Source organism: Heterocephalus glaber, unplaced genomic scaffold, assembly GCF_053883595.1.
Source record: "Heterocephalus glaber isolate CG9 unplaced genomic scaffold, H.glaber_assembly_v1.0 deba00001613, whole genome shotgun sequence".
Taxonomy (NCBI): domain Eukaryota; kingdom Metazoa; phylum Chordata; class Mammalia; order Rodentia; family Bathyergidae; genus Heterocephalus; species Heterocephalus glaber.
The window spans coordinates 6,213,981-6,286,069 of NW_028258384.1; the positions used below are offsets into that span (position 1 = coordinate 6,213,981).

At 36.0% G+C, this 72,089-nt stretch overlaps 1 protein-coding gene across 1 annotated transcript; it reads left to right on the forward strand.

The window, feature by feature from the left end:
• Positions 1 to 17,630: 17,630 nt before the first annotated feature.
• Positions 17,631 to 58,358, forward strand: Gpr174 (G protein-coupled receptor 174). Its single transcript, XM_087196610.1, has 3 exons — positions 17,631 to 17,994; positions 33,740 to 33,844; positions 53,463 to 58,358. The coding sequence occupies exon 3, from the start codon at positions 53,922 to 53,924 to the stop codon at positions 55,002 to 55,004; it is 1,083 nt and encodes a 360-aa protein (XP_087052736.1). The 5' UTR covers positions 17,631 to 17,994; positions 33,740 to 33,844; positions 53,463 to 53,921; the 3' UTR covers positions 55,005 to 58,358.
• Positions 58,359 to 72,089: the final 13,731 nt, after the last annotated feature.

A 72,089-nucleotide genomic window follows, 5' to 3' on the forward strand; every position in this document is an offset into this window, starting at 1 on the left:
ATGTTTATAGTGGCACAGTTTGTAATAGCTAAAACTTGGAAACAGCCCAAATGTCCATCAACTGGAGACTTGATAAAGAAGATGTGGTTTTTCTATAAAATGGAATACTACTCAGCCATAAAGAATGACAAACTAGACACATTTATAGCTAAATGGATGCACATTGAGGCCATACTCTTAAGTGAAATACATAAGACACACATATGTAAATGCCGAATAGTTTCTCTGGTGTGAAACACTAAAAGTATAAATAATGTTCAAATGATATAATTGATAATGCGTAATAGGAATAAAAGGTCTAAAGGTATTGGGGAAATGGGAAGGTTAGGGGAAAGGAAAGAAGGGAAAAGAAAAAAATATGCGAAAAGGAATAAATGGAAACAAAGTCTCTGAAAATAGGGAAGGGTGGAGGGGGTGAAGGGAGAGCAGGGAAATTGGGAAAAAATAAGAACTAAGATACATCATGTAAAGGTACAATATCCTAATGGTGAATGTAACTGTATTTTATACCTAAAATGTACCAATAAACTGAATGATAAATTTTTTTTAAAAGTCCAAATGACAAATAAATGGAAAGTTCTTAAAATCACAAATACTTGGATATCACACCACAGAACCTCATTTGCCAGGATGTGTTGTTTCAAGTTGTGTTAAATTGTCTTCATGTCCCTTCTTTTTTTCTGCCCCTAATGTTTCTTTGATTCTCTTCCCTCCTCTTCTTGTTTCCCATTCCTCCCATAGTTTAGCCCAGGTAAAATTGTGACCACTTCTGTCTTCCCTCCCTTGCCTTCATGGATCATCAGCTCACGATTGTCTTTCATTCTCTTTTAGTATTTTTGGTTCTTTCTTTTCATTCTCTTATCTCTTCTCCACTCCCCCTGTTTTGGTTTCTTTTAAGTTTGCAATACTGTTTAGTTCTCAAGGAAAGACCAAAGAAAGGAAAGAGGAAAGGAAGAGTAGAGAAATGAAAGGCAGAGGAAGAACATCTGGAAAAAAATGTTCTCCACTTACATGTCAGAAGAGGCAGAGAGGACTAAAAAGAAAAGGGAGAAGAAGAATAAAAATGAAATATTTTACTGATATGTCCCTGTCAACAAAAATATCACTTTAATACCACCAGAACTGCAAAAATTATAAAAGTGGATAATACAAAGTTACTGGTGTAGGCAAATGGCTCTCTTGTGCACTATTCTTTTTTCTCTCTTTTTTAAGTTCTTTTTTGTTTTATTTTTATTAATGTTTGATACATAATGATTACATCATTTTGGGTAATTGGTACTTACACATACCACATTTTGATCCTTTTGATTTCCCCTATGCTCTCCTACCCCCTTCTCCAGATTCCCTTTCCACCTCCAGAATTGTGCACTATTCTTTAGTGTTTCCTAATATTACAGACTTTAGGAAGTGTTTACATTACCTATCAAATCTTTTCAAAGTCACATTTTCTGATTCTATTCAATGTAATACTGTCCTGAGCATAAATGTAACAATTCAAGAAATTCATACTTTTTGTAGGAAGCCAATTATCTTTATATCTATATTTATTTTGTGATTCTTAGAATTATGATTAGTGCCAGAAAATAATCACATACTTTTATGTGCATATGAAATTATATATAAATGGAAGAAAAAAAATCCAAGTCAATTGCACTGTTTCCTTCCTCTGTGTCTACTAGTATTCTTGCGACAAGGGCTAGAAGATCCACACAAAGATATTGTTCTGGTGTCTGTTTAGAACTAAGGGGGAAAAAGGAGAATAATGTCTTTTTGTTTGTTTGCTTGTTTAGCTTCATAGTGTACCAGGAGCAAGCTGGGCATTTTAAATTGTTTTTTGGAATCATCACATTATGAAAGAGTACCCATTGCATGGATAAGGAAACAGACGCAGAGAGGCTAAACACTTTTTGAAAGGACACACGATTGGAGCTGAGATGATGCTCTTCTCACTACATCACAAAACTGTTGAAACAGGTGGACATGGAAGCAAAGCTGAAAAAGCATTAAGCAGAACACATCGGAATGTAGATTGATGGATGTAAGTTTATTGTAGCTATTTTGTTTCTGTTATTATGAATACTATACACTGTAAGGGTAACAGGTAAAATTTCCTGAGCCCTGTAAACCCAAATTTCGATAAAACAAGTGGCCTTAAATCAAGAACTCTTGCATTCATTCATATTATTGAGGTAGAGGTGACCTGTAAACCTTAATGGTTTGGAGCCTATCATGCATGGTTATCTTTTAACTAGACTGAGAACACAGATACCCCACAACACACACACACACACACACACACACACACACACACACACACACACACACACAATGAATCTCCAGTGGTGGAATTTCAGGTATCAGACTAAACAGTGAAGGAAGTGTTTTGTTGTGTAGGAGAGAGGGGAAGGTTGGGGAAATTCTTAATTCACCTAATTAAATCAAGTATGCAACTGCTTTCTTTGCTTCCCTGTGCTGACAGTTTTGACTGTAGGAGAAAAAACAGTAAGAGGTCTTTACTGATGAACAGAAAGTGCTATGGATGTGGCTTTTGGAAGTTCATTTCAGGACACAGGTTTTTTAGTTTTCTTGAAACAGCTATAAAATATTTATTAGGAGAAAGAAATTTAAACTAAAAACTATCTTTTCTTTGCAGCAAAGTCAAAATGGAAAGAACATTCTGTCAGGAACCATTCTATATAATTTTGGGGAAAATCAGTGAGTCTGCTATATGTGTATAAGAAAGCTATTGTTTTTGAGTGTTGACCTTATATCCAGCTACTCTACTGAATCTGTCAATTAGGTCTAGAAGTCTTTTTGCCAAGTTTTTTGGGTCTTCTATGCAAAGCATCATATCATCAGAATATAATGACAGTTTAAATTCTTCCTTTCCTGTCTTTATTCCTTTTATTTCTTTCTCTTTTCTAATTGCTGTGGCTAGTATTTCCAGAGCTATATTGAACAGAAGTGGTGATAGTGGGCATCCTTGTCTTGTTTCTGACTTTAGGGTGAAAATTTTCAGTTTTTGACCATTTAAAGTATGATGTTGGCTGTTGGTTTTTCAGAGATAGCCTTAATTAGGTTGAGATAAAGACCTTCTATTCCAATTTTCTGTAGGGTTTTATCATGAATGGGTGTTGGATTTTGTCAAATGCCTTTTCTGCATCTATTGAGATGATCATATGGTTTTTGTCCTTGATTCTGTTAATGTAGTGTATTACATTTATTGATTTACGAATGTTGAACCATCCTTGCATCCCTGGGATAAATCTGACTTGGTCAGGGTGTATGATCTTCTTGATGACCCTCTGTATTCTGTTTGGCAGTATCTTGTTGAGGATTTTTGCATCTATGTTCATTAGGGAGATTGGCCTGTAGTTCTCTTTTTGGTTGGATCTTTCCCTGGTTTTGGAATAAAATAACACTTGAGTCCAGGAATGAATTAGGAAGCCTCTCTTCCCTTTCAATTTCCTTGATGAGTTTTAAGAATAATTTTGATAGTTCTTCTTCAATTGTCTTGGAGAATTCAGCAGTGAAGCCATCGGGACCTGGGCTTTTCTTTGTTAGTAAATTTTTTATAACTATTTCAATTTCACTGATTGTAACTGGGGTGTTTAGAATTTCTATGTCTTCTTCATTTAACTTTGGCAATTCATATGTATCTAGGAATGTGTCCATTCCTTCTGTGTTTTCCATTTTATTAGAGTACAGTTTCTCAAAGTAGGTATTGATGATCCTCTGGATTTCTGCTGGGTCTGTTGTGACTTCCCCTTTTTCTTTCTTAATTGCATGGATTTCAGCATTTTCTTTCCTTTCTTTGATAAGGTTGGCTAAAGGTTTATCAATTTTATTTATTCTTTTGAGAAACCAACTATTTGATTCATTAATTTTTTATATCATTCTCTTAGTCTCCACTGCATTGATTTCTGAACTGATCTTTATAATTTCCTCTCTTGTGTGAGCTTTGTGTTTTTCCTACTCTTCTTTTTTGAGGAGCTTGAGGTTCTGCATTAGATTATTTAATGGAGTTCTCTCTGTTTTCCTAATATGGGCATTCACTCTATGAATTTCCCAAGTAGAACTGCTTTCATTGTGTCCCATAGATTCCTGTACTTTGTACTGGCATTGTTATTTACTTGTGGAAACTTTCTAATTTTTTCTTTAATTTCCTCTGTGACCCATTGGTTGCTCAGGAGGGTACTATTCAATTTCCATGTGTTTGTGGGGGTTTTGCTGTTTCTTATGTATTGACCTCAAATTTTATTGCACTATGGCCTGATAATAATATACAGGGGGTAACTTCAGTTCTTTTACACTTACTAAGGCATGTCCTATGAGCTATCATGTAGTCTATTTTGGAGAATGACCTGTGTACAACCCAAAAGAATGTGTATTCTGATTTTGTGGGGTGGAACACTCTGTAAACATATGTTAAGTCCATTTGTTCAGTAGATTGGTTCAGTTCTGGAATTTTGTTGTTCATTTTTTGTCTGGATGATCTGTCTATTTGTGATAGTGGGGAACTGAAGTCCCCCACTACAATTGTATCAGTGCTTATTTGATTTTTCATGTCCATTAATATTTGTTTTGCGTAATTGGAGGCATTCATATTTGGTGCCTATATATTTAGGATTGTCATCTCTTCCTCTTGGACTGTTCCCTTCACAAGGATGTAGTGATCATCTTTGTCTCTCTTAGTTTTGGTTTGAAATCTACTTTGTCTGCAAATAAGATTGCTATGCTTGCTTTTATCAGTGTTCCTGTGGCTTGGAGAATTGTTTTCCATCCTTTTACTTTCAGTCTATGAATTTCTTTTTGAGTTAGGTGTGTTTCTTGTATACAGCATATTGCTGGATTTTGCTTCTTAATCCATTCTGTCAGTCTACTTCTTTTGATTGGTAAACTGAGGCTATTAACATTGAGAATTATAATTGATAGATATTGACTCAACCTTGTTATGATGTTTTGCTCTCGTTGGCTCTTTTATTTCTTATTTTTCCCCCTTTCCCTTTAATTTCTTACCTGGCCTGGTGACTTCCCTCTGTTGGGCCTCATGGAGTTGTCTTTTTCTAGGATATTGTATAGAATTGTTTGGAGTGCTGGTTTGGTGTTCATGAAATTTCTCAGGTGTGCTTTGTCATGGAAGTATCTAATTTCCCCATCAATTTTGAAAGATAATTTTGCAGGATACAACCATCTAGGTTGAAAGTTATTTTCTTTTAGGGCTTGAAATACTTCACTCCAGGCTCTCCTTGATTTGAGGGTTTGTTGAGAAGTCTGCTGTGATTCTGATGGGCTATCCTTTGTAGGTGATTTGTTTCTTTTCTCTAACTGCCTGTAGAATTTTGTTCTTCTGTTGGGTTTCTGGGATCTTGACTATTATATGTCTAGGTGTAGATTTTTTTGATCATGGCTAGTTGGCATTCTATATACCTCACTTATCTGTATGTCCAATTCTCCACCTCTGTCTGGGAAGTTTTCTATTATTACTTCTGTGATCAGTTTTTTTATGTCAATTGTACTTTCTCCTGTTTTTTCATGGACTTCTGTCAATCTTATGTTAATCTCCTTTGCATCATGTAGCAACTGCTGGAATGATTTCTTTTGGTCGCTTTCCATTTTGAAGAGATCTCTGTTTTCATTGTCCTTAACTGCAATCCTATCTTCTGTATCTGATATTCTATCTTCAGATTCACTTAATATGCTCTCCATGCTTTCAGTGGAATTTTTAATCTCCTGAATATCTGTTTGAATCTGTTTCATGGATTCCATTTCTTTCTTATGTTGGGTAATCATGGTTTCCATTTCTTTCTTATGCTGGGCATTCATGGCTTCCAGCATGTTTCTGAGCTCATGTATTTTTTAAATCTGTTTCTTTTCTAGAGCCTCTAATCATGTCTTTCACTCTGCTCACCGTCTCTGTAGTTATCCGGGAAATTATTTCAGTTTTGAACTTTTCTCAAGCCTCATTCATCTGTTTTGTTACTTCTTGTGCTATCATGTCAGTGTGTCCAGGTGGTTGATTATCAGACTTTTCCACATCTATTCCCCCAGAATTTGCCTTTTGTGGGGAGGAAGTCTGGATTTGTGCCTTACTTAAATGTCTTCTCATTTTTGGTTTTGGTACTGTGTTTGGTTTAGTTCTTCATTTGATACTTTGAAGTTGTTTATTGTAAGTATCTTCATTGATGTATTTAGAACACTTATGGAATGGTTGCTTCTCAGAGGTGTCTTCCAGATATAGCTGGTCTTTAGGTTTTGAGTCTCTAATGGCTCTGAGGCTGTCTCATTTTCATTATTCCAGGAAGGACAACTCATTAGATCAATCACAACACCTTAGCCCAAGTGATGCAATCAGCAACACAGTAGCATAAATGACCTCTTAGAAAATGACAATTTTTGGTAGTTATTAATCTATCATCTTTAACTGTGTGAATTAAATCAAAATCAAGGACCAACCCAACATCTGTTTATAGTGAATAAACTCTTCAATATAGCAACTTTACCCTTCAGGATGGGGAGTTAAAAGGCGTTGGGTAGGGAGGAATAGGTAAGTAGAAGTATATGGGAATGTTGGCAGTGAGGCCAGAGGACACAATTGAGAGAGGGAAAGAGAAGAAAATAAAAATAAAGAAATATGAATTAGGACCAGAACAGGAACACAAAGGGAGATGAAGAACAATGTGAGACAGCAAGGGAGTGAGGCAGAGAGAGAGAGAGAGAGAGAGAGAGAGAGAGAGAGAGAGAGAGAGAGAGAGAGAGAGAGAGAGAGAGAGAGAGAGAGAGAGAGAGAGAGAGAGAGAGAGAGAGAGAGAGAGAGAGAGAGAGAGAGAGAGAGAGAGAGAGAGAGAGAGAGAGAGAGAGAGAGAGAGAGAGAGAGAGAGAGAGAGAGAGAGAGAAGGAAAAGAAAGAAAAATAAAAAATTTTTAAAAAGTAGCAAAGAAGAAAAAAATTAAAAATAAGAGCAAAAAAAGTCATAATTTTGAAAATAACAAATAAAAGATAAAAATGAAAGACCTCCTTCAGGGCATGTCTCTGCTGTCACAATAGACAATGTGGGCAGCAGTGTGCAGTTATGTCATTGAGTCTCAGTAAGCCAGTCACAGACTCCTGAGATTCAGGCAGATTTCTGGCTGCAAGTCCCAAGTTGAGCTCTCTGATCTCCTGCAGGGTTGAACTCTGCAAGGTTCTGCTGAAGGTTCCAGCAGTCTTTCTCCTGAAGATAGTCCAGGTTCTGATGGGAAGTGATGATTCCTCCAACTTACCAAGCACGGTGTTCTGGTGTGCCTTTATTGCAGAGATTCTCTTCACTTTTCCAGTGGTCTTCATTTTTCATCAGGGAGCTTGAAGAGGCCCTCTCTGTGTTGTTCCCTTCTGAAGCTCATGACAATGGCCTTTATGTTCCCCTGTGCCTCTGTAGTGTGGATCCAAGTAGCAGTTCGGTCTCCTGGTCACAAGTGGGCGGAGCGAGCTGAACTCCATTTTATCTTTTTGAATACTTATCTTAAACATTTTTTTGGTTAAAATTTCAAAAAGTTTTATAACTGTCCAAGTCACTATGAATATAAATAATTTTGGAATGTTTTAATGGGTCTCCATGAGTCAATTTTGATTTTAAGTTGGTCCTTGGATGATTATCTTATTCTACCACTAATCCCATCCCCCTTCAGATGCTGCACTATTTTACCATGGAAAATTGTGTGTTGGGTCCCTCAACACTCATTTGAACCCATAAGTATGTCTGGAAAACTAAAATCTATGGTTTATGCATATGCACAGATATATTAGTTGCAGCAAATGTACTTGGATGTTACCAGTGTTTGGCCAATCACATAAATCTTCACAATACTTGAACATAAAAGAAAAGTATATGAGGCTGGATTCAAATGGAAAGTTTGGATCTTCTGGGAATTACTATAGCTAGAGTATCTGATTCTTTTAGATAATCTGAGAAAAGTGTCATATCAAGTCCCTAACAACATAAGTATTGAGGAGTGGATGGTAAACATTCTAGTGTTTCTTCTAGAATTCTCTCATGATATAACTGAGCTGTCTTCTTGGTTGAAATATCCCTGCCTGTGTAGCATCTAGGCCTGGTTCCTTGTCTATCTTGGATATTTTATGATTTATCTAATAAACTTTAATCCCTTTCTGTCTCAATTGAATATAGTCAATTTTAGAATGTCTATGAAAGTCTAACTTGTAGTTTAAAGTCCTTATGTGTATTTTCACTTAAAAATACATCAGCTGCTGGTTTAGAGTTCAGAGGAACACTCATTCTAACAGCTTTTCTGTATGTAGTCTGTAGTATCCCAGGTCTTGATTAAATTTTATCAGATCCTTTTCAGTTAGTAAATAGGAAAAAGACCTAGAACTAGAAGAATAAAGTAGCCAAGAAAGAGAATGAATGAAACAATGCAAATAATACTAAACCAAAATTATAGTCTTAATTTTCCACTTAGCTACAAAATAATGAGCAAGTCCCTTCTCTTCTCTATATTTTAATTTCTTTAACTAAAAATATTGACATCAGTGATTTTTAACATTTTGGGGGTCATGAACTCTGTAGAAGCTTGTGATAGATATTAAATGTTTTTCTAGTAAAATACACACTAGAATTACATACATGCACACAGTTTCACCTACACATCTGAAAATTTTGTGCAATATCAAAGATTATTTAAATTACAAATCTTTGCTTTAAAATTACATCAAATATAATGGCTATAATCCTGGTACTCAATCATTTCTTTCTGTTTTTACCACCTCTCCTTTACTGCCTTTACCCAAATCTGAAAATGCCAGTATAAGACTGTATCTGAAGCACTGAGTACCTACTTTACTACCAACAGTCACCCTCAAAAGGAAACAAGGAAAATAAAAGTATAAGAAAAACACCTGTCAAAGTAATTTCCATTGAGTTCACTGATTAACTATGCCAAATTTGACAAGATTTGTAGCTCCAGAGAATTCAGTTTAATTACCTATAAAATGAGGAAGTCAGACAAATCAGCCATTTCTAGCCATTTGGGAGGGGGGAGACTCTCTTTGCTGCTGGGCCCTTCCTACCAGGTTACTCTCCTTGATAGCAGACAGTCCAAGCAGGCAATAATTAATGTAGTAGTTATTCATATATGTTATCTTAAACCCCTTTAAAAGTTTTATAAAAGAAAAATTATGAAAAATCTCTCAAGAAAAAATCACATATGAATGGGCACAGACATTTTCATAAACGCTTTAAGGGATTCAAAGACTTTCTCATATACATTCATAGCTGACAAGTAAAAACCCATGTCCAAGATGTCTAAATGTCATTTTTACTTCCAGTAATCCATGTATTTCTATATGTGCCCAGAAGATTTCCCCCAAAGTAAAATTCTGTGATGAAAATTTTCTCACAACTCTTGTAATTCCTTCTCAGCATTTGTTTCCTGTTAATTGTTCTGAAATTTTCACTGTCTTTATTGATAGATTTGCCTGATCAAATTATAGTAAGGAATTTGAGGTTATACATTTAACCTCCAGTGTTAAATGGTACGAAAAGAACACAGATGGGAAAGAGACAAACCGAATATATATTTTCAGACTGGTGGCAGGTATGTGAATGGACTTGGGAGTATAGCACTTACATTGTATATTATATTGTGTGGGATAAATGACCTCATACTATGTCTATCAATAAGGGTGCTTGTTTATTTGTAGTAGTCTACATTTGCATGAATGAATAGTCTATATAAAGTGACTTTTGTTGGCTCCTACTGAAGCCTTTATCACCAAGGATCTGATATAGTAGATATTCTCATTAACTGCTTATTGCTAATTGTAAGTACTTAAAATTAATAACAATATAACCACTTGTCTTAGTTACTTTTCTCTCATTGCTGAAACAAAATACCCACCACCCAAAGTTAAAAGGGAAAGGGTTTATTTAGCTCACAGTTTGTAGAGGTTTCACTCCATAGTTGGCTGGGTCCAAGGCAGAGTGGCACATGGCAGAGGGGCATCACAGAGGAGAAACAGTTCATGGTGCCCACCAGGTAGCAAAAGCAACAAGGGAGATTAACAGTCTTTCTGCCCCTTTTATCTTATTCAGACTACTTAAGACAGATAGCACTCACACACTTAATCCTAGTGCCCTTGAGTTTAGCATTACATCATGAATCAATTCAAGCATCATACACTCTAGATCAAGCTACCTCTGCAAAAGCCTATGAGGCTTTGAGGGTACATTTAGACACAAACCATAACATTGTGCCTCTGGCCTCTCAAAGACTCATGTACATCCCTTTATACAAAAGGCATTTGGTCTATCTCTAAAAGTTACAAAATTCCTAACAGTTTCAGCTTTGCTGAAAAGTAAGTACAAAGCTTCTTCTGAGATTTAAGGCAAACTCTTAGCTGTAAGCCCCTGTACAACTGAAAAGAAAGTTAAACACTTCCAACATTCAATGGCACAAGATAGACATTTCTATTCCAAAGGTTGCAGACAGGGGGATACAAAGGAATGGGACCAAAGAACGTCCAAAATCCAGCAGGGTAAGCATTAAATCCCACAGTTCCACTTCCAATATCCACAATAATCTGTGGCAAGATGTGAGCTCCAAAGGGATCGAGTGGCTCCACCCCATTGCACATTTGGTGGTTGTATCTCCCATGGCTTCTTCCTTGGGACACTCAGGTCCCTCCTTGCAATTTTCCTCAGAGGATCCATGCTCTTGACTTCTCTAAACTTCTGGGGTCTCCATTGCACCTTTGGTTTCACACTCATAGCTTCACACACTGCCCTCTCAGGGACACACTGCCTGGCCTCCCAGAACTTCATCTGAAATCTGGGTGGAAGCCTTCCTGACCCCATAACTCTTCCATTCTTTCCTTTCAGGCCTAAAAACAGCACCACAAGGATAATACCAAGATCTGCTGCCACTTGGAGCAGTAGCCAGGCTCCCTTCTCTCTTGGCTGTAGTGGTCAAGTGCCTAGATCGCTGAGCACTTCAAATCCAATCCTGAGGACTAAATTCTCTAGGCCACCGCCATTCTGGAACATGATGCTCAGGGGCTTTCTTCTCAAAGCAAAGTCTTTCTCTTTTGCAATTTTGAGCCTGCAAAGGGTGGATTCCTTCTGCTTCCCATGATGCCCTCAGGCTATCTTTCTTGTCTCCCAGTTTCTTCTCAACAATCAAGATCTCTGCTCTATCTTTGCAGTCCACAGCTTTACTGGAGCAAAGCTCAAAACTTACTTCTGGCCAAACTCAAAACATTGTAAATCATTCTGCTGGCCTCTTTGCTGTTTATTTTCAACATAAATCTGGCTAAAAGCCCCCAACAGTAGCCATGCTACCTCCTCAATATTAGACTGACTTGAAATTTCCTCTGCAAGATTAATTAGTCCATCCCCCTTAATTTCAGTCTCAGGTAAAGTCTCTGGACACAAGAAAAATGCAGACAAACTTTCTGCCAAAGTATAACACATATTGTCTGGAGTCCAGTAACCAATGCTGTCCTTCTTCCAAGCAGAAATCTCTTGAGCCTGGTCTTTACTGGCTTTCTGGTCTTCTGAGCTCTGACCAAGATCTCGCATACAGTACAGCCTAAGGTGTTCCAGTTCTATATTTTCAGCTGGCATCTCTGAATCTTTCCTAACTCCCTTCCCACAAGTCAGTTCCAAAGGCTCTTGAGCCACATGTCCAGGTAATGTCACAGCAATGACCCTACTTCTCTTGTAACAATGTCTTAGTTATTTTTCTCTCATTGCTGAGACAAAATACCCAACACCCAAAGTTACAGGGGAAAGGTTTATTTAGCTCACAGTTTTCAGTCCATAATTTGCTGGCTCCAAGGCAGAGTGGCACATGGCAAAGGGGCATCACAGAGGAGAACCAGTTCATAGCACCCACAAGGTAGCAAAAGCAACAAGGGAGCTTAACAGTGTCTTTCTGCCCTTTTATCTTATTCAGACTACTTAGGGTGGGTAGCACTCACACCCCTAATCCTAGTGCCCTTGAGCCTAGCATTGCAACCTGAATCATTTCCAGCATCACACACTCTAGATCAAGCCATCTCTGCAAAAGCCTATGAGCACATGAGTCTTTGGGGATGCATCTAGACACAAACCATAACACCACTCCTGACTCAGATCCTGGTCTGAGCATTTTGATCCAAACAGCACCACTTTTCTATATTCTCTTGAGTACAACTTTTGGTTGGAGGATCTAATGCTCATTTTTTTCTATTAAGCTCACTGGTACATTTTAGGCATACATTATGGTCACATTCATCATTGGGAATTTGTACCTGTAGATGATATATCTTGCTTCTTTTTTACACTTAAACTGTGATTTTTAGTATAATGTTCTCTGGATATTTTTCTCTAATAATGACTTAGTTTCCTTTCAGGATCTAAACTTACCCTAATAACTGATGACACAATTATTTTCTGTTTTGAACACTATATTAAGGACATTTAATCTTTTCTTTATTTTCTGGATAAAGAATGAAAACTCACTTAACAGATTAAACTTTGCTACATTGATTTAGCAAATGAACATTGTCTTTGTCTAGCTACTTCCTCATTGCTGGGACAAAATACCCAAAACTCCCGAGTCAAAGGAGGAAAGGTTTATTTTAACTCAGAGTTTGTGAAGGTTTCATTCCGTAGTTGGCTGGCTCCAAGGCAGGGAAGCATGGCAGAGGAGAAACATTCCATGATGTGGTAGGTAGGAGGCAGTAGCAGCAGCAGTGAGCCTCTCATTCCCTTTTTTCCATTCAGGATACAAGCCTATTGGTTGGTTCCACCCACACCCAAAGTGAGTCTTCCCATTATCCACACCCTGAACTATACTAAACTAATCAGTGGACTAATATAGTTATTATACACCCTTAAATCCATGTTCACACACCCTAGATCCAGCCATCTCTGAAAAGCCCTACCTATGAGAGAATGAGGCTTGGGGGTACATCTACAAACAAGCCATAACAGTCTTGAATAAACTGGCATTTGCATTTGGCCACTGAGCCATTTGTCCAGAATAGAAACAACTCTCCACACACTTTCCTCCACTTTTTTCTAGATTCAGTGAAGTTCTGGGAAGTGAATTCTGTTTTCCCATCATCTTCCATAATCAACTCAGAGAGTGTCCACCAAGAAAAATAAAAACATGCAGACGTTAGATAGAGCCAATAGAGCTGAAAACCTTGGGAAGCAAGGAAGGAATTAAGTAGATGATCTGATCTATAACTACTTGAAATTATGATACTGAGAGATATTTTGCAGTCCATTAATGACTATCCAGGAGTCCTAAAACATGGCCTTTCCCTAATGCCCCCAAAACTGCACCATCTAAAGACTGTAGGAATTTTTCTCTCAGCCCAGTGAATCTCTTCAACCTACATTTATAAGTTTTTGTATTGTCTGTTTATTCAAAATGATTAATATAAGTGTTATAATATTACTCTTTACCAATAGGTATTCTTGGTACAGTATATCCTCAAGATTGGTAGTGATATTCTTTGCTTTGACATCACCTTAATTTTAAAACTCCAAACAGCACTCCATGTTTCTTGTCTGTCAAAGCTGTTGACACTTGTGGGGGAAAGTTACCTAACATTATTGAGCCTGTATTTTCAACTATAAAAGAAAATAAAATACTACCTAAAATATTTTTGATGCATACATAAGATACTGAATGTAATACATTGAGCTGTTAGGCTATAAAACATCTTCCTTTTCACAAAATGAAAGTATATTTTATAAACAAGGAATGAATATAACTAGTGCATTAACTGGCAATTCTCCTCAAAAATAATTTGGACAATTGATTTTTAATATGTATTTTAGTCTTTTAATTCCAGCACTCTGGTGTTTTATTGATGATGATGTGTTAATTATGCACATTTGGATGGCAAGACATAAAACACTGCAGATTATAGATTGCTAAATAAATGCTAGTTATGATTAAATTAAATCTCCACAAACTAAAAGATTGAAAATCTTTGAAAGTAGAAAATTTCTGGTATTTAAAATTATGGGTATGATGGTATGAATATGTTAAGAACACTACATTAATCATAATATATACTTTTGTGTAATATTTTATCTGTAGCATGATAAAGAAGCTAACTTGAAGATTAGTAATTTTAGAATTATGAAATAAACATTAAGTAATAATTAAATATTTATTATAAAGATAATTTTCTCTTCAAATCAATAATAAAAGATAAAGTATTTCACTTAGTTTCACTTTAATATATCATATTGCAGAATTAAACTATGGAGAAAAGATAAAGGAATTATCTGTATCTCTATATTTAATTTGAGTGTGCTTGAACTTTTTCTTTTATAAATAGATCTTAGTGAGTCATAATGTCTTCCCCTTTCATATATAAAGGCAGAGCAGTAGAGGTCGACTTTTCAACCTATTTGATATTTAACATTTCCTGTGTAACTAAACAAGACAAAACCTTGCTACAGTTAATGTAACTGGAATTAAGTCTCCATTTTTTAGATGTGATGAGAAGTTGGCCAGATAGAAATGGCTGTTATAAGTTCAGATCTCAGCTTTAACATTAATTCACTGTGATACTGAATTATATTTTTTGTCTTTTAACTTTTCTTTATCTTTAAATTGAGAGCTTAGACTAAATCACTCAGCTCTTATATGATATTATTTGACAAAATTGGAGTGAAATGTAAGAGCTTCCTGAGACTTGCCTTTGATTCTAATCAGGTGTTAAAGTTCTTTGATCTAAATAGAAAAGATAAATTTCACCACTTGGTGTTTTATTTCAAAATACATGAAGATTGGTTCCTATGAGTTATATGAGAGACAGCAGACTGATAACTCAAAAGATGTTTTCTACATAAGAAAGTGACATGCTTACACTCAAAGCTTATTTGGTCAAAGCAGGCATGAGGAAAATGAAGATACCAAGAGATAAGTGGCACAAAATAACAAGAATTATGAATTTTAAGAAGTCCAAATAATGTCTTTCTGTTCTTTACTTATCAAAATTCTGCCATTCTTTTTCTTTTTCTGCCATTCTTAATAGGTCATCCCAAACTATCCAATTGGATGACTTTCCCGACAACCATGCTGAAACTCTATCCCTTACTCTAGGCTTCTAGGATCTCTGGCATCTTTGAAATTTTGCAACAGTAGATATGATATTTTTAGATTATCATCTATGTGTTGTCTTATACTTGAGAAATTGCATTAAATTGAATAATATTTTATCTTTTTCTTACTAGATTGTAAAAAGTTACTGGAAGCTGGCATGCTTTCCTTAGCTATCAGATCCCTTCTATTCTTTGTCCCTCATTTGTCCTTCTTCAGCTGTATTTGATTCACATCTGCATTTAGCAGACATTCAATAGATGTTTGTTGGATGGAGCTAATACTATTGGAGGAGAGAATATCACAGTAAATCATAGTTACATCAAAATGAAAATCACAAAATTAACTTAAAGTATTATATATGTTGTCTCCTAGGCCTTTGAGGGTGGAATAAAAAGACAAATTAAAGGTCAACATAGAGGCCCAATTCAAATTTAGATTCATTTATTCTGTTTTTCTTATACTTTTCCTCACCTAAAGGGCAAACTCTCTCTTTTTAAATTTCTATTATTAGTACATGATTGCAGTACATGTTGTTTATATTCATCTTAGGGAATAGGTACACACACTTAACATTCAGTATCTTGATTCTTTTTACTGCATTTTCCCTCCTCATTTTCTTCCCTCTTTCTGTCTCTAGGTCCACTTCCCCTATTTTATTTTTTTTAGTTCATGTTTGCAACAGATAGTGATTACATTCATTGTGGGTGGTTGGTACATATACATGACTTATCTTAAATCTTTTTATGTCCCCCCCCAGTCTCTTGATCTCCTTCCCATTTGCAAAAGATCTATCTCCCTGTTTCTTTTTAATATTTTTTTATTTTGCTCTTTACTTTATTTGTACTTTGGGTTTCTCATATGAACAGATGAACCATATAGTATTTAAGCTTGTGTATCTGGTTTATTTCACTGAACATTATGTTTTCAAGGTACATCCATTTTCCTACAAATGTCTCAGATTTATCCTTCTTTATAGCTGAGTAATATTTCATTATGTATAGGTGCCACATCTTTTCTATCCATTTGTATATTGATGGACATAAAGTCTCCTTCCAAGATTTAGCTATTGTTAATTGTGCTGCTATAAACACTATGTTTATAGCAAGCCTAGAAAAAAATCATTAAGCTTGCTTTTGGCAGTTTGATTTTCCAAGCCTGACATGTCTCCAGCTTTCCAGTATATCATATTTTTAAAATTTTAATATAACACCTGCAGATATTAATAAAGAAAATATAAAAACCATTCTGTGAAAGAATAATTTTTCATAACAAAAATTATTAGAGAATAACAATGGTAAATAAACTGGCATCATGATCTACAAAGAATATATTTTCATTTGCTAATCTCTCAGCTCATTTCCTAATAATACTCTACTTTTTTTTGCTTAAAACATTTTAAGTATTCGCAAAATACATCCTATTTCGAACATCTACTAGCTCCATTCTCCTCATAAACACTCACACTAAGGTTTTTAAGTAAGTATATTCCTAGGAACATGAAGATTTTAAAATCAAGATGTCACAAATTCTTATTTCAAAAAGACCTGTTTCTCAGGCATAATGGAAGAAGTATTCTGAGGCAAGGACTCTCCAGGTACTCCCTGTAATGTATCACAGAGATATGTTCTAGCATAAGTCTAGACGTACACTAACATACTTCTTTCTCCTATGGCCTTTGCGCACAGTTTCCTTGCTCTGATTTGGAGGTACTTTTTAAGTTCTGGCAATTGCCCTCTCTTCATCTCCTTGTCATGACAGAAATCAGTGGTATCATGTGCCTAATATAGAGTGGCACTGGGCTCTGGGACTCCTGGGCCTAGGGATTCCTCAGAACACCATCTTCAACAGTCTGAGGCTATGAGTGTGTACTATAGGAAGCCAACCTATTTTCATCCATCTTCCCCAACAGCTAAGAGAAAACCAGGGCTTACATGAGCTTCCTGGTCACAGGGACCCTCACAGCAGCAAATAATGGGTGGATAGGAAGCAGAAGGAAGATTGTAATTCCTCATTCCTCTAAGGGGTGGGACATTCATTTAAATGTTAGGATTTCAGAGATTTGTGCATCCAAGAATACCCTAGACAGAAGTCATTCCCACTGACATATTGAGAACTACTTAGGCATTATCCTCCCATAGAGATGTTCCCACTTTGGTACTGGGTCACAGCTGAGGAGCTGTGAGGAAGAATTGTACTGAATACTGCACTGCTACACTACGTATGGAAAGGAGGAGAGGGCATCTAACTTCCTCAAAGTCTCTACAAACAGTCTGTGTGTTTTCACAAACTCAAAGTTGAATGCAACCACAGAATTGGAGGACAATGCACTATGGCCCTATAAATAGAAAGGAGGGTTTATTCTGCTAGTGTGAGCCTTTGCAAGCTCTGTGTACGGCCCTTAGCATAGCCATGCATCATTAACCAGAGAGGAAGAAGAGAGAGAAGAGAGGAGAGAGAGAGAGAGAGAGAGAGAGAGAGAGAGAGAGAGAGAGAGAGAGAGAGAGAGATTGATTTTCCTGCTGCGCCATGGAAAACAGAAATGTTCAGTGTGCCCAGAGTAGCTTGCATATTTCACTCAGACATCTCGCTACCATGGTAGTAGTTAAGTAATCCTGAAATTTTTAATTTTATTTGTTTACTTTCATTTTTCTTTTGGCTTGCTTTTATTTGCCTTTTTTTAAAACTCTTTTTTTCTTCCTTCCTCTTGAATTTCTTTCTTCCTTCCTTTCTTTCTTTACTTTTTTGGTTTTGGTAGTGAAGGAGGATTGGATTGGTTGTTCTCAGAACAAGGAGCCAAAATTGATGTACAGATCAGTAGCATCCTTGTTGGAGTGGCTGTCAGTGAGTTCTTTGGCGATCTCTGAAGAAAACAGAAACTGAAACGGTAGGCTCCAATTTTTAATGCCTAATTAGCTATCAGCCGTGTCCTTCATCTGTGATATCTAGAATTGTACTCTTCATAGGAGGTACTGGATATCCTGACAGACCTAAGGATGTTATGGATATGATGAACATGGACAATCCCCACATGTCATTTCCTTGGTATTTGCAGAAACAAAAATAATTATACATTGGTTGTCTGAGGTTGGAGGGGAGAAATAACTTTGAACTTGGAGAAATCTAAGTTTGAAATGGAGAGAGTTTTTTGTAATATGTTTACCTTAATTTATATTGCATAAAATATGCCTGTGAAAATTGGTAATTTAACTTATTTGGTTTTAGGTGCAATTGTTTGCATTATCAGGCAGTGTGATTTTTATCTACTCTGATATAATCCTTTGGAGACAATATTTTTTGTCTACCAAATGATTAACTGGTTAATTTTATATACTTTTGAAAATGACCTGTGATTTTTAATATGATTTCCATAACATCTCAGGACCTTTAGCAAAATGAATGCTTTCTCTTCTCTGCTTGTCTAAGTTACATATTTAGCCTGTAAAAAAGCAAATTGTTGTAATTAATGGTCATTTTCAAGATTTTGCTTCCCCACAAAAAAATGTTTATAATGAGAGAAAGGGTAAATAAGGAAGATAACAGTTACTCTGTTCTCATATATAAGGTGTATCTATCCACAGAAGTAATCAGAACATTAAAATATTAACCATGTATAAAATTAACTTGGATTAAGTTCACATTTCAGGTAAATTTAAATGATGTAACTTATTTTGGATAAAATGTAAGTAAAATTGTTTTCTGCTTTGCATGTTATTCCTTGTTTGGATTCAATGATGAAATATTTAGAAAGGTGCTTTCTAACTTTATGTCTATCAACAGCAAGTAACTGCTAAGAGCTACATTCGGAGATTACAAAAAGGAAAGATACGGGGATAGGGAAGTAAAAAGAATTAAGATGTGTTCTGCACACATATCAACTCATAGTCATTATGCATTACAAACATGTACTAATAAAATTTAAAAATTAAAAGATGGATTTGCATTTGAGATAAATGCAGGAATGAGAAAAGAGTGGTACAACTTGTTCAAGAATTAAATCTCAAATAAGTTTACTACTCCTTTACAGTCAACAGAGATGTGTATGGACTTTATTTTATACTACTTTAATCTCTCCAGGGATGAGAATGTTATAATTTTTATTGAAATAACAGAACTAAGTGTTCTAGAAAGCTTGGGTCATTCAGCAAGGAGCATTTCTTTCCTCTAACTGCTGTAAATCTCAGGTATGTGGGAAATGGTATTAGTTTTAGGAATGGGATTTAGCTTCATTACCTCAGACAAAGATTTTACCAGCCATACTGGCAAATATTTGTATCATGTGAAATCCACCTTCCAAGAAGTTTTAACACAGGATACATTTTTAATGATAGCATATATTCTTTGCGCTTGGGAACACGTGTACTGACCTAACTTGCTACATAATATTTCTATAAGAAGTACATCTGCTTTATCTATTCTGCTAGCACCACTGTATTGTCATGCTGAATACTGCAAAGGGAATTAAACCCAAAATGGGGTGTTGTGGAAAAAAAGACAACAACAGAAAAACACTTCACTAAACTTCACCAAAAGACCATCAGGAATGCGCTTAAATATTCCATTATTTACTAGGTAACTGACACAAAGAGGAGAAAGAAGCATGCTTTCTTTCTCTCTCAGACACTTTTATCACCAGATACCCAGAAGCAGAAAGGAAATTTAACTCCTTTTCCTGTTTTCCACCCAACCCTGAAAAGAGAGACCACAGATGATCCTATTTACCTTTCCCATTAAAATTATCTCCCCAATGTTTTCTTTTTAATGCTCATTTCTCAAGAATCGGTCTCCAGATAACTAGGAAGAGAATAAAAATCTATCAGAAAACACATTCTAATCCTGTCACTTGAAGAAACAATGACAAATATCGGAGACTCTTTTATGCTTTGGATATTAAAATAGATTAACAGTTTTCACTTTACAGTTGCAAATTCTGAGGCTTAGGCCCTTGAAATTATAGAACATATATGTCTGTGAGTCACTGACAAAGAAAAGATTAGAACTTAGGTCTCTTGATGCCTAGTCCAGTGCTTGTTTCACTTCATCCTGCTGCCTAACAAGACTGTGGATTAAGAGGGGTGGTGGGAGGGGAAGGGGAAAGGGAAGAAAGGAAAGGAAAAATTATGAGGAAGAAAAAAATGGAAACAAAGTCTATGTAAATAGGGAAGGGTGGTGGGGGTGAAGGGTGCATAGGTAATGGGGAAAAAAATAAGAACTAAGAAAATATTAAAAGATAATGTTTGGAAATAACTCAAGTACCTCTCAATACCAGCCACACTTCAGGCTTTTTTCAAGGGCTCCAATATTGTAGCAAGCCTTAATGTTCTGAGCTCTACCACTGTTTTCTTATAAAAATAAGAAATAATTATTCCTACTATGCTCATAGGGGAAAAAAATCTCAAAATGCAAATCAGTACTAAATGTTGTAATGCAACGTCAACTTAGACCTAGTTGGACAATGGAAGCTTCTGTGCTATATCTAGTGCCAGTGGAGAGAATTCTCCAATAAGATAAAAGAGACTACTCCAGAAGTCCTGAGATACAGGGGATTCCACATTTGAGAAAGGAGTCAAGCTTTCAAGATATCTACCTGGCTGAAATAGAAATATGAAGCAGATTGGGTGAGGATAAAGTGTGAAAAATCTAAGTAATTACAGTAATTGAATCCCAAAAAGGTTGCAATAATTACTGCATTGGCAATCATTAATGTTTATCATATATCAAGGTGCTATTTGGGGTCTGAAAATTAAAGTGGATTTTTTTTTGGTATAGTCTTTCAAAGATAAGCAGGAGAAGAGAATGGAGTTCAGTCATTTTTATTTGCAGCAATAGCAGCATTTGCATCAGCCAGGAGTCAAGATGTAGATAGAGGGCCTGAAAATATTAAAAAGTGAAAGATATAACCAAAATCAAGCCTGTACGTACTCTGGAAACTTGGATATGGGTTAGGAACTTTACTATCTTTAATTATCAAGTGAGGAAACCTAAGTTGAAATTATTGCCATGATCAGCTATGTGGGTCGTGTAGAAGCACGAGTTGTGCGCAGAGTGGGAAACTGAACTGCCAATTCAGGCTTATTTGCAACTGGTACAGCATAATTATTATCTCACTGGTGATCTAAAATGTATGCAAATCACTACTCTCAAGTCAAAAGCCTTTCAATTCCTTAATTACTTAATGGCAATATACCTATTTCTTCCAAAAGGTATTATTCAATGCCACACTGCTTTTGGTAGACAATAACAAGATTTTCTCCCCATCCTCAGGAACAGATAACAGACTTTAATATTTTTACAATTTTATGAAGTTATCTAGTTAAAATTCCTTTAAGCTTTACTTTGAAGTTTAGATTCAAGTATTTCTTATAAGCTAATTTTGTGTTACTAGATACTCCTTATGAGCAACTGACTTATTTTTATGTGGTATAATAACTCTTAGAATTTAATTATAAGGTAACAATAATGACAACAATTTACTATTTGGAGTATTTGGTTTTCTTTAGGTGATGCTAGGTGATTTTTTAATTGGTTTTTCAAAACTAAAAGTGTATTATCTTGGGCATCCAGTTTGAGTGTTTAACCAAATAGTGTGCTGAAAAATGAGTAGCATGCAGAAAATACATCACTTTATTATTTATCAGATATGTTTTTACAATTAAATACTGTCACTAAATTAAGTTAAGAGAGGCAAAAGAACATAAAGGGGATTTCATAAAAACAGACACTATATTTTCGTGGCCCCTATTAATTCTAACATCAAAGTTTTTACTCATTTAATCTTCGAAAGATACATTTATTTGAATTTTTCCCTACATTACCATATCCTGCCTTCTTGGGTCTAGTTTTGATTGGATTTGTTTTTGTTTGTGCTGTTACCTTTTCCCCCCCTTAATTTTAACATCTTATTCTGAAGGTAGAAAGATATCTCTCTCTTCAGAGGAAGCTAGGGTCAAATCTAAGTGGGTACTGATTTTAATGTTTCAAAAACAAACGATCTAGTAAAAGTTCAGTCATTTGACCTAGCATTAGTCTCTGTGAGGAAGAAACATTAATCACAAAAGTGTCTGGTTTTGTTATCAAAAGCAGGCACAGTCTATATCACGACATCTGTTAGAACAATGCTTTTCCCTCTGCAACTCAATGACATCCAAAAAATTTCCAAAACTAAAAAGAAATAGCTACCTAGCTGAAACAGAGTATCAATATGACAGGTTATACTGTGAAATAGCCAGTCTCAATAACCACGTGGGATTATTAGGGAGATTAAATTTAGATTTTAAATTATCTTGGAATTTGGGCTACTGTTTGCTCTGGCCATCTTGCTAAAAGTTCCCTCTGATCATGGAGGATAGTGTAAAATTCCCTCAGTTTTGAACCATGACATTTTATTAAACAAAATGCTACAAGGACATTTTACAACCTTCAAAGAGAACAAGGCTATTTTTTCAGAATACAGATTATGATTTGGATCATATTTTATGTAGAATTACTTGTTAATAACCATTCTTGGTTCTGAGTTACAGTAGTAAGAATTCCACATTGAGACATCATCTGTGGGTCTGTTTAGGTCTTTGCTAGGAGAAAAATCATTCAGGAAATTTAAAACTCTGACTTCTGAGAATCATTAAATTTGAAAAACTTTGTGACATAGTCCAATGGGGAAGAGATATTAAGATTGATTACCTGGGTTAAAACTTACTCTCTGAGTGGGACTGGTGCCAAACCTGTATGGCCAAAGTAAAAACTCCAGGCTAAACTAGTACCTGGAGAATATGGGCAAGATGGTTAATCATGCTGGTTTCTCTCCAAATGCTGTTACATCTCCATTATGTGGGATGAATGAACATTCTAGACTCAGATGCACTCTTTCTCCTACCCTTTTCATTTAATGACATGTATAGGAACTTTGAAACATTTTGGACACATAAAAATCAAAGATGATGGTGTATCATCCTGATACATTCCCCTCTAAAGACTGTATGTCACTCTGTTTTAGTAAATTTGCAAGCATTAAGCCACTTTTCACAGTTGGATCAAAGAATATGAAACACTTCAAACAAGTGGTGATCAGTTCATTATCTTTTATTGTAAAAATGTAATACAGTAATTCAAAAGATTTTATTTTATATCTAAAATTTGTTTGCAAAGTAGATTTTTAATTGCACCTAGCCCTGTTTTGGAGGTGGAGTTATATTTAGGTTTGGAAACTTCATTTTGAAATATAGGTTATATTTGGTTTGTTAATCTTACTTCTAAGCATACTGATTTCATTTCTTCTTGGAAATTTTAGGGTTTTTTTTTTTTGTCTTCTTGTATTCCTGCAGCTCAAGGAATTCAATGTTTTCTTTAGCTAAAAGAAAAGTTTTCCAACGTGATTTAGGATTTTGGAGGTATACCCAGGACCTTTCAGAGCCTCCTCACAGCTCTAGATACAAGCTTCAAAGCACAGCCAAAGTCTTTCTATCAACTCAAGATCAGCATCAGATTCAGGCAGTCCCTGAGCTGGTGATTTTTTTTTTCTATAAAACTTATACCCTTTTCCAAATCAAGTATCTACCTAGTAATTGCTCCAAAAAAAGTTGTTAAGTATCTAAGTAGCTATTTAATAGCTGGGATTTAACAGGTCTTTACAGCCTATTACCACTGGCTCTAACTTTGGTCTTGAGTAGTCAATCAATAAAAATAATTATGATTCTTATTTATTATACACTTATGCTGCACTAATCATTAGACAAGACATCTTACATTTTGACAACTCTATTATTTTGCCTATTTTACAGATAAAGAAACTAATGTTAAAAATCTTAAAGCCTTGCCCAATGTTATACTAGTGCCTTGGTTCAGTTTAAAATCCACATTTATTGAAGCGTGCTTAACATACAAAATGCTAGATATATTTAGTAGAGTTTCAAACTCAGTTATGTTGATTGTCAAAGCTCTTTCCATCTTGTGATGCTGTCTCTGTATGAAAAAGACACAACTCACTGTCATGCTTGAGCCTTTCCATTTGAGTAAGAGAGTTTGTAATAAAATGAGTCAAAGTGTACCAATTTCAAAATAGACTTTTCTTTTATTAGAACTAGGTGGGGGAGAAAGTGGGGGAGGAGTGGATAAAACATATAAAACATACAAAAACATATGAAATAGGGGAGAATTAATTTACAAAATGGAATTATAAAAAGCATAATTGAAACACTAATTCTTTTCAACTAATCTTTATCGTACAATTACTGTTTCTAGTGTGATATAGGTAACAACAAGAGGCATAGAAAATATAATTGTTGTCCTCATAGATCTTATTTGCTTAGGAAGAATAAAACACTATCCACTAAATATGACTATAAAAAAGGGCCTTGGAAGTTCCATAATTTCATGACACTTCTTGCCTTAAAGAGTCACTAACTCATCTGTACTTAAATTTATGTGATATATAAAAGATAGCATATTAGAGATTATAAAAAAGGTTTACTTTCTTACCTCTAATCTAGTCTATGACACACTAGGGTTTAAAAGTAAAAGAACTGAACTATAGATATAGGGCTCTGTCAGAAATTAGAAAAATATCCTGATTTTAGGTGCAAGTAAAAATCAATACAAAGAAAGGGTTCAGAAAAAATGTACTTAGAGGCAATCCTAAAGAGGTCTAATGGAATGGTTTTATTTATTTATGTACTTGTTTTCTGACCTTCTAAATTCATTATACAGGAAATGGTTTATCAGAATTTGTGGAAACAGCATGGGATAGTTCATATACAAAACCAATGCTAAATGTTAACCACTAGAAGGAATGGTAGAGCTGTACTTAACGTTTGTTAGTGAACTTTTTCCTTATTACCAAGAACTTGCACTTGTATTATGCCAGTCTCAGATTCATAGCACAGTCTATGACTATGTTGCAGAGAGAATTAACTGGAATGTATCTCACATTTCTTAAATTTTAGACTAGTAAATTACAGACTAGTAAATTGTAGACTAGTAACCATCTAATTCAGTCAGCTCAGAATTCTGAATTAAACAACACCAATACAAGACCAAGGTTTTAGGTCAGTGTTTTGCCAGATAATTCTGATTATTCTTGATCAGATTCTCCTGTTGTCCACACACCTAACCCCCCATATTTATGTTTCCTGTCCAACAGGAATGGAAAAAAAATCTTGGGACATACATTTATGAACTTTGTTATAAATTATGCTTTTAGAAACATTAACCCACAAGCTTGAACTTTCAGTCCTGATCCTTTGGAGCTGACTAGAGATATAAATGTGCACAAGAAAACAAACTTTCTCATTTTTTTATCTGTGAAAATATTGTAATTGAATATTCTTCTCTTTCGAGGGTATGGATCATCATGCTGATGTTGAACAGGTACTTTACATTTCATTCATCAGAGTTTCTCTGTACAATTTGTAGAATACTATGGGCTATTGAATTGAAAACACATTGGGAAAACTGAGTTTCATCTGTCTTTCATCTGACAAATTTCCTTCAGCACATAGTAGCATTATCCTTGGTGAAGTACGCAGCTTGAAATGTTTATGAAGAGTAAAACAGAAGTTCTGCAGCAGAATAAATACAAAAGAGAAGCATGAATTTTATGGGTCAGTGACATCACTGCTTAAAGGTACAATTCCCAATGAGAAATGTAATTGTGTTGTATACCTACAATGTACCAATAAAAGAATTTAATAAAAAATGGTGTATGTAATAACCCAAGTAACTTAAGGTCTATTTTGGGTCTATATCCTAAATATATGGAAACTTTCCGTGTGGCTTACCATTGTACCTCTTAATTTATCAGTTTGTCTGTTAGATCTTTGCTAAATTTAGAGTGAAAGGGCCATGCCATTTTTTTTTATCTCTTGTGACATCTAACATGGTGACTTAATTTATAACAAGGTCTTACTCATCACTCCATTCCTCCATTCTAGCTTGATAGTTTAGCAAATTGTAGCAACAGGAATGAGTCAGAGAGGGAAAAATTGTCTCATTTAGTTACTTTCTTATTTCCAATCTTCAGTGTCAGTTGAAATGATTGCATATAATGTAAATAGTGTTTGTACATTTTTATTTCTATATGAGGTGGGGAAGTTAGGAAGACAGATGAAAAAAATAAATGGTGGTTTCTTCTGCAAATAGTAAAGAATATTTCCATGCCATTGCAGAAAGAAAACAAAAGGAACACTTGTCTCTGGTGATTTGTATCTAGTACTTGATTTAGCAAATGTACAGCATCTAACAACACGAAGCTTACATTTAAATACTTTGACTACAGTGAGGAAATGAGACAAATCTACATGCTCATTACAGAAAGCATAGTGGGAAGAAAATGTGGTATAGATAAAAGAACATAGGAACTTTGAATCGAAACTTAGGTTCTAGTCCTAGGTCTGTCATTAATTTGCTTTGTAACTCAGGATGTGTCCTGTACTTTTCCTGGAACTCAATTATCTGGTTGGTAAAAGCTAGATCATAAATAGAGATTCATAGATTATTACAATGATTTAATGCTGACAAGGCCTATTTTTTATTTAAAATGCTCAATAAGTTTTAACAAATGAGAAGTTATTATAAATCTCACTGAATAATTATCAATGTCTTCATCAGGCTTATCAATGGAAACTGCATGTTTTTCTAGGTGCTTAATATATATGTGCTGACTGAATTTACTGATTTATTCCATGTATAGGCTGGTGAAGAGGCTTCAGTATATAATGTGAGGGGTTCAAGATGTCTATATCCTCTTACTTATTCTCCTTCCATGATAATGTACTCTTTTTTATCTGGATTTACAATGGTGTCGGTGAATTATTTAAAGAAAGCTGATGAGAAAATGCTTAAGTGCTCCCTGTGAAGGCTTTGGATAATATCTTATAGTTCTATCAATAATTCATTAGCTTAAATCCATTTATCACATTACACTGGTTTTGAGTTTAAACATAGCCTCTAGTCCTAAGGGATGTTTTGATGGGGAATAGTTCATGACAAGAACAAGTAGATGTGAATTAAGAAAGGCTAGTTAAAGCTATGGGTCTTGGATTGTATGTGGAGTCCAGGCTCTAAGGGTTGTGATGTGCAGATTCTCAGCCAGACCTCAGATGGTAAAGTTTTGAGAGGAAAGGACACAGGGTTTCTTCATATCATTCCCAACTTTTATGTAAAATTGGCCCTATCTGTAGAATCAAACATTCTATTAGTCTCAAACTGTCAGACCTCGAAATAATCTTAAGGATAATCTAATCCAAGTTGCTTATTTTTGTATAAAAGATTGAAGCCCAGAGATAGAAAGGACATTCCTAAAGTCACACTACAAATCGGTGATAAGTCCAAGACTAGAAGATACATATCCTATATCTCTGATTAATTAATGATGTTTCCCATGCACCCTGTTTTCTCAGCTTGTGTGACCTGTCTCAGGAGATGAAAAGTGATAGCAAATAAATCAGAATATTTTAGATATATTACCGTTCTATAGAAAACAAAGTGACCCCCCAAAGCAGAATACATTATTTCGTATCTTGCTTAACTATTCTCATAAAAATATAATGTAATTATTGCAAAAAAGCACATAAGAATATTCACCATTTCAATCAAATCTGTTTCCATCCAGCTGGATTTATCTGGTGCTTATAATTAATCTGTGACCCCACTCAGTCACTAAGCCCTGTCAATGCAGATTATTAATTTATTTTGTCTTCCTTTACCGGCTCCACTCAGAAGGTGTTTGAGCAGTTCTACTGTTTTTACACATAACTAACTATCAACAAGGATCAGAATGTGTAAGTTTGTAATTTCTTGCCTAGGCTTTCTTTTTGAGTCGTCATGACAGATGACTTTGGATTCTGGAGCTTCTGAGAATACATTTTGTTTACACATTTCTTCTCAGATCTGTTTCTCCCACATTGTTTCTCTCTTTCAAATACAAATTAATTTAAAAGCAGCTTTATTTTATTTTCACCATTATTTTTGTTTCCTTGTGTCTTTTTAAAGCATTCATTGAGAAGTTTCTGTGTGTCTAGTATCTTATTTATGGGTGCCAGAGGCAAGAAAAATGGGACAAATAATATGTATTGAGCACCTCTTATGTGCAAGCCCAGTCTTGATGGATTTTACTTGAGATATCTCATGGAACATTAATGATATACCCGAGAGTAGGCACTATTTATTTTTTCATTTTCCAAGATAAATAAATTGAAGAGGTGAGATCAGGTGGAGGAGAAAAGGGCAGAGGTGAGTGTAGGGAGAAGCAAACCAAACAACTGTTTCAAGATTACACATTTGAAAGTGAAGCTGGCACTTGAATTCAAGTCTCTTAGAAAGGAAGAGCTTGCAAATGAGAAACATGTTGAGTGGACTAACTTGAAGCCCATTTCAGTGAGTGGGTGGGAGCTATTAACTCTTTCTTCCCTTCTCCTCCCCTTTGTAGGATTTTTCCCAGCAGTTATAATGCAATGTGCCTTCATAGGTGGCCACACCTAAGACTGTGTCCTTCTATGTTCCTTTAATTCCTTCTTTCTTTCTTTTTCTTTTCTTTATTTTAATTTTAATTTTTTTTTTGTACTGGGGGTCAAACTCAGGACCTTGTGTTTGCCACTGAGCTACATCCCGGACCCTAATTCCTTCTTTCATTTGTCTTTATATTTCATCTCCTTGGCTTTGTAAAGTGAAATCTAGCTCTTTCTAACTGATTACAGTGGTAGGCTAAAGTGTGATTCCTTTTTGTAGTATATTCATCTTATTAGGAGATTCCTGGAGATATAGTGCCTTAAAAGGACTGAATTTGTAATGAAATATTTCAGCCAAGTTAACAAGCCTGAGCAAGAGATCATTAAGTAAAGTGATCAGGGAGACGTGGAGTGTCATTTTTGGTACTCTTAAATCACCCCCCCCCCCAGGAAGTTATCTACAAGCATTGCCAGAGCATATTTAACGCAACTTTGCATAGAAATCAGTTTACCTCCTAGAAACAGCTGTGTTAATAACCAAAGACCAGCAATGTCTTTTTTCGTGTGTATTATGCAGTGAAACAGCTATGGGTATGACTACTCAGAAAATATTGCTGAGTGAGAAAATGAAATCTTCTACTCTTCAATTGTGTTGTGACTAGAGCCTGTGGGATATTTCTAGGATAACTCACCATGGTTAAGAGCTCCCTGTGATCACAGAGTGACTTGTAAACCTTGCCACTGACATTCCTACCCTCTCTCACATGTCCCAAACTTTTTCAGGTAAAAAAAAATAAATGTTGGAGAGTAAAATCATTTCTACTTATTCACTTTTTGCAACACTAAGGACTAGTATAATTTTCTCTATACACTCCTTTGCTGATAACAATTCATTTCTTGGGGGGAGTAATAGAATCTACCTTCTGAAATTTCCTAGCCCTTTGTGAGAATCTTCTCTATTCTGCTCTTGATCACTGCTTCTCTATGTTCTTTCAGGCATTAATCAATTAATTCAGCCAGATTCTCTACTGCTTTCTTAGGAGACCCGACTGCTCTGGTTAACAAGTTCCATCAGCCTTGGAAAAAAACAGTACATACTTAAATATAGTCTTCACTTCTATTCCAGTATCCTTTCTGAAAGAAAACTCTTTCATCATGTGGTCCATGGACAGATATTGAGAGACTCCACTAGCCACTGTTACACATTTGCTGGTCCACTGAGTAGATAACCAAGTAATAGCCAAGTTTTAGTAGTCAAGACATGCAATCTTACAAAACATGAAAGACTATGATTTCAGGAGTATTTGGTAAAATATGGCATTTTAAAATAATGCCCTATTGCATCATATTGGAGCCTGAGGCAAAAAAGAAAAATTAGACATAATGATCTTAACTTTATTATTTTGATATGTGATAATAATGGATATTTGGATTAATTTTGATTTGGTGAGAATATTGCATCTCAATACTACTTATTTTTGTTATTGAGGTTTTTGACAACCCTTTAAGTCTTGTTGTATACAAGGAAAGTGCTTCACTCATCTTACCCTACTACTGGACTTTTTGCAATGAGCTTTTTAATTTACGTTTTAGGCTTCATAAGGGAAATAGAAAACCAGGGTACACAGCCTTTATTTCCATTTTGAATATAAGTCTAGGCACAGATTATATAAATGGTTTCAATGTTTAACATTTCGGGTGTACATATCTCATCCAGTATATATTGGCCAATTTGCATACATACAATAGAGTAGTATGTGTGTAGTGATGAAAGGAATGCCATTTGTTGAGAATGAAAATGATAGTAGATGTAGGTAAACTATATGAATGTTAGGCAAATTTTTAGTTATTAATTGGTAAGTCTCCAGTTGGGGACAGATTTAGAAGAAGGAAGTTTCACAGTGGGAAGTATTTACAATGTTTTTTGAACTTCTTTTTCCTGGATGCTTGTTTTTAAAAGTGTGTTACCCAAATGCCAGCCTAGATTTCTAATCATTGTTAGAAAACACATCTGCTTCTTCAGCCCAGTTTAAGATTTATGAGCATACTGACTTATAGATCACTTAAACATGAGGGAAAATGACATTAACCATGGTGACATTAGGTTGCATCCCTAACCAGGAAGTCAGTGTTTTAAATAACCAAATAAAAATCCTTTACTCCACTTATCCTATGTATATGAAATATGCATGTTTAACTTGTGTAATTAATATAAGGGTTTATGGAAGTCTACAAGCTACTCTGAAGCCACTTTCTTTCTAGATGTATTTTCTCTTAAAAGGAAAAGACTCTCTGATCAAAACTGCATGAGCCATTTCCCTATAGTAACCAGGCTGAGTACAGTTGATAGCTCAAGGAGAAAAATAGAAAAAAAATCAGGCACCTGCCCAATGCATATTACAATGGTAACAGTCATATATTAGTGATTCATAATAGATGCAGTAACCTACACAGCCAGTGGCATATTTCTATTGTCAACAGTAAGTATCTATTGTCGCAAATGAAGTACTAGACTTCTGTTGGACATATTAACAGAAAGTATTTAGTGATACTGTATTAGTATTACCGCTGTGATAGGAAATTCAAATTAACTGGAATTATCCAAATGCATTTTCATTTATTAATAGACATGAAAAGCCCTAATCAAGGCACAGTCTTTAGCTTGACAGACACAGAGAGAGATGAGAGAGAGAGAAAGAGAGACAGATAGACAGACAGACACAGACAGAGAGATAGAGAGAGACAGAGAGCACTCAACCACTACTACCAATGCATAGCCATAAATACTAGAACTAGAATTACCTTTAAAAGTTAGGTGATTTAACCTGCTCATTTCAGAGAAGAAATGATGATGCAGAAAAATTATGATCACAAGTACATTCAATAGCTGAAGCATAATAAGAATTTATGACTTTTCATTCTCAATATAGTACTCTTCAGTATACCAATTTGCCTTCATGATGAGTAATTTAAATAAATGCATCACGTTTTATATTTTTAAAGAAATGTAGTTTTAGAAGTGATCACTTTGAAAAACGATGTGCTCAGCCCAATGATGTTGTGTTTCACCAAATATTCTGAAGTTTTCTTTGAAATTGTCTTTGCAACTGGTTTGAGCCAATCAAAAAATGAATTTTAAAATAGTATGTCCATAATTTGCTGTTGTCCAAAAGTGAAATTTTTCTGTCTGATTTCTAACTTCATTGTCCAGACTTGGCTATGAATAGATTTTGTTGCTTCTAAAAATTCAAATACCTGTGAAAGATTAAAAAAATTTACTGAAGAATATGATGCAAGTTTTGGATGTAATTCTAAAAGAAAATTCCCCAAATGTCCTGAGCAATAGGAGTATAGTTAGAATAAGTATGTAAAAAACAAGAACCAAGATACACCATGTACAAGTATGAATTTCCAATGATGAATCTGATTATAATGTATACCTAAAATGTACCAATAAACTTGATGAATAAAAAAAAATAAGTATGTAGATGTTTAAAGTCACAGTTTAGGAGAGAAAAACTCATTTAGTTTTTGCTTTTTGATAGTTCATTTAAAGAAAATACTACCACTGTGGGTAATATCATGTTTTAAAAGCTTCAAGTTATTGATAGGGTAGAGGATGGTGTGTGTGCGTGTGCGTGTGTGTGTGTGTGTGTGTGTGTATGCATATGAGGCATTTCATTTTTTGGGCCACTTTTCCCAGATGAGTAGCTTGATGTGGTGTGTAGGTTATGGCAATAAAATAGGTTGGAGACCTTGTTAAGAGCTCAGTAAGTCAGGTAGATAGAGCTAGGAGTAAAGCAGTGCAAGATATATCAGAACAGTTTTTCAGGAAGTGTCAGATGAACCCAGTAATGGAGAAGAGAAAGGAAAAAAATTATGGAAGACTTTGAAGTTGAAATATTGAACTATTAGTGTTATCAGTGATGTTTCCAATGTCAAGAAGAACTAGGAAGGAAAAAGTTCTCAGTTTTAGGTAAATTTATTCTTAAAATTGTTAAGTACTTGTTTTAATCTTCCTCTGATCACATCCATGAAGGCTTGTCTAAATGACTAAAAGGTAAGAAAGTAGGTAAATAAATCACTAAACAAATGATAAACCATTATCATCTGATGTCATCTTAAAATAAAAATAGTCAGAATTCTCATATTTGTAATTACATTGTCACTGATATAATCACTGAAACAATTGACCTTCCTAACTAGCAGTTATGTTTCCCATTTCTTTGCACTTTACATATACTTAAGTTAGTAAACATTTGAATTAAAATTATTTGGCATGGCTTAGTGGCAAAAGTAATTACTCTAATATTTGTTAAAATTTTACAAAGTAACACTTGTTAAAATTTTACAAAGACAAAAGGTGGAAGATTCAATGAACTCCACCTTAATGAGGCTCATGATGCAGCTAGTTGCTAAATTTTCACTTCAGTGATGTCATCAAAAGCCAAACAAATATTGGATGTAATGCTATTCATTGAAAAAATATCTTTCATTCATTGTCACCAGTTTTGCATTGAAAACACCTTTTCTTTAACTTTTTACAACATGCATTTGTGGGCAATTAGAAACAACTAATAGCGAGCCAATGCCTAAATTACTTCTAAACCCATCCTAACCTAAATTAATTTTGTAGTCTTACTGATACCCAGGAATTCATTCTTATACTCTGAGTGGGCAATGAGATAGAGAGATGGGCAATTGGCCTATATCAGAAATAAAAGCAAGAAAATCGGCAGGTAAATTTAATTAGAAAATTTATTATTTTTTCTTGACTGTAGGTTTTGGAACCAGTGGCTGTTGGACATATTTTCGGTCCTCAGTGAGTCCCCTGGCTATGATAGGAAAAGGACTTGTCATTTCCTGCCACATGAAGGCAGAGAATGGCAGAGAAAGTATGTTATGGCGGAGAAAGTAAAAATAATACCACATTGCCTCAAAGAAGCATGCGCTACTGCATTTTGGTACATGTCGATGAAAAGGAGACAATTTCTTTTAAAAGTGATTTAGTTTCATTTTTACTTTCTTTGATCATAATATAAAGCAGGTGCTTCAAAATATATTTTCAAGAGTTAAGTGATTTTTAAAAATACAATGTGTGTTTTTAGTTTTATGCTTTGACTTAGCACCTGGCTTTCAGATAAAGATGGTAAATTTCTAGTTGGTTGACTTTTTTTTTTTTTTTTGAGACAGGGTCTTACTGTGTTCAGGCTCATCTTGAACTCACTATGTAGCCCAGGCTGGCCTTGAACTGACAGTGATCCTCCCGCCTCAGCCTCCCAAGTGCTGGGATTACAGGTATGTGCACCATGCCCAGCTTAGTTGGTTGACTTTTTTTTTCTACCAGGGATGGAACTCACTACCTTGTGATTGCGAGGCAGGTGCAGTGCCACTGAGCTAAATCCCTGGCCTAGTTGGTTGACTTTTTAAAAAAAGATTATATGGACATTGAGCTTGAGGGGCCACCATTGATGTGAAGGGGGTGTTTGTTTTTTTTTGTTGTTATTATGTTCGCATCTTACTGAAGCTTTCAATTTGCTTCCTGAACACTTAAGCAAATGCTGCAATTATTTTTGAGAAATGATGTAGGAATTCCTAATCAGTTCAATAAAATAGTGTGAAGAGTCCTTATTTGTAGTCATTGGAAGGTGACTAATAAGGATGAGCAAATTTCTCAGTTGGAGAAAAATGGGGGAAGGGGGTACAAGCCTATAAAGAAAAACATATGAATTCAAATCTCAATAAATTGAAAAGAAAAATTCTCATAAAAGTGGCTTTTGTGATCTTCAAAAGTTTTTTCAGTGCCTAGTATCAAAGTTTAAAATCATAGCTAACAATTCTACGTTTTTAAATTTTATAACTTAAATGGTATTTAGATGTCATATTGTAAATATTCAGAACTGGATAATTAACAATTGTTCTACATATGTGCATGGACATTTGTATTATCCCTTCATCAGACATGTTCTAAAGGTCTGCTGATAAACTTTAGTAAAAATCTATTATAAGCATTATAGGAAACAGAGATGAGTAGGCTAGACTTCTCATTCTCAAGGAGTTTACCATCCAATGATTTTATAGACATCTAACAAAAACATCAGATGGGATAAAACATATCAGGCTGTAATATAGCCACAAACCACTTGATGTGATAATTCAAAGAAAAGAGACCTAGTTCCACTTTGGATGACAAGAAACCTTAGAGGAGGAAATGAAGTCATTAAAATTCTCCTTTAAATAATTTTCTCACTCATAAATGTGAGAAGATGGAGTTGAGAAACTGGAGTTTAAAAACATTTAATCTAAAGACAATGACAGAGTCACAGTAAGGTGCATACTGTGTGCTAGGAAAAGCTGGCATGACGGAAAACTGGTGTTTTGGAAGGTTATAAAAAGACAACAGGCTAGAATGAGAGCAGGACTTTGAATGTTAGATTTTTTAGGCCTTTGCAATGTGGACATTTGAAGGACTTTGCAAAATGCATGAGACGCATCACTCTGTATCTGATAAAGGCATCTGCAGAAATATCTCAGTCTAAAATTACAAAGTCATGCTATTTAACATATTGAAAAGGAAGTAGGGCTATTGCTCATATTAAATGGTTATAAATAGAGATAAAATATGAATGTTTGATTTCTTCTAAAATATTTCTGAGTATTATTGATGCTATGCTGAAAATGTACAAAAACTTTGCATTTACCAGTAGGCATATTTATTTTCTTCCTACTCATTTTATGAAGAAAATGCCACCCTGTTCTTTAAGTTAACCTAGGAAAATCTTACAATCTTTCTTTAAGAAACACCTGAAAACATTTGGTAAAAGGGTATTTTTTAGTCTTTTAGATACTTTTTAACTCTACAGACTTCAAGAAAAGAATAGATATATTTTTTGCTTATTTTAAAAATTTCTTACAGTAAAAGATACATTGTCATCAAACCTCCACCAGAATACCACCCACTGTCCATCATTTTTGCCACTCTTTGAAGCAGTTCTGGAAGTCCTTCCCCATGTCTTTATGAGGTATGATCCAAAATATGGTAAATGCTACTTTTGAGTGCCATCCAACAAAAAAACAGGCTCATAAAAACATTATGGTGTAAAAACCACATCTTCTTTATCCAGTTTCCAGTCGATGGGCACTTGGGCTGTTTCCAAGCTTTAGCTATTACAAACTGTGCCGCTATAAACATAGGTGCACATATATTGCTGTGGTGTGATTCTTTTAATTCTTTGGGAAAGATTCCCAGTAGGGGAATAGCTGGGTCAAATGGGACCTGTAGTCCTAGTTCTTTGAGGTATCTCCATACTGATTTCCACAGTGGTTGAACCAATCTACATTCCCACCAACAATGGAGAAGGGTTCCTTTCTCTCCACACCCTTGCCAGCATTTGTTATTGTTTGATTTCTTGATAGCAGCCATTCTTTGTGGGGTGAGGTGGAATCTCAGTGTTGTTTTCATCTGCATCTCTTGAATGACCAGTGATGTTGAACATTTTTTCATATAATTTATTTGCTGTTTTTACTTCTTTGTCTGAGAAATGTCTGTTCATTTCAGATGCCCATTTTTGAATTGGGTCTTTGAATTTGGGGGATCTGATTTTTTTTCTGTTCTTTATATATTCTCGATAGTAGACCTTTGTCTGAGCTACAGCTGCTAAATATTTCTTCCCACATTGTAGGTTGTCTCTTAGCTCTGTTGGTAGTTTCTCTTGCAGTGCAGAAGCTTTTTAATACGATGAGATCCCAGTTGTTGATTCTTTGTGCTAGCTCCCGTGCTACTGAAGATTTGTTCATAAGGACTGGAAACTGGATAAAGAAGATGTGTTTCTTTTTATAAAATGGAGTACTAGTCAGCCATAAAGAATGAGAAACTAGAGACATTTATAGCTAAATGGGTGCATGAGGCCATACTCTTAAGTGAAATAAATAGGACACACATGTAAATACTGAATAGTTTCTCTAGTGTAAGAAATTGAAAGTGTAAATAAGGATGAAAATGATTAAAATGAATAGTTGATAATTTGAAATAAGAAAAGGTCCAAGGGTTTGGGGATGGTGGAAGGGGAAGGGGAAAGGGAAGAAGGGAAAGGAAAAATTATGGGAAAAAAATGGAATCAAACTCTGTGTAAATAGGGAAAGGTGGAGGGGGTGAAGGGTGCACAGGTAATAGGAGAAAAAATAAGAACTAAGATACATCATGTTCTGGTACAAATGCCCAATGATAAATATAAATGTATTTTATACCTAAAATGTACCAATAAATATATATATATATATAAGTTTTTTAAAAATTGTGGTGTATATTCTTCACTACTTTATTTACTGTATCAGGCATCATGCAACTTTTGACTGTTCCCCAGAGTCAAAGTGACCATGAAAGGTAAAGAGTTTGAATTAATAGAGGCAGATCTTCCCCAGAAAATGAAAAGAATGATAGAATTTGTGTAATGATTTGTGTTTAGAGCCAGAAGAACAGTAGCACAAAACAGTGGCCTGGCAAGCCTCCTTCATTAGATCATAATCTTCAGGTGTATTTTCTTTCATTCTGGTGAGATAAGGAGTCACCAAAAATGAAAGAAAAATGTTGCATGTCACTCAGTGAAAAATTATTTAGGAACACAACATTATGAACACAAGTATGAAAAATTACAGGCAAATGTTGATTACACATGAAGCTCAAAGGCCTGGCCTGATCCCAGAATAGACTTGCGATGAGGTCTATGATCCTTCAGGACCCTTCATTCCTGTCCTAGAGGAAAGCACAACTCTTGAGTCTATGAATCTACTATTTGAGAGATTTCTGTGGGAAGAGGAAAGGGAGCTATATGAAAGTGTCTCAACTGCCTCAATTTTCAATAGCACTTTTCAATCAGTATATGCAATACCATCTCAGACAAATGTGAGAATAGTTATGATGAAGATCTAAAGAGTATTTGATGTTTCATATCTGGGGCCTACTTATTCCAGACTTGGAACAGAATGACCCCATAAGGAATATGGCATCGTGTAGGTTCTCAGAGTATGAGTACAATAGACAATAGATTTACCACAGCAGTCTTTGGGGTTAATGTAGGAGTCTTCCCATTTTATCCTTCTACCCACTTTTGGAGATGGCTCCAGAATAACAGATACATACCCCCTAATGCTTTGCAATTATAGTTCTGCTTTTACATGTGCTAGCTTACAAAGAAAGACAAGACTGGGTAGAAAATTCATTAGCAATGAAGTGCAACATTCTCTGCTTCCATCTAAGCCAGGGGGCATGTATCAAACACAGAATTGCTATTATTGGTGAAAGATCAGTCAAGGACTCCAGCCATCATCATTTTAACTGAAATTTCAGTGTCAGTAGCCAGAAAGTTTCCTCTGAGAACTAATAATTACTACAATATTTGGCTTTCTCCTATTAATCAGGAAGATTATGCTACTAGAAGGAAAAGTGTAAGGCCACAAAACTGGTTTCTGTCATGTACTCACTGCTCAAGCATTTTAGAAACTTATTTTCTGAAGTCAGATACAAAGCACACTCTTCTAAAGTCTTGTTGAATTGACAAGCTCTACTCTCAGAGCATAAGAAATACAGTATACATTTGTGAAATAACCAACTAGAATCCTGTCCAGCTGGAATATCAGAAAGGACACCACCAAGATCCAGAAAAACAAGATAGTTCTAGCAAAAGACAAAGTTGTGCCATGAGGGGAGGTTTATATTCAATAATCTGAAATAGCATTATTCAGTGTTTTTCCTGTTCCTCCCATAAACCCTTAAAACACAATAAGGACAGAATAGTAAGGACAGAATCTGTATATATATATGTATCTTTTTTTGAGAGTTGAAAACGTTTATTTCTGTAAAATTGCCTTTATCACAAAATATATCTTTTAAAATACAAGAAGATTTCCATAGTTTAAATTAATTGCCTAGCTCTTGTAATATGGAGTTTTCCAAAAGCAGTTTTCAGAATAATTACTGAGAATTAAATAATTCAGTTTTGCAACTTATATTTTAATATTCAAAATCATAAAATTTAAATCGTTTTGTATCAGGATTGATTCTGAAGTTTCTGAAGACCTCAATGTCTATTTAGAGGGCTCTATATTATCTTCTATTTTTTTAAATGCTATAGATTTTGGATAACACAGTGTTGAGAAAATAGCTTCCAAATAAAAACAAAACACAAATAACCCTGGAGGAAAAAAACCTATAAAGTACAATCCCCCCAAAAGTTAATACAGTATATTAGTTGAAAAACAAAGATTTGCAAAAGGCCTGGGATCTAATACACATTGCTTCATAATTTCTGAGTTTATGTGAGGTACTGACATTCCCTGGGAAAGGCTGCCAGGCTGTAGTTCTTGGGCCTAATCTGTAAAGGTGGAAGTCTGGCATTCATTTTAAAACTTTCTTTATAGGGAAAAAGGTTTGTCTTTAATAAAAAGGCAACTGAGGTCTAGCCAACTGGTAGGGAATGATTATCCCTTCTTTTTTCTTTTCACTTTTTTTCAGTTTTTATTTTGTATTATTACATGTTTACAGTGCATAATGATTATATTCCTCATTTCATTCCTTAAAATAACCCCACTTTAGATAGTTACTTATACCCCAAATCATGATCAGCTCTGGGATAATGCCCTGGAGACTGGTTTTATGTTCTATTCCACCCTTAGCCTGTCTATGAGATCCTGCAAGGCTGGTTTATTCCTCTTCTTTCACAGGCTATTAGTCTTGTGGAGCAATGTATAGGGCACATTCTCAAAGAGAAAATTGCAGAAAGGAATGCAAAAAAGTGAAAAAGGGCAAAAGGAACTGATTAACTTGGAACTTAGTTTATTTTATGTAAACATAGAAGCTTGTAACTTTTCTTTAAAAATCTCCCTTCTTGTCCAAATTCTCAGGTCTTGTGTGAGACACAGGTGAACATTTAGGAGACATAAGGAAAATACCAACAACCATTTCAGCAGTTAGAACAGCAAAAACTTACAGTTTTCCCACCGTAACATAATTTGTAACCTACTCATCAGTTCCACAAAGTAAAAATCTCTGAAATTTAATGTATAAAATGGAACTTTGTAAAATGCTGACTTGTCTTCTGAAAAGAAAGTTGGGAAACATCTAGAGTGGCAAAAAACATGAGACATCACTAGTCAGAAATTTGCTACATGTGATTTTTTTTTTTTGGTATTTGGGATTGAACTCATGACCACATGCTTGCCAGGCAGGTGCTTTACTGCTAAGCTACATCCCTGGCCCTGGTACGTGTAACTTACAAGTGTCTTCTCACTGTCTTGTAGTAGTTATCAAAAGTGATTTAAACTGGGTATGGTGGCACATGATTGTAATCCCAGCACTCTGGGAGACTGAGGCAGGAGGATTATAAATTCAAGTACAACCTGGACAATTTAGTAATTTAGAGAGATCTTGTCTCAAAACAAAGCAATAAAAGGGGCTGGTGATGTAGCTCAGAGAAAAGGCCCTGGATTCAATTCCCAGTACTTCCCAAAATGATTTAATACCTTCACTGCCTTTTTAACCTTGTTGAAATAAAGTTTTAGATTCAATATGGAAGTTAAACAGCAGTTAACAAAATGGAGGGTTTTTTTTTCAAATTATTTGCAAAAGAAGGTAGAATTTCAAAGACATAAATGGATATCCCTATTATATTTGTCTCTGGTCTAGATGCTCAATAAACTTAATCAAATGTAATAGAATTCTTGTTACTTGCAAAGTTGCTGGGCATTTTGGTGGTGGAGAAGTCTAAAGGTAACTAAAATGCTGCTTTTGATAGCAAGGAATTCAAAATTTTGTGGAATAAGTTAGGAAGACACATATTTCTGGTATAAATAATATTGCAGAGTTCACAAGTGGGTATGATAGCAATCAAGTAGGTGGTAATGAAAGCTTTTATAGAGAAGGTAGCATTTTTTTCTTATTGGTCTTGAAGGATAGGTAGGATTTCTATGGATACAGATGAGATAGGGTAATTTAAATTCAGAGATAATTTAAGAACATAGGCAATGAAAATAGGAAAGCAGAGTGTGTGCCTACAACAACTCTGTCTTTGGAGCTATGGCATTGCCTTTTATCACCCAAGGAAGTTTTTTAAATTTGAAGACTCTCATTTGGTTTTATGGAAGCTTGTTAATATGTAAATCCTTTAGCTACACTCTTTGTCAATTAAGATTAAGTTCATCCTGGAATATGCATTTTTCAACAGGCACTTCACTTAGCCTAGCAGCAACTTTGAGAGATCCAGACTAAGAAAAAAGGAAATATAAAAATAGGCACTTATAAATCATGTGGCTAAGAGCAAGAGCCTAGGAGGTAGAACCTGTGCAAAGAACAAACAGCTTAACATTTTCGTGGGCGGGAGGTACACGGAAGTGTGTAGAGGATAAAGTATTTCTTAATAATAAATATTTGAATAGCCTCTGGGGACATTCATCTCCAATACTAATTAGTTTATACTGTTCTCCAGAATATAAACTAACTGCAAACAAGGATATCTAAGGGAAGGTAATGTAACCAAGCATTATTCACTGGTAATGTGAGGTCAGGTGATGACCTTCTTACTGTCTCCAAGTAATTAATAGAATGCTTCTCAGAGCAGAGAAAAAGTCTACTAAACAGAAACTGGGTTTTAGATCTCAACAAAGACATTTAGACTTAGCTAAGTGAAAGAACTTACAGGCAAAATGGCAGTGAATGTTTGCAATAATTACATTGTCTAACCTGTGTTTCCTCCCTTCATCAAATTGGCCCACAAGAGGATCAGATAATATAGAAGCTAAAATTAGTCGAAAGCCTGATTAAAGGTGGCATACATGTAGAACATTTTTTTTTTTGCTATCAAAAATTCTGATGGAGGACCGGGGATTTAGCTCAGCGGTTCTGCTGCCTGCCTTGCATGCGCAAGGTCCTGAGTTTGATCCCCAGTATCAAAAAAAAAAAAAAAATCAAATGGAATAGTCATTAAGACAAAACTGGTGAATTCCCTAAGAGAAATAGCCAGGAAAACAATTTTCAGATTATTTGGTTATGGCCAAGTAGTCAGCTGTTTAACTATATGCAATTTATGAACATGTTTACCAGAAAAACTAGTGTTGAAAATCTTATCTGTTTTTATTTTTAAATTAATTTTATAGTTATACTTTTGATATATATAATGATCACATTAATCATAGGGAATGTATACCTGTACATAATATATCTTGATTCTTCCTTCTTCCCCATTCCCCTCTCCTCCCTTCAACTCTTCTTCTCCTCCTTATATACAAAAGCTTTGTTTCCATTTTTTCCTTCTATTGCTTTTTTTCTTTTCCCTTCCTTCCCTTCCCCCTAACCTCTCTCTTGTTTCCCTTCACATTTGAATGTTCTCCTCCTACTCTCTGATGTCTATTATCTATTTTGGTCCTTATTTATCCTTTTGGTTTCTCACACAAGGCAATGTGATATTTAAACATGTGTGTCCAATTTATTTCACTTGTTTGTCCTGCTTTATGGCAGAGTAGTACTTCATTGAATATAAAAACCACATCTTCTTTATCCATTCATCCATTGATGGGCATTTGGGCTGTTCCAAAGATTTAGTTATTACAAATTGTGCTGCTATAAACATGAGTGTGCATATATCTTTGTGGTATAATACTTTAAACTCTTTCAGGAAGATATCAATAATAGGTCAAAAGGAACCTCTTGTATTAGTCTTTTGAGGAATCTTCATACTGATTTCCATATTGGTTATGCCAATTTATACTCCAACCAACAATGGAGAAGGGTTCCTTTTCCCCACACAGCCTCACCAGCATTTGTTATTGGTTGATTTCTTAATAATAATAATCATACTTTCTGGAGTGAGATGGAATCAAAGTGTTGTGTTAATTTGTATTTCTCTAATGACTAATGATATGGAACATTTTTTCATTTTTTTGCTATTTGTACTTCTTCATCTGAGAAGTGTCTATTCATTTCAGATGCCCATTTTTGGACTGGGTCTTTAAATTTGGGAAGGGGGTTGATTTTTTTGAGTTCTTTATATATTCTAAACATTAATTCTTTGTCTGAGGAATAGCTGGTGAAAAATTTTTCAAATTCTGTGTATTGTCTTTTTACCCAGTTGGTGGTTTCTTTTTCTGTACAAAAGCTTTTTAACGTGATAAGATCTACACATAGGTGAAAATTTTAAATAATGAAAAAGGAGCCCTTAGATTTTCCATGTATGCTAGTAAGAATCAGGAAAAAAATCAATAAATTCTCTTATAGTCATTATTTTTTACTATGCATGTGTCATAATGATGAAGTTGCCTCACATACATATGCACACAAGTATTTGGGCTCACACCATTTGCAGGTACTTGCAGCACTAGGTATACTTTTTCTTGGCTTACTAAAGTGTGCAGCTAGTGAGAGTCTAAAATAAAATTTGCTTTTGAACAAATATTTACCTATAAAACTAGATTAGGTGGTTTCTGGGCAGAATTCCACACACCAAAATAGGTTCTCTACTTGCCAATGGTATGTTTCAAAGACCAGTATTAATTAGATAATTAAATGATGTGATACTTTATTTCCTATTCTCATATTTTTTCCTTTCCCTTCTGTACTTTCTCCTACCACTCCCACTGCCCCTTTGGACTTTTAATTCCTCTTTCACTTACTTATTATACATTTTAATTCTTATTTATACTTTCAGTTTCTCACACCAGAGAAACTATTCGGTAAATACACACGTGTGTCCTATTTATTTCACTTAAGAGTATGGCCTCAATGTGAAAACATTTAATTAAAATTATCTCTACTTTATCATTCTTTATGGATGAGTAGTACTCCATTTTATAAAAACATCACATTGTTCTTCAGTCTCCAGTTGATGGGCAATTGGGCTGTTTCCAAGTTTTAGATATTACAAACTGTGCTGCTATAAACATGGGTGCACTTATATCACTGTGTTATGATACTTTTAATTCTTTTGGGAAGATACGCAGCAGAAAAACAGCTGGGTCAAATGGGATCACTAATCCTAGTTTTTTGAGATATCTCCATACTGATTTCCACAGTGGTTGGACCAGGCTACACTCCCACTAAGAGTGGAGAAAGGTTCCTTTCTCCGCACACCCCCACCAGCATTTGTTATTGGTTGATTTCTTGACAGTAGCCATTCTTTCTGGGGGGAGGTGGAATCTCAGTGTGGTTTTCTTTTCTTTTTTTCCTTAAATTCTTTCATTGGTACATTTTAGGTATACAATACATTTTCATTTATCTTTGGGTGCTTGTACCTGTACATGATGTATCTTGGTTCTTATTTTTTCCCCATTACCTGTGTGCCCTTCACCCCTAAACCCTTCCCTATTTACATACTTCATTTCCATTTTTTTTCTTTTCTCATAATTTTTCCTTTCCATTCTTTCCTATCCCCATCTCCTCCCACCACCCTTTGGACCTTTTCCAATTTCAAAGTATCATTTATTAGTTATTAATCCTTTTAGTCCTTATTTACACTCTCACTATCTCACACTAGAAAAACTATTTGGTATTTCCACATGTGTGTCTTATTTATTTCACTTAAGAGTATGGCCTCAATATGCATCCATTCAACTATAAATGATTCTAGTTTCTCATTCTTTATGGCTGAGTAGTACTCCATTTTATAAAAAAACCACATCTTCTTTATCCAGTTTCCAGTTGATGGGCACTTGGGCTGTTTCCAAGCTTTAGCTATTACAAACTGTGGCACAATAAACATGGGTACACATATATCTCTGTGGTATGATTCTTTTAATTCTTTTGAGAAAATACTCCAGCAGGGCAATAGCTAGGTCAGATGTGACCTCCAGCCCAAGTTCTTTGAGGTATCTCCACACTGATTTCCATAGTGGTTGCACCAATCTACATTCCCACCAACAATGGAGAAGGGTTCTTTTCTCTGCACCCCCCCCAGCATTTGTTATTGGTGGGTTTCTTGATAGCAGCCATTCTTCCTGGGGGGAGGTGGAATCTCAGTGTTGTTTTCATCTGCATCTCTTGAATGACCAGTGATGGTGAACATTTTTTCGTATATTTATTTGCTGTTTTTACTTCTTTGTCTGAGAAATGTCTGTTCATTTCAGATGCCCATTTTTGAATTGGGTCTTTGAATTTGGGGTGTGTAATTTTTTTCAGTTCTATATATATTCTACATAGTAGCCCTTTGTCTGAGTTACAGCTGCTAAAAATTTTCCCACATTGTAGGTTGTCTCTTAGCTCTGTTGGTGGTTTCTCTTGTAGTGCAGAAGCTTTCCAATAAGATGAAATCCCAGTTGTTGATTCTTTCTGCTAGTTCCCATGCTCCTGAGGTTTTGTTCATAAAGTCGTTTCCTCTGCCAATGTCTTCAAGAGTTCTACCTTATTTTCCAGCAAGGTTAGTGTTTCTGTCTTAATATTTAGATCTTTAATCCACTTAGATCTAAGTTTAGTCCATGGTGATAGATATGGGTCTAGTTTTAATCTCTGACACGTTGAAATCCAGTTTTGCCAACATCATTTATTAAATAGGCTATCTTTCCTCCAATGAGGGTGGTTGGCTCCTTTGTCAAAGATGAGGTAGCTGAGTATGTCTGAAGTTGTTTTTGCATGTTCTAATCTATTCCAGTGATCCTTGGGTCTGTTTCTTTGCCAGTACCTTGCTTTTTTTTTTATCACAGTAGCTTTGCAGTATAGCTTCAGGTTGGGTATTGTGATACCCCCAGCCATGTCTCTGTTGCCCAGAATTGCTTTTGCTATTCTAGGTCTCTTCTGGTTCCAAATGAATTGTTGGATTGTTTTCTCTAGCTTTGTGAAATATATTGTTGGAATTTCAATTGGCATTGGATTAAATCTCTATAGCAGTTTTGGAAGTATGGCCGTTTTCACTATATTGATTCTTCCTACCCAGGAACAAGGGTTGTCTTTCCATTTTCTTATATCCTCCTCGATCTCCTTTTTCACAGTGCTGTAGTTTTCAGCATACAGGTCTTTTGCTTCCTTTGTTAGACTGATTCCTAGATATTTCATTTTTTGGATGCTATTGTAAAAGGAATTGTTTCCCTAATTTCTCTCTCAATGAGTCTGCTATTTGTGTGTAAGAAGGCTATTGTTCTTTGAGTCTTGACCTTATATCCAGCTACTCTACTGAATCTGTCAATTAAGTCCAGAAGTCTTTTGGTAGAGTTTTTTGGGTCTTCTATTTAAAGTATCATATCATCAGCAAATAATGAGAGTTTCACTTCTTCCTTTCCTATCTTTATTCCTTTTATATCTTTCTCTTTTCTAATTGCTATGGCTAATGTTTCCAGAACTATATTGAACAGTAGTGGTGATAGTGGGCATCCTTGTCTTGTTCCTGATTTTAGCATGAAAGTTTTCAGTTTTTGACCATTTAAGTATGTTGTTGGCTGTTGATTTTTCATAGATAGCCTTAATCAGGTTGAGATAAAGACCTTCTAGTCCAATTTTCTTTAGGGTTTTTATCATGAATAGCTGTTGGATTTTGTCGAATGCCTTTTCTGCATCTATTGAGATGATCATATGGTTTTTGTCCTTGACTCTGTTAATATAGTGTATTACATTTATTGATTTATGTATGTTGAACCATCCTTGCATCCATGGAACAAATACGACTTGGTCAGGGTGTATGATCTTCTTAATGACCCTTTGTATTCTGTTTGCCAGCATCTTGTTGAGGATTTTTGCATCTATGTTCATTAAGGAGATTGGCCTGTAGTTCTCTTTTTGGGTTGGGTCTTTCCCTGGTTTTGGAATCAAAGTCACGCTTGCTTCCAGGAATGAGTTTGGAAGCCTTGGTTCCCTTTCAATTTCCTTGATGAGTTTAATGAGCAATGACAATAGTTCTTCTTTAAATGTCTTGTAGAATTCAGCAGTGAAACCATCAGGACCTGGGCTTTTCTTTGTTGGTAAATTTTTTATTATATTTTCAACTTCACTCATTGTAATTGGGGTGTTTAGAATTTCTATATCTTCTTCCTTTAACTTTGGCAAATCATATGTATCTAGGAATCTGTCAATTTCTTCTGTGTTTTCCATTTTATTAGAGTACAGGTTCTTGAAATAGGTATTGATGATCCTCTGGATTTCCGCTGGTTCTGTTGTGACTTCCCCTTTTTCATTCTTAATTGCATGGATTTGAGTCTTTCTTTCCTTTTTTTGATAAGGTTGGCTAAAGGTTTATCCATTTTATTTATTCTTTCAAAAAACCAACTCTTTGATTCATTAATTTTTTCTATCATTCTCTTAGTCTCCATTGCATTGATTTCTACTCTGATCTTTATAATTTTCTCTCTTGTGTGGGCTTTGGGTTTGCTATTCTCTTCTTTTTCTAGGAGATTGAGGTTCTGCATTAGGCTATTTATCTGAGTTCTCTCTGTTTTCCTAATATGGGCATTCACTGCTATGAATTTCCCATGTAGAACTTCTTTCATTGTGTCTCATAGATCCCTGTATGTTGTACTGGCTAATTTTATAGAAACTGCCTAATTTCTTCTTTAATTTCCTCTGTGACCCATTGGTTGTTCAGAAGGGTGTTATTCAGTTTCCAGGTGTTTGTGGGAGTTTTGCAGTTTCTCATGTTATTGATCTCCAATTTTATTGCACTATGGTCTGATAATATACAGAGGGTAATTTCAATTCTTTTACACTGATTTAGACATGTCATGTGAGCTAGCATGTGGTCTATTTTGAAGAATGAGCTGTGTGCAGCAGAAAAGAATGTGTATTCTTATTTTGTGGGGTGGAGCACTCTGTAAATATCTATTAAGTCCATTTGTTCAATAGCTTCATTCAGTTCTAGAATTTCATTGTTAATTTTTTTTTCCTAGATGATCTGTCTATGTGTGATAGTGGGTATTGAGGTCCCCCACTACAACTGTATTAGTGCTTATTTGGTTTTTCATGTCCATTAATATTTGGTTTGTATGGTTGGGGGCATTTGTATTTGGTGCATATATATTCAGGATTGTCATCTCTCCCTCTTGGATTGTTCTCTTCACAAGGATGTAATGACCATCTTTGTCTCTCTTAATTAGTTTTGGTTTGAAATCTACTTTGTCTGCAAATAAGATTGTTACCCCTGCTTTTTTCTGGGTTCCTGTCATGTGGAGAGCCATTTTCCATCATTTTACTTTCAGTCTATGAATTTCTTTTTGAGTTAGGTGTGTTTCTTGTGTACAGCATATTGCTGGATTTTGCTTCTTAATCCATTCTGTCAGTCTACTTCTTTTGATTGGTAAATTGAGGCCATTAAGATTGATAGTTATAATTGAGAGATATTGACTCATCCTTGTCATGATGTTTTACTGTTGTTGACTCTTATTTCTTTTTCCCCCTTTCCCTTTAGTTTCTTACCTTGTCTGGTGGCTTCTCTCTGTTGAGCCTCATGGAGTTGTGACCTCTGTTGCCTTTTTCTAGGATATTGCTTAGAATTGTTTGGATTGCTGGTTTGGTGTTCATGAAATTTCTCAGGTGTGCTTTGTTGTGGAATTATCTAATTTCCCCATTGATTTTGAAAGATAATTTTGCAGGATACAACAGCCTAGGTCAGAAGTTATTTTCTTTTAATGCTTGAAATACTTCACTCCAGGCTCTCCTTGATTTGAGGGTTTGTGTTGAGAAGTCTGCCGTGATTCTGATGGGCTTTCCTTTGAAGGTGATTTGTTTCTTTTCTCTATCTGCCTGTAGAATTTTGTTCTTCTGTTGGGTTTCTGGGATCCTGATTATTATATGCCTAGGTGTAGATTTTTTTTTATTGTGGCTTGGTGGAGTTCTATATACCTCACTTATCTGTGTGTCCAATTTTCCACCTCTGTCTGGGAAGTTTCCTACTATTACTTCTGTGAACAGTTTTTTTAATGTCAATTGTACTTTCTCCTGTTTTTTCTTGGACTCCTGTCAGTCTTATGTTAATTTTCTTTGCATTATCTAGCAGCTGTTGAATTGAATTTTCATGGTCCCTTACTATTTTTAAGACATCTCTGTTTTCATGGTCCTTCACTGCAATCCTGTCTTCTATATCTGATATTCTATCATCAGATTCTCTTAATCTGCTCTGCATGCTTTCAATGGAGTTTTTAATCTCCTGAATATCTGTTTGAATCTGTTTCATGGATTCCATTTCTTTCTTATGTTTGGTTATCATGGATTCCATTTCTTTTTTATGTTGGGTGATCATAGTTTCCATTTCTTTCTTTTTTTTTTTGGTACTGGGGATCGAACTCGGGACCTTGTGCTTTTGAGGCAGGCGCCGGAGCCACCGAGCTAAATCCCCGGCCCTTCCATTTCTTTCTTATGCTGGGCATTCAAGGCTTCCTGCATGTTTCTGAGCTCATCTATTTTTTTTTTATCAGTTTCTGTTCTAGAGCCTCTAATCATATCTTTCACTCTGCTCACCGTCTCTGTAGTTAACTGGGAGATTATTTCTGCTTTGAATTTTTCTAGAACCTCATTCATCTGTTTTGTTACTTCCTGTGCTATCAGTTCAGGGTGTCCAGGTGGTTGATTATCAGACTTTTGCACCTTCTTCCCCCAGAAATTGCCTTTTGTGGGGTGGAAGTCTGGGTTTGTGACTTGCTTAAATGCCTTCTCATTTTTGTTTTAGGTACTGTCCCTGGCTTAGTTCCTTGGTTGATATTATGAGGTTGTTTATTATAAGTATCTTTGTTGATGTATTTAGAACACTTGTGGAATGATTGCTTCTCAGAGGTGTCTACCAGATATAGCTGGTCTTTAGGTTTTGAGTGTCTAATGACTCTGAGGCTGTCTCATTTTCATTATACCAGGAAGGAAAACTGTTTAGTTCAATCATGACACCTTTGCCCAAGTCATGCAATCAGCATCACCATAGCATCAAATACCTCTTAAAGAATGACAATTTGTGGTAGTTATTAATCTATCACCTTTAAAAAATAAAGGGCCTCCTTCAAGGTGTGTCTTTGCTATCACAATAGACAACGTGGGCAGCAGTGTGCAGTTATATAAGTCAATGAGTCTCAGTAAGCTAGTCCCAGACCCATGAGATTCAGGCAGATTTCTGGTTGCACGTCCCACGTTGTGCTCCCTGTCCTCCTGCAGGGTTGCACTCTGCAAGTGTCTACTGCAGATTTCAGCTGCTTTTCCCCTGAAGAAAGTCCAGTTTCTGATGGGAGCTGATAATCCCTCCAACTTACCAATCACGATGATCTGGTGTGCCTTTATTGCAAAGATTCCTTTCACTTTTCCACTGGGCTTGTTCTCATCAGGGAGCCTGAGACAGGCACTCTCTCTGTTGTTCACTTCTGGAGCTCAGGACAATGGCTTTTGTCCCCCTGTGCCTCTTCAGTGTGTAACCAAGTAGCTGAACAGGCAGAAGGCCAGAGGCCGGGGGGGGGGGTGTTACTGTTGGAGGTGCCCATGCGGCCAAGCTGTCAGCTGGTGGTCCTGCCCAGGGGGGTCCTTCTCACCCTGTCCTGGTGGCTGGTGGAAAGCTGGTGGAGCAGGTCTGAGCAAGCAGGTTCTGGTCAGCCTGCAACCGATGGACCCCACTCGGCCCTGCTGGCTCCATTCTGCCCAGCCATCAGCTGGACGGCCTGCCCTGGGGGGGGGGGTGTCCTCCTCACCCTGTCCTGGTGGCTGGTGGAAAGCTTGTGGAGCAAGCCGGAGCAAGTGGTTCAGCATGGTTTTCATTTGTATCTCTTGAATGACCAGTGATGTTGAACATTTTTTCATATGTTTATTTGCTGTTTCAACATCTTTGTCTGAGAAATGTCTATTCATTTCAGATGCCCATTTTTGGATTGGGTCTTTAAATTTGGGAGGCCTGATTTTTTTAAACTTCTTTATTTATTCTAGGTAGTAGACCTTTGTCTGAGGAACAACTGATACAAATTCTTTCCCACAATGTGGATTGTCTCTTCACACTGTTGGTGGATTCTTTTGCTGTGCAGAAGCTTTTTAATAAGATGAAATCCAAATTGCTGATTCTATGTGCTACTTCTCGTGTAACTGAGGTTTTTTTTTAATGAAAACAATTCCTACTCCAATGTCTGCAAGAGTTCTACCTAACCTCTCTTCCAGCTGGTTTAGTGTTTCTGTTGTAATATTTAGATCTTTGATCCATTTTTATTTTAATTTAGTGCATGGTGAGAGACATAGGTCTAGTTTTAATCTTTGGCAAGCTGAAAGCCAGTTTTTCCAGCACCATTTATTAAAGAGGCTATCTTTCCTCCAGTGAGAGTGTTTGGCTCCTTTGTCAAAGATGAGGTGGCTGAGTATGTCTGGCGTTGTTTCTGCATCTTCTAATTTGTTCGACTGATCCCTGGGTCTGTTTCTTTGCCAGTACCATGCTGTTTTTTTTTGTTTTGTTTTTTTTTTGGTACCGGGGATTGAACTTGGGTCCTTACGCTTGCACAGCATTAGGCGAAACCACTGAGCTAAATCCCCAGCCCACTACCATGCTGTTTTTATCACAGTAGCTTTGTAGCATAATTTCAAGTTGGGGAATGTGATATCCCCTACCTTGTCTTTGTTGCCTAGAATTGCTTTTGCTATTCTAGGTCTCTTCTTGTTCAAAATGAATATTTTGATTGTTTTCTCAAGTTCTGTGAAGAATGCTGTTGGAATTTCAATTGGGATTGCATTGAATCTATGTAGCAGTTTTGGAAGTATGGCCATTTTCACTATATTTATTCTTCCTACCCAGGAGGAAGGAATGTCTTTCCATTTTCTGATATCTTCTTGTATCTCTTTATTCAGAGTGCTAAAGTTTTCAGAGTAGAGATCTTTGATTTCTTTTGTTAAGTTGATTCCTAGGTATTTCAGTTTTTTGGATGCTATTGTGAAAGGAATGGTTTCACCAGTTCCTCTCTCAGTGAATCTGTTGTTCATGTTCAGGAAGGCTACTGAGTTTTGTGTGTTGACCTTGTATCCAACTACTCTACTGAATTTGGTTATTGAGTCTAGAAAACTTTTGGTGGAGTTCTTGAGGTCTTGTATATAGAGTGTCATGTCATCTGCAAATAGTGACAATTTAAGTTCTTCATTTCCTATCTTTATTCCTTTTATTTCTTTCTCTTGTCTAATTGTCATGGCTAATGTTTCCAAAACTATATTGAACAGGAGTGGTGATAGTGGACATCCTTATCTTTTTCCTGATTTTAGTAGGAATTATTTAAGTTTTTGAGCATTTAGTATGATATTGGCTGTTGCTTTTTCATAGGTGGCTTTTATCAGTTTGAGATAAAGACTGTCCACTCCAATTTTCTGTAGCATTTTTTATCATGAATGAATGTTGGATTTTGATGAACACTTTTTCTGCATGTATGGAGATGATCATATGGTTTTTTCTTGGCTCTGTTAATATACTGTATTACATGTATTGATTTGCATATGTGGAACCATCCTTGCATGCCTGGGATGAATTCCACATGGTCAGGTTGTATGATCTTCTTGATGATCTTCTGCATTCTATTTGCCAGTATCTTATTAAGGATTTTTGCATCTATGTTCATTAGAGAGATTGGCCTATAGCTTTCTTTTTCAGTTGTGTCTTTCTCTGCTTTGGGGATCATGGTGATGCTTGCTTCTAGGAATAAATTTGGGAGTACTGCTTCCTGTTTAATTTCACTGAAGAGTTTAAACAGTAGTGCCAATAGTTCTTCTCTAAATGTCTTGTAGTATTCAGCAGTGAAGCCATCAGGATCCGAGGTTTTCTTTATTGGTAAGTTTTTATTTACCTTTTCAACTTTGTTATTTCATATTGGGTTGCTTAGAATTTTTAGGTCTTCTTCATTCAACTTTGGTAATTCAAATGTATCTAGGAATCTGTCCATTTTTTCTGTGTTTTCTATCTTATTGGTATATAGGTTCTGGAAGTAGGTACTGATGATCCTCTGGATTTCTGCTGGGTCTGTTGTAATTGCACCCTTTTCATTCTTAATTGCATGGATTTGGGCCTTTTCTTTCTGTTTTCCAATAAGGTTGGCTAAGGGGTTTTCAATTTTGTTTATTCTTTTGAAGAACCAACTCATGGCTTCATTGATTTTTGTATCATTCTCTTAGTTTCCATTGAATTGATTTATGCTCTGATCTTTATAATTTGCTCCCTTGTATTAGATTTGGGTTTGTCCTACTCTTCTTTTTCTAGAAATTTCAGGTTCAGTGTTAGGTTGTTTATTTGAGCTCACTCTGTTTTCCTAATATGAGTATTCACTACTATGCATTTCCCCCATAAGATTGCTTTTGTTGTGTCTCCAAAATTCTCATGTTTTATTGGCATTTTCATTTAATTGTAGCAACTGTCTGATTTCTTCTTTAATTTCCTCTGTGACCCATTGGTTGTTCAGAAGTGTGTTTTTCAATTTCCATGTGCTTATGAAATTCTGACAAATACTGGGTTGACTATAACATAAGCAAATGGAAAAATTTTTAAAAATGAAAATTTCAGACCTTACCCCAACATAATGAATCAATATATCTCAAGGAAATCTGTATTAAAAGCAAAACAGAACAACAGGAAAACACCAAAACTTCCCCAGAAGAATCTAATGATCTGTGAAGTGCATAAACCAGAAATTATTAAATGTTAATATACAGAAGAATCACCTTGGGTGACTGTTAAAATGCAAATTCTGATTGTGCAGGTATAGGGTTGGACCTGAGGATCTTCTGAATTATAACAAGCTCTCATGTGATATTGGTTTATAGACTTTGTCAAATAAGGGGATAGATTATTTCTCAGGTTCCTTTTACCTAAATTTTTGTGTAATTGTAAAGTGCCTTATGGGGACTGTAGCATATTACCCACACTCACCTCAAAACTTTTCATTCAAATTAATATATTTTTCTATGCGTAGACTGTTTCCTTTTTTAAAAAATTTGACGGACAATAATTGGCTTATTTTCTTTCACTTTCAGCTCTGCTTCACTTTCTCACTTTTTAGCCTTCAACACATATCTGAATAAGTCCTGAAAAACTGATCTGTTGAAGCTAAACATCCTGGAAGAGTGCACTAAAGCAAATCTTTCTTCTATGTGAGTGAAAAAAAGAAAGACAAGAAAATATCCTGCAAAACACCAGCAAAGAGATGGATATTGTCATATGGAAATTTGAGGAGCTGCTCTATGGTACATTCATAATCTAAATGGGAGAGAACCAACTATTATGAACCCCAGAAGGCCTTACACAATAGAATAAATAGGAGGAGAAAATTATAAGGCTTTTCATCTGTGCTTGCACATTACACTTCCATGTACTTACTGTGAATAAATCCAAGGCAAACATGCAGATAATTCTTTGAAAAGTTCTCAAATCAGACATAGAGGCTAACAGATGTGGCAAAAGATTATTTTATACTCATTCTCTCCATCCTTTTGATGATCTACCTTTTAGAAAGAGTAGCATTTAATGTAGATTTTCAATCATTGCTAGCAATAACAATGTCTCTAGAAAGAGTCATGCTTGCTAATGACACATGTAACAGGACCAATGGAGACAACCCAGATTTTCGGTACTTCATTTATGCAGTGACATATACTGTCATTCTTGTGCCTGGTCTCATAGGGAACATTTTAGCTTTATGGGTATTTTATGGCTATATGAAAGAAACCAAACGTGCTTTGATATTTATGATAAATTTAGCCATTGCAGACTTATTACAAGTTCTTTCCTTGCCCCTGAGGATATTTTACTATTTGAACCATGACTGGCCTTTTGGGACTGGCCTCTGTATGTTCTGTTTCTACCTAAAATATGTCAACATGTATGCAAGCATCTACTTTTTGGTCTGCATTAGCGTACGACGATTTTGGTTTCTCATGTACCCCTTTCGCTTCAGTTACTGCAAACAGAAATATGATTTGTACATCAGTATCACTGGCTGGCTGATCATCTGCCTTGCCTGTCTACTCTTCCCCCTTTTCAGAACCAGTGATTACACACCAGGCAACAAAACCAAATGCTTTGTGGATCTTCCTACCAGGAATGTCAATTTGACCCAGTCTGTTGCCATGATAACTGTTGGGGAGTTGATTGGGTTTGTTACTCCTCTTCTGATTGTCCTATATTGTACCTGGAAGACAGTTTTATCACTGCAAGATAAACATCCTGTTGCTCAAGACCTTGGAGAGAAAAAGAAAGCCTTGAAGATGATTCTAACCTGTGCAGGAGTATTCCTAATTTGCTTTGCACCCTATCACTTCAGTTTTCCTTTAGATTTCCTGGTCAAGTCTAATGAAATTAAAAGCTGTATAGCCAGAAGAGTGATTCCAATATTTCATTCTGTAGCACTGTGTCTTGCTAGTCTGAATTCCTGTCTTGACCCAATCATATACTATTTCACCACTAGTGAGTTCAGAAGACGTCTTTCAAGACAAGATTTGCATGATAGCATCAAACTACACACAAAATCCTTTTTAAGCAATCATACCACTTCTACCATGGCAACTGGATTATGCTAAACAACAACAACAACAAACCCTGAATGAGGGTAAAAGTATGTCAGAACACATTTGCAACACCTCAATCTACAGGAAGTACTCATTGGAAGAATTCACAGCTCTCCAGTTTTCCTTTATATGAGGAAATCACATCTTCACAATAGGACCTATTTGTAGCATTCTACTTCACCATCATTGATATTGGCATGTCCATGTAGAGATTTTGTTTATAACATCCTTAAAATTTGAACTAAAATTTCAGTGATATTGAATACTCATATGCTCTCAACTGGAGTCAGAAGCTTTATCTGTGAAACCAAGTCTCAAAGAGATTACTAGCTCAGGACCACCATAAACACTTAGCTCTGTTAGTAAAGATGATGAATCTCTATACTCAAAGGGAATGTCGCTGTCTATTTGTAATACAAATCACATTTCAACATCACATTTTTATTGTATTTTAAGTAGGATAGAAATTAGACTGCTCTGTGTGAACAAAATGTTAGCAACATGGGATCATCTTTATTTTTCCTATGTGATTACACTCCAGAAATTGAAGCTATTTTCTTTGTTCAGTATTAACAAGAAATAGAATCATTCAAACATGCTCACTGAATGAAAGTCTGACCTCAGGCCTCTGGCATATTTAAATTAGGAACGTTACATAGATTCACATACAATAACCCTATGCCACATTGAATCTACAATGTCAGGTAGTTTTCCCAGTTTCATCCAAGGTGACTAAAATGGCCTTAGCACCCAGTAGAAACCATAAATATGGTAGTAAAATTAGCTTTCTAAATATATTTCCAAAGAATTCCTCTGGAGTTGAATGGATCTGCCTAGTAAAGGGAGTTTCATAATGTCTTTAAAGTGATATTGAGGTAACTCACTGCACTTACTGAACCTATGCAAGAAGTAGTGCACTAATTAATCACTTAGCTTGATCCAGAATGAAAAGGTGACTGAAAGTGAACTACATCTCTTAAAAGTATTACCACATTTTATTTCTCATTCCAAGGCAGATGTCAGTTTTAAAGCCTTTTACACAATCCAAAGTAAGGTTTAGAGGCAGTCAATCACATCAAACCTAGAGTCTGCATTGATTTTTACTAAATCCAGCTTTAGCCAGCCAAGGCCAAAACATTATGAAGCCTTCACAGTCTACAATCCTGAAACTGGAGAAAACAATTCTTTAACATTCTGAGAAAAGAGAAGATTATTTTGACAGCCATATAGGCATCCCTTACACTGCCTTGCCCGCTATCTGCTTGGTAATAGTATGAAGGACAAAACTGGGATAGGAGTAGTAATTTAATCTGAGGCCATAAATATTAGAATAATTTTAAACATGTTTTACAAAAAGCTCCAAGTTTTATTTCCAATAGCCATGTGCTTTACAATGAAGAAACAGTCTACCTTTCATCCATAAGAAATGTGGAAACCAAGCAAGTGTTTTATTATACTTAGAGGAAGGGAAAATTTTAGGTACACTGTTAAGATACTAATACATTTTGGGGGAAAAACTGGTAAAATCACAATGAATTCTAATGATTAAGATTAATTGAATGTTTTATTGGCACATGTGTTGATTTTTGCTTCTACTTTGTTCTTAAGATAATGTATTAGACAAATGATTTTGTGCTGCTAGCAACAGTATAACTACAGATCTCCTAATTATGAATTTTAAATTATATGTTTTGATGTATTAGATGAGTTTTAAATGAATGTTAAATTTTGTTTTAAAAAGATTAACTATAATTGTGCCTGGTCTATTTGATTTAAAGGGATTTATGTTTGATTATACTTTAGTGTTGTATTGGGATTGCAAGCAATCATGTAGAGTACGAAATTGTGGGCATTTGTAGTGGAGAGTTTGTCTATACTATCTATTCTTACTATTCTCTAGATTAGTTTGAATTACATTTTTTTATGGTCACGTCTTAGGGTCACTGATGTAATTTTTTTAATTTGTACTGGGGATGAAATTGGAGCCTTACACTTGCGAGGCAGACAGTGGAACCACTGAGCTAAATCCCTGACCCATTGATGTAATTTTATCGACATATTAATTTCACTTCAAAGGTATCTTTTCTTAAATGGAGAGAATAAATTGTTCTAGAAGATTATTGACTTTTTTAGAGGATTGAAATCCATTTGCTAGACAGACAATTTATGTGATTCAGGGAGAAACGTTCAGTGTTCTTATGCTGCTTAAATAAGGTGCTACTTCTACTTAGGAATTTCTAAGTTGGTATCTGATACTCTGATTTACTATATTCCTCCCTCACTTCATGAATATGTTTTGCCTTCTACCCTATTCCTTTGTCCTTCTGGTTAATAGTCTAATCAACTTTTTTACCCTAAGGTGCTAAAGACTATTATTAGTTTAGTATAACATATCAAGGCATATCTGATTTCTAGACTTTAGGAGTAGGCATTGGCACAAAATAGTTTTAGTGGAGGAATTATAGACCAACTGGAAGAGAAGATATTTTGAAGAAAGTGACTCTTATACATACAAAAAGTGCTTACTTTACAAAAAAAAGCATAGCTTCCTGAAGCAGTGCCTTTCAGATTATATTTAGTAAGTGACTGCTTTGATTACCATTTTGGAGATGCTAATTTTACACTTGATCTTAGCCAAAAGGCCGAGAAGTGATGGAGATGCTAATTTTAAATAAATATATCCATAAATGTGGTTATCAGTTTCTTGGGTCTCTGTTATTTTCTACCTCTCTCTCCCAGCTTCCAGGGGAAACCCTAAACTGAAAAAGAAACACTACTTGGCTATTATCCACATACTTGCCTCTTCTCAGAAATTCCCCTTTCCTTGGTGAAATCTATTCAGACTTCTCATTTATTACTTTCTATGTTCCAAGAAATAGGGATACAAAGAATAAACACCCTCAACTATGATAATGCACAATTCAAAATAAGGAATCTCACATTTCCTATATAAAGTTGTTTAATTTTTTAATTTCAAAATACAAAAAATTATTGTATTGTCTCTGAGACAATAATGACAACATCAAAATCAAACTTTTTCTTATTGGAGTAAAAAAGTTCATCAGAATACTAACAAAAAGAGCAAAGGAATAGAGCAGAAAGCAAAACATATTGATGAATTGCGGGGTACATATAGTAAACCAGAGTATCAAAATATGAAAATGTCTTATGTTTTTATTGTCATTCAGTTAAGTAGCAAATTTTATTAGTTTGTAGTTCCATGAAGAGAAGCTCTCTACCCCAGGAACAACAGACTAAGATACCTTAGTCAAATACCTTGATCTGAAAGGGTGCATCAGTGGAACTCTTATGTAACTTAATCACCTTTTTGTTTTCACTTCCAAGGTACTGTGAAATACTTTACTTGATGCTTATTTACAGCTAAAATTTATAATATTCATTTTAATAATAAAGATTATGTCTGTAATTATGTGGAATTTTTCTCCCTCCAGTAGTCAATGTGTATTTAACCACGTATTTTAGCAAACCAATAAATTTGAGTGTCTTTGTCAGCATCCTTACACACATAAATGAAAGCCCCTTAAGGCTCTAATCTGCTTTTGTACAATGGGGAGGTACATTCAATTTTCAAAGAGAAATCTGAGCTACTTCCTCCAGCCTACCTTACTTCTGCCTCATTTTCCCTCCATAGGTAGACATCTTAGTATCCATTCCCTGCTAAAATTATTCTCCACCTTCAATGTAGACCAAGTTTATTTTAACTACTTAAATCTCTGTATTTGCAATTACAGGGCAGAAGAATGTTTTTTTCTTAATCTTAAGGATTGTTAAGACATGACAGTCTGATTTTTCTTGTGGAGTGGTAGGGGAAAACTTCATCCTCCACTGTTCCCTCTGTCTTTTTCAGACAAACCTATTCCAATACAAAAACAAAACAAATCAATTCAGGAAAATTGTCCTTCTCTTATCGTAGCTCTCTTTTTTCCACTTTAGCAGCTCCTTCCTCAGGTTATCTATATTGTTAATGTTTTCAAGAAACCCAGCTATCTTCTGTAATAACTAAGTTTCTAGGAGCTACACATTTTGGCTGTTGCAGGACAACTCCTCTAGAGTGTGGTAAATAGTTCACAAAGGAAGAATTTCCAATTATTTGGTAAACTTTATTACCATATTTTCTTGGAATGGTGGTAGTGATGGGTTAAGAGTGAAAGAAAAACTCTCAAGTAAATGCAGTTGTTTTAATTTACATAGTCCTCAATTTGTAAAGTGTATTATGTGTGAATGGAGGGGGTAGGAGAACAAGTTGTAGCTTTCTTGAACTTTACAGATCATTTCCTCAGCAGAACTTATTCAGACTTAACCACTACTTGATTTTGGCATTTTTCTTATATTGTTGACTAAATTCTCTTCATCCTACTCCTTATTGCACATCTTCTGACTCACCTTTAGGTATAGCCCTTATTCAAAAACTTGCATTTGCCTTCTTGTACCTCTTCAAAGAATAATAGAGAACTATTGGGGAGGACTGTCATTAGGCCTGGCTCCCAGGTCTGTTTCCTTCTTCTCTTCTTCCTCCTTTTCCCTCTTCATCTTCATTTTCATTTTTGTCTTCTCCTTTTTCCTTTTGCAGGACCTCTTCAAGATTGTTTCTGTACCAAAATGGTGGGATTTTTCAGAGATTTATATATAATACTGAATATCTAAAAATAGTAAGATTGTCAGCATTTGTACCTTTTAAATGCCAACTGAAAAGGATGGTAAAAATAAAAATGGTTTGAGGAAATGATCATCTAAATTATGGGTGCATGGAACAGAAGCACAAAGGGAGTGGTCATAGTATAAATTCCCTACACCACCTTTAACAAAAGTGGAACATACAGTGCTAGACTATAAACAGTCTGAAATTGCATTATTACCTTATGTCATTCAGCAAGTTGATCCATATATAAAGTATGTAGTACATTCTATTATGAAAAAGTTCAAATATATTCAAAAGAAAAGCAATCAGTACTTAATATTCAGCTTCAAACATTGTCAACACAAGACCAATTTCCTTTCTTTTATGCCCTCATTAATGTCTCGGTCTGAGATTATATTAAAGTACTATTCAGACATAAATGATTTTATCTGTAAATACTTTAGTAAGTTATAGTAGTATTTAAATTCACTTTTTGAAGGAGGGTCAAAAGATAATATGAAATAAAAACTGATTTTACATGTTTTTCAATAATGATATCAAATACTAAATTTCAACAAATAAAATTCTGTTTTATATTTGAGCAAGTTCTAACTCACATGAAAATATTAATTAACTTGACTTTGTATCCTTTAGTTAAATTTTCTTTTTACTACAGGACTGAGATAAAGACTGAAGTTGAATTCAGTGTTTAGAAACTCCTTGGTCCAAATTTATTATAGCCATTATTAGGAGTCCAAGTCATTCATTACCACTGGATATAAAAATATAAATGCGCACAGATTGAATTTCTTTTAGAGAAAATTATCCACTAAATGAGAAACATAGAGTAATATTACAATGCATATATCTAAATATACATTCCCTAAACTTTTTTATACTTTATTATTCTGAAACATGCCATAGTTATATGAACTCTGTGAACAACACTTACAGTTAGGTGGCTAGATTTGTATAAAGTTCCCTCATTTTCTTCCTTTACACATTTTCTTTCATTGAATCTATCTTGATGGAAACAGATTAGGTAGAATGTGGTTCAAGAGCCTTTGAAACTGGCTTGTGAAAAGAGTTTGGAAAGGTTCAGAGATACAAGCTGAAAAAGTAGAGCTAGAATGCTTTAGGCTGTACTTGATAAAGAGATTCTGGTCAGAGCTCAAAAGATGAAAAGGCTGATAAAAATCCTGCCCATAAAGACCAAGCTTGAGAGGTTTATGCTGAGAAGAAAGATTACATTGGCTGTTGGACTCAAGACAATGTGGGCTATGACTTGGCAAAAAGTTTGTCTGCATTTTACTCAAGTCCAGAGACTTTGCCTGAGACTGAGAATAAGGGCAGTGGACTAATTAATCTTACAAAAACTGTTTTGAGGTAGTCTAATATTGAGGTGGGAGCATGGGTACTACTGGGGCCTCTTAGCCAGATTTATGTTAAAAATCAAGAACAAAGGGTCAGGGATTTAGCTCAGTGGTTCCACCACTTGCCTCACAAGTGCAAGGACCCAAGTTCAATTCCTGGTACCAAAAAAAAAAAAAAAAAAAAAAATCAAGAACAAAGAGCCCAGCAAAATAATTTAAAACATCATGAGTTTGGCTTAAAAAAAAGTCCCAATAAAACTGTAGACTACAAAGATAGAGCAAAAGAAAACTTAATTGCTAAAAAAGACAAAAAAAAAAGAAAACAGATAACCTGAGGACATCACAAAAACCAGCAGAACACCACCTTTTAGAGCCTCAGAGTTGCAAAAGTAAAAGACTTTCCTTTGACAAGAAAGCCCCAGAACATCATGTTCTAAAATGGCAGCAGCCTAAAAATGTTGTCACTCAAGATTTAATTCATAGGCACTGGACCACTACAGCAAAAATAAAAGAGAGAGAGAGAGAGCTTGGCTACTGCTTTAACTGGTCACAAACCTTGACATCATCCATGTCGTGCTGGTTTTAGGTACACACAAAATATTAGAGTTGTAGGGTCAAAAAGGCTTCTACCCAGGTTTCAAAAAAGGCCTGTGAGGCCAGGCAGTGTGCTCCTGAGAGGGAAGTGTATAAAGCTGTGAGTGTAAAGCCGAAGGTACAGTAGAGACCTGTTTGCCTTATTAGATTTTGATCTTGCTTTGTTTCCATTCCTTGCTATCCTCCTGTTCATAGATTTAAAAATAAAAATGTGTATCTTGTATCATTAAATATTAAAAGTGTTTAACTTTCTTTTCATTTATCAGGGATTTACAGCTAAGAGTTTGCCTTAAATCTCAGAAGAGACTTTAGACTTTTCACCAGTGCTAAAACTGTTAAGACTGACAACTCTTAGAAATAGACTAAATGTCTTTTGCATAAAGCCATATGCATAAGTCTCTGGGGGGCCATGGGAAGAATGTTAGATGTCTCTCCAAAGCCTCATGTAGTCATAGGTGGGCCTTTTTCAGAAGTGGCTGGATCTAGAGAGTGTGATGCTAAAATTAATTCATAGTACAATGCTAAGATCAAGGGTACTAAGATAAAGGATATGAGTGCCACCTGTCCTGAATAGCCTAGATAAGATATAAAAGATAAAAAGTGTTGTAGTCATCCTTTGTTGCTTTGCTACATTTTGCCCACCATAAACTGTTTGTCCCCTGTGATGTCTATCTGCCATCCACCCTGCCTTAAAGCCAGCCAATTATAAATTAAATCCTCTACAAACTGTGAGCTAAATAAACTTATCCTCCTTTAACTTTGAGTGTCAAATATTTTGTCCCTTACAACAAATAAACTAAGACACACAGCCTAGATGAACTTGCTCAGAGTATTACCTTCCTTCAAGATCAGATAGATTAACAGCAGTGGCTATACAACATGGAAGGGGACTAGTTCTCCTAACGGTTGAAACAAAAAGGGGGTTATGTTTATCCCTAAAAGAAGAATGTATTTCCCTTGTTAATAGGTATAAATAGTAAGAGTCATGGCACAAAAACTGTCTGGCTGTGCTTCCAAGATCCGTGTAAACCTATTTGAGTCATGGATGTCCTGGCCAAATATCTAGATTTGAGGGTCTTGTTTACTGTCTTAGACATGATGTTTAGTAATGCATCTCATTGACCAGGCTTGATCTGGTCATGAAATGTTTAGTGAATATCTCTTTAATTCCAAGCTACAATTTGGCAAGATACAAAACAAAACAAAACAAAACAACCCTAGTGTCGATCAGCAAAGCAGGCAGTGGAGGCAGATGATACTGTCTCAACCTGACACAGGCTATGCTGTCTCTGAGCAGATAAAACATAGAGCACAGAACAGGATGTTTTCAGCATAGAGACAAGACTACAAAATGCAACATCTCAATGCCAAATTACCTGATAACATCTATACATCTGCATGGACCCTGACTGTAAATATTTGCTCCAACTCTTGTATGTGACAGATATGCCAGACCCCTCTTCTAATGCCCTATAAAGCTTCCTGCTTTTCATTGGGACTGATGATCCTCTTGTCCTCAGTTCATCTGCACCTAGGTCAGTAAAGCCTATGCCTCATTCCACTAGCCTGCTTGGGTAGTCTCATTCCTCTCCACCCTTTGTCACAGTGATAGCCTTATGATTTAGATTTTACAAACTTAATCTCTTAATCAAATATTTTTCTTCTTGTTTGACAGCTTCAAACTACTGGTGATGACCATTACTCAAGATCAGAACCTGCTTCCATATCCGTAGTTCAGGGTGGTGGACTAGTTGATTTGGCAGAAGTAATTTTAAATCATTACAATTTGACAACTGTGGCATGAGAACCACTGGATACTTTTAGTCAAATCTATAATAAGCATGGGAAGATAAAAGGTAGGGCAAAAAATTTGAAAAACTTAAAGTCTGGGCAACAAAGAACCATGTGTAAAGATGGAGCTAAAGGAGGTTTGGCTTCTGAAGAGATTGGTGCCATTAAAAAAAAACAAGTTCTTTATACTAAACAAAGAAGAAAGATGTCTTAAAGGGGTCTCAAGGATCAGCAACACCTCACCTATTATAGGCTCATACATCCAAAAGTATAAAAGCATCATTTTAAAAGAGAACTCCTGTCCACCCTGGTTGAGAAGGGCCTCCTAGACAATTTATTCTGCAGTATTCATTTCACTGTGTTCTGCCATACAGGAACTCAGAAGCACTAGTCTTGGTCCAAAAGGGTCTGGTTACTGTGCATGCTAGTGGTAGGTTTTGTCATTCATCCACACGATTCTAGTTTTACTGACATGCAGAACCCAAGAATTATGGGGTCAGGGATACTTCAATACAGATGTCAAAAGAACACCTTGAGGGCTAGCCAAGGAGCCACTAAAAAAGTAGTGCATGAAGCTATGTGAATGAAGCAAAAGTTGCAGGGCAGTCCATAGGAAGTTAGAGATGCCAGAAATGTGGAATATTTGGTGAGAAAAGAAGTATGTGAATAGAGCCAGCACCAAAGGGAGGTCATGTGGGCTGCAATGAGTGAGGCCACCGCAGGCCTCTGAAAATTACATCACACCACTATGGGACTCAGATGTCTTATATGAAGCTACAGAACTTATTGTTTGCTCTGCTGGGTTTTAGTAGAAATCCTTGCTTTTTCCCTCATTTTAGAGGGAAAGTTTTCATTTTCTCCCCATTTAATATGATATTAGGTGTTGATTTGTCTTTTATCATCTTCAGGTAAGATTGTTCTGTGATAGTAACTGATTATGTCAAATTGAGTAAGAAACACTGAACTAAATTGACAGCATAGTTCTGGTTGTGAAAGACCCACCCTAGGGAGGACTGTCACTAGAATGCTGTAAAAAGGAAATGAAGAAGAAAGGCTGCTGCTTTGGTTTCTTCTGAGGGTTCCAGTCTTTGGTTCACATTGAATGTTGTCTTCAGCCTTCCAGTGCAGACTCTTCAGTCTCCAACAGATATTTCAGCCTTCTTCAGGCTCCTGATACAGACTCTCATGAGATTATACAGTGAACTCCAGGCTTTCAAATGGATCCTTCAGATCTTCAGCACACAGACAGTCATTTTGCACTCTCCCACATCTGACTGTGTGGGCAGCCATTGTAATCCAACCTTATAAATTCTTATACAATTGTATATCTTAGATTAAACCTGTTTCTCTAGTAAGCACTATTGATAAAGATTTTCATACTGGAAGTGACTCTAGAGAAACAGAATTATGAGATGAAATTCTTTAATGGTTTTAGGGGTTCCTGGGGTTGACTCTAATTTAATGAGACCTAATGATGCCATGGTCTCTCTCATACTGTGGAGAATACTGATAGTCGTTGGTGTGAACTGTTTAAAGTAATATGTGATATAGAACCATTTGATTATCCTAATTCACCACTTGTGAAATGTAAGGAACTTAGGGGTTCAATATATGAAGTTTTTGAACATTTTTGGGACAGTGGAAATATGACGCTAGCTCATTGCTCTCAGCATCTCTGGAAAAACTAGTGAAGGAAAAAAATGAGCTCAAAATACCCATAGGTAATCTAAATTCTTCTAACTGTGAGGACAAATAAAGGAAAATGAGGAGCTCAAAGATTCAAATTCCCAAGATCCTTTTATTTTCTAAATCTGTATCTGCTCTAGAGTCACTAAGCATGTCTTTCATTCTAGTCACCATCTCTGTAGTTATCTGAGATATTATTTCTTCTTTGATTTTTTTCTAGAACTTTATTCATCTGCTTTGTTGCTTCTGTTGTTACCACTTCAGAGAATCCAGGTGGGTGGCTTTCAGATTGTTCCACCTCATTGACCCCTGGGTTTGCCTTTAGTGAGCTGAAAGTCTGGGAGGGGATGTATCTTGTTTAAGTGTCTTCTCATTTTCTACTTTTTAAAAGTTTAATTCCTGGATTGATGCTTGTAAATTGCTTATGGTGCGTAGCTTTATTGCCAGTATGCAGAACCCTTAGGAAATGACTACTTCTCAGAAGTGTCTTCCAAGTGTAGCTGGCTTTTGAGTTTTGAGTCTGTTGCACTATCCTACCTCTTCAATTTATTGGAGATAAGAACTTTCTGCCCACTTTGCCCAGCTGCCAGTTCTTTGGTACTGGCCTATAGTTTGTTTTTTTTTTAAGACTTAGACGATCTCAGTCTTGGTATACCAGGAGGAACAAACAATAAGCACAATAATGTCACCTTGGCTAAAGCAGTACAATCAACAATAACAATAGCATCAAATATAGCCTAGAAAATGACAAACTGTGTTAACTATTAATTTGGTATCTTTAACCGTATGAACTAGATTTGTGGTTATATAACAAAATCTACTATGAATCCAAAAATTGTATGCAATTAATAAGCCCTTAATATGGCAATTTAGGGGAGAAGATTTAAAAAGCGTTGGAGGAAAACAGAGAAATAGAAGAAGACGTCAGAAGCAAGGCTGGAGGACAAACTTTAAGAAAGTGGTGAAGAAGACAAGGGGGAAAGAGAAAAGGAAAAAATAAAAACAAGAGCAGAATAGAACAAAAACTAGAAACCATGTTCAGACAATCAAGAAAAAATAAAACAAAACAGGAACCAGAAAGGAGGAAAAAAATAAAGAAAAAATAAAGAAAAAAAGAAAAAACCCATCCAATTCAAGGTGTGTCTCTGCTGTCACTGGTAGGCAATTTGGGCAGAGTCCAGAGCTGAATTGATTAATCCCAGGAAGCCAGCTGCAGCTTCATGGTGGGACAGTGGGTAATCCCAGCTGGTCTGCCCCTTTAGTTCCACTGAAGTTCAGGCCAGTTTCTGGCTATGAGGCTGGAAATGGCTTTGGGGTGAGGGGGAAGAAGTGGAAGGTGTCATGTACAGGTGCAAATTCCCTATGAGTGTTATCATTAGGTATATCTGAAATATACCAATAAATGTTTTGGTGTAAAAAAGATTTAACTTCCCAACTTCAGACACATATTTTAAAAAGTAAAAGTTTCTAAGTGGGCCTTAAAAGAGAATTTCCTCTCCTTTACCCACAGGACTGAGATTGCAGAAACCCAAAAACATGCCCTCATAATACCATTGGTTGATATACAGCATAAGTTTAATGCTTATCCTCAAATGGTATCTGTAGTAAAGGTGAGCGCTCTTATTGGAAAGGAATGGGATCCCATAAACTGGAGTGGAGATATTTGAAAGGACCCTGAGAAGGCTGAGGATATTTAGCTACTAGACTCTAATGAGATTATTTGGCTAGAGGAAGAGATTTCCCCACCCTCATCTCCTATGGTTCTAGCCTATTCTAGTATAATTGAGGAAACTAATCCTATATTGACCAAGTATGACAATGCTGACACTCCTCAGGACCCACCATCCCCACCCACTTTTGCCTCTAGGACAATAACCAGGTTCAAATCACAGGATGCTCCTAAGCATATGACCCATGAAGAGATATGCTATTCTCCCAAAGGACTTCTTGAGTTTTCTAATTCTTATAAGCAGAGGCCTGATGAGCAAATGTGGGAATGGATTTTATGAGTGTGGGATAATGGTGACAAAAATATACACCTAGATCAGGCTTAATTTGTTGATATGGGTCCATTAAGTAGAGACTTTGAATTTAATGTTGCCACTCATGGAGTAAAGGAAGGTTTTAATAGTTTATTTGGCTGGTTGGCAGAATTATGGATCAAAAGATGGCCCACTGCAAATGATTAGAGATGCCTGACATTCCATGATTTACTGTTCATGAGGGAATTCAGAGGCTTAGGGAGATGAGAATGCTGGAGTGAATTTGTAATGTCAAACCTAATCTGCCACACTGGGATGATCCAGAAAATGTACTCTTCACTAACACCTTGAGAAACAGATTCATGAAGGTAGCACCAACATCCATGAAGAGCCCTGTCATTGCTCTGCTCTGTGTGCCAAAACTTACGGTGGGAACTTCAATTGCTCAAATGGGAAACTTAAGGCCAATTGGTTTTTTTGGATCCCAGAGTGACAAGGGTCAAGTGACAGCACTAAACTGCCAAAGGCAGGGTATGTGAACTTACCATAATGGACAGTAGAAGCAGAACACTGATCAGAATAGTCTGATATGTGGAGACCTATAGCATTAGCTGATTAGCCACAGAATTCTCAAAAGTAAAATACACAGGAAGCCTATAAAATTTTTACTGGATTTATATAATCAAAAAACTTAAGGGCAAATGAACAGAAACATACTTCAAATCATAGTGGTAGGGAATTACAGCCTCTCAAACAGTTCCCGTATTTGAGCCAGTTTACAGACCCTGGACCCTTGAATAAAAGGAAGATCAGATCACTATGAGGAAGGACCCTGGTGCACCACCAAACTGAAGCCCTTTTCCAGAGTAACTGTACTTTGGGGGAAGGGAAATGATCAGACTTTTCAGGGACTACTGGACACTGGTTATGAAATAGCACTGATTCCAGGGGATCAAAAATGTAATTATGGCCCTCCAGTAAGAGTTGGGGTCAATGGAGGTCAGATGATCAATAGAATTTTAGTAAAGGTCTGACTCACACTATTTCTAAAAGGTCCTTGAATCCATCCTGTATTTATCTCCCCCATTTCAGAATGTATAATTGAGATAGATATACTTATCCTCACATTGGTTCCTTAACCTGTAGTGTGAGGATTATTATGACTGGAAAGGCCAAATGGAAGCCATTAGAGTTGCTTTTGCCTGGCAAAATCATAGACCAAAAACAGTATCACATTCCTAGAGGTATTTCATAAATTAGTGCCACTATCAAGAACTTGAAGGATGTGAGGGTGGTGGTCCCTACCACATTTCCATTTAATTCTCTCACTTGGCCTGTGCAGATGATGGATGTATGTAGGAGAATGATAGTAGATTACCATAAACTGAATCAAGTGTTGATTCTGATTGCAACCATTGTACCAGATGTGGTTGCCTTGCTTGAGAAGATTAATATATGTCCTGGTACTTCATATGCAGCTATTGACTCTGCAAATGCCTTCTTTTCCATACCTATCCATAAGGAAACAATTTGCTTTCAGCTAGCAAGTCCAGCAATACACCTTCATGTTCTACTTTAGGGTTATATTAACTCTCCAGCCCTGTGTCACAACTTAGTTTGCAGGGATCCTGAGTCCCTTACTCGCCCACAAGTTATCACACAGGTCCATTACATTGATGATGTTATGCTGATTGGACCAAGTGAGCAGAAGACTTGTTAGGAAAGCATTTGAGAGCCAGAGAATGGCAAATAAATTCAAGTAAATTTCAAGGTCCTACCTCAGCAAAATGTCTAATAGTCCAGTGGTGTGAGGCATGTAGAGATATCCCTTCGAAGATGAAAGGTAAGTTGTTGCATCTGGCTCCACCTACAACCAAAAAAGAGACACAAGAACTAGTAGGCCTGTTTGGATTTTGATGGCAACACATTCCTCACTTAAGTGTTTTACTCTGGCCCATTTACTGAGTGACTTGGAAAGTTACTAGTTTTGAGTGGTGCCCAGAAGAAGAAAAGGATCTGCAACAGGTCCAGGCTGATGTACAGGCTGCTTTGTCAATCAGGCCAAATGGTTCAATAGATCTAATGGTACTTGAAGTGTGAGTGGCAGATAGAGATGCTGTTTGGAGTTTGTGGCAGGCCCCCATAGATAAATTTCACCAGAGACCCTTAGGGCTTTAGAGCTTGGTTCTGCCATCATTAGCAGACAACTATTCTCTTTTTGAAAAACAGTTCCAGGCCTGATACTGGGCCTTGGAGGAAACTTTGCACTTGACCATGAGATACCATGCAACCTGAGCTGCCTATCATAAGCTGAGTATTATCTGATCCACCAAGTCATAAGGCTGGATGTGCGCAGCAACATTCTATCATTAAATGGAAATGGTGTAATGTGATTGAGCCAGAGCAGGTCCAGAGGTTATAAGTAAGCTACATAAAGAAGTTGTCCAGATATCCATGGCTCCTACTCCTGCTATATTGCCTTCTGTCTAGCAGCAAGCACTTATGGCCTCTTGGGGTGTACCATAGGATCAGCTGTCAGAGGAAGAGAAGGCTAGGGCTTGGTTTATGGATGTTTGTGTTTATTATGCTGGCATCACCCACAAGTTGGCAGCTGCAGCATTACAGCCCTTTTCTAGGATATCCCTGAAGGACAGTGGTGAAGGTAAATCTTCACAGTCAGCAGAACTTCAAGCAGTGCATCTTGTAGTACAGTTTTCTTGGAAGGAGAAATGGCCAGATGTGCACTGTATACTGATTCAAGGGCTGTAGCCAGTGATCTGGCTGGATGATCAGGAACTTGGAAGGAACATAATTGAAAAATGTATGACAAAGATATTTGGGGAAGAGGTATGTGGATAGACCTTTCCTTATGGGAAAAGGATGCAAAAATATTTGTATGCCATGTAAACATTCACCAGAAATTGTCTTCAACAAAAGAGGACTTTTACAATATAGTGGATATAATGACCCATTCTGTAGATAGTGATTGACTTCATTCTTCAGCCACTCCTGTCTTTGCCCAATGGGCTCATTAATAGAGTGGCCATGGTGGCAGGGATGGAGATTATGCATGGGGTCAGCAACATGGACACCCACCCTCTCAACAAGGCTGATCAGGCTCTAGGTAATGCTGACTGCCCAATATGCCAACAGCAGAGACTAACATTAAGCCCCTAACATGGGACCATTGCCTCCGGTGATCAGCCTGTGACCCGGTGGTAGGTTGATTATATTGGACCTCTTTCATCATAGAAAGGACAGTGCTTTTACCTTATCAGCATAGATACTTTTCTAAATATAGATTTGCCTTCGCTACATGTAATGCTTCTGCAAAATCTACCATTCGTGGAACTCATAGAATGCCTTCTGCCCAGCATTGCCTCTGAGCAAGGAGTATATTTTGCAGCCAAAGAAGTGAGACAATGGGATAATGCTCACAGAATTCACCGGCCTTACCATGTTTCTCACCATCCAGAAGCAGCTGGATTAATAATAATGTGGAATAATCTTTTGAAGACACAGTTACAGTGACAGCTAGGTGGCCATAGCTTGCATGAATAGCCCAAGGTACTTCAACAGGGTGTATATGCTTTGAATCAGCATCCACTATATGATATACTCTGTCTCCCACAGCCAGGATTCATGGGTCTAGGAATCAAGGGGTGGAATGGAGAATGGTACCATTCACCATTACCCCCAGTGATCCACTAGCAAAAATTTTGCTTCCTATTCCCATGACCTTATGTTCTGTTGTTTTAGAAATCTTAGTTCTAGAAGGGGGAAGGCATGTACCAGGAAGCACAATGACAGCATTGAATTTCAAGCTAAGAATACCCCCTGATCATTTTGGTCTCCTCACACCTCTGAGGAAACAAGCTAAAAAGGGAGTTACAGTGTTGGTGGGGGTGATTGGTCCAGACTATCAAAAGGAAATTGCACTATTACTTCACAATAGTGGAAAGGAAGAATACACTTGGAGTTCAAGAGATCCCTTAGCTTGTCTCCTAGGATTACCATGCCTTGTTATTAAATTCAATAGTAAATTACAAAAACCCAATTGAGGCAGAAATACAAATGGTCCAGCACCTTCAAGAATGTAGTTATGAGTCACTCTACTACAGAAAGAACCAAGATCTGCTGAGGTGCTTGCTGAAGGTCAAGAAAACACCAAGTGGCTAGTAGAAGAAGGTAATTCTAAATCCCACGAACCTGTAATCAGCTAAAACAAGGATTGTAATTGTACTAGTTCTCTCCTATTATGCTTCCAGTGTATTATAGTGTTGATGGACTTAATATTGGTTCTTAAGTATTGTTAAACCTATGTCTAATTTATGAAATGTTAAGAGTAAGCATCAGTCTAAGAAAACATGCCCTAGAAATTCTGGAGAGGGAATTAGTGTGTTTCCATTTGAATGCAGGATAGTTATAACATGTTAGGTGTAATTATGAACTTGTCTTTGTATCTGGATCCTATGGTTTAAAGGAATGTGTCTGGTTGTCTAGTTGAGAAGGTGTGGATTGTGATTGTTAAATGACTGAGTCAATTTGAATAAGAAATGGCCAACTAATTTGACTCAGCAACATTCTATGTGTGGAAGACCCACCCTAGGGAGGATTGTCACCAGAATGATATAAAAGGGGAATGAAGAAGGAAGGCTTCTGCTTCTGTTTCTTTGGAGGAGCTCCATTTTTCATCTTCACCTTGAATATTGTTTTCAGCCTTCCATCATGGACACTTTGGCCTCCTGATACAGACTAGCATGGCACAGAAAGTGAGCTTGAGATTTTGACTATACTCTTTAGGTCTTCAGTATGCAGATAGTCCTTTTGCACTCTTCCACATCTGACTGTGTGGATAACTATTATAAGCCAATATTGTAAATTCTTTTATGCTTATATATCTTACATTAAATCTGCTTTTCTAGTAAGCACTGACGATAAAGCTAATTCTGGAGTTATTATCCTTATAGCAAACATTCTCAGGGCCTACCACGAAGCATGTTACTTAGTACATATTCACATTTAGACTATT

What these genes read in the sequence shown, in the direction of transcription:
- Gpr174 (XM_087196610.1), top strand. Translation starts at nt 53,922, where the DNA reads ATGATCTACCTTTTAGAAAGAGTAGCATTTAATGTAGATTTTCAATCA.